Source organism: Zingiber officinale, chromosome 6A (genome assembly GCF_018446385.1).
Source record: "Zingiber officinale cultivar Zhangliang chromosome 6A, Zo_v1.1, whole genome shotgun sequence".
Taxonomy (NCBI): Eukaryota; Viridiplantae; Streptophyta; class Magnoliopsida; order Zingiberales; family Zingiberaceae; genus Zingiber; species Zingiber officinale.
The window spans coordinates 51,175,964-51,248,052 of record NC_055997.1 but is presented as its reverse complement, the minus strand read 5'-3'; the positions used below and the strand labels follow the sequence as shown (position 1 = coordinate 51,248,052).

Genomic DNA, 72,089 nt, shown 5'->3' with positions numbered 1-72,089 from the left:
CCTTCTTCTTACCATGTGTCCCTCGCCCCAGCTTTTTATGACACGACCTTCTTACATGATTTTCTGAGGCAATCATACGACCAACGTTGCTTCCAAGCCTATGGCTAATGCCAGCTACCTTGTCTATAGGTCTCATGATTAGCGCTAATGTCGAGGTGTTCTCCTAAGCATTCCTCCTACCTATTATAAATAGTCTGCTTCTCTCATTCGGACTTCTCGCTGATAGCTGAAGTCCCCTTCTCTTCTCTTCTTCTGTCCATACCTTTACTCTTCAGTCTTCTGTTCATGGTCTTGGACTTTCCATGGATTCTCCCACACCAAGGTATGCTCCTGTAGTCTCCACTTTCAGTGGTGTATATTGGGATGATCTCCGCTTCGTGCATGAAGTATCCATCGCCATGCATATCATCATACCCTCTGAGGTCCATCAACTCTTTCGACCACCTCAGGGATATGTGACCTTTTTCAAAAAACAAGTTGTGGTTGGCCTTCATTTTTCTATCCAACCCTTCTTTTCTAATGTGAGTCGCTACTTTCGTATTCCGCTTTGTCAACTCACCCCCAACTCCATTTGGATCCTGTGCAGGCTTGTTTTCATCTGTGATTTGTGTAATATTTATTGGACTCCTTACCAATTTCACTACTTCTTCACCCCCCCCCCCACCACAGTGAAGGTCTTTTCTGCTTCCAAGCTCGTACCCAAACCAATCTTTTTGCCCCCTTACCTCCTTCGGGGACGGAGTGGAAAGATAAATACTTCTTTCTTTGCTTCCCCTCCACTATGGAATGACCTACTGCATGGTGATTCTTTGTCCCTTCGATGCCTCCTCTGGGAGACTATCACTCAGACCCTATTTTTGTGAAGGTGTCATCGCAGCTAGAGGGCTGGTGCTTCGATCTATGCATCTTGCTAACTGAAGATGTGCTATATTTATTTAGGATGAGTTTCGTTCCTTCGGAATTGACGCACTCCCTTGGTGAGTATTACCCTCATCCTAACTTTCTCTTACTTATCGTGCTAACCTTCAATTTGCTGTAGCCGACACGCTTGCCCGATCGACACTAACCATACCCCTCCCCTTAAGTGCTTTAGAAATAAATCGCCAAGGGCGTATAATCTTGGGTAGGTGGAGTCTTCTATATTCTACTTCCATCGCTCCTAGGGTGGCTACTACTACTTTTTATCGGCTAGGTGCTTTGAGGGCGCCGCCTCCTGCACACTCTGCTCCAGAACCTGTGGATCAGTTCATCCTACTATTTTCGCTCATCTTCCCTGGATTCTGGAGGAGTCTGACTCAGATAAACATCCACTTTCACGTAGACCAAGGTATCGACCCATTAGACGCGGCCTGGTATCCGAGGCCCATGCTATGACTCCATCTTCCCAGCCATCTCTAGCTTCCGTTTCCTATCCACATCTCCCGAGCGACCATATTATTCCTCTAGAAGTTTGGACAGGATTTGATTGAGGGAAGACCCCAGTTGTTAAAGAAGATATCGATCTAAAGCAGCAATCTACACTCGTTGCCCGGTCGGGCCTTCTCCCCCTCGACTTCCTACTTCCTCTCAACTTAGCCCTTCCACTCAACCTGGCCTACCTCATCTCAACCATGCCCCTCTACTCAATCTGGGCCTATGTCCTCTCAACCTGTCCCTAGAGTGACCACTCCCGTCTCATCCCCATCTCACTATTCTCGTTTCCTTGATACTCTACCTTCAGAGTGGGGATTGCGTAGCTACCCTGCTACCCCTACTGTGTTGTCCTACTACGAGGCCAACTAGCGACTTAGTGGGAGCAAACTATGAAGCAGATGGATATCCTCTCACTGCCTACCCAAGTGGACCTGTCCTCTGAAACTACCACCATGGTAAGCCTCCGCTTTCTCTTATGGCTCCCCTCCTCTTATTCTAACTACCTGTTCTTATGAATAGATTTTTGCCCAGTCACTACGCTTAAGTCAAATGTTCTCGCATATACATCAGTTGAATAAGATCTTAAAAGATTGCATAGCCAATCTAAAATCTCAACTTTCTGACCCCTCTTCGACCATTTCCCAACTAAAGGCAGAGGTGGAGACCTTGAAAAAGGTAAATGTATCCTAGGCACAGACCCTAGGCTAAGCCCAACTGGAGACTGACCGACTCCGAGATGACAAGAAGAGACTAGAAGCGCTCCACCAGTCATCTGAAGCTAAGTACCAAGAGGAGCTGGCTCTCAAGGAGAAGGCATAATTAGAGTTGGCCCAGCAGACTACAACTTTAGAGGACTTCAAGCTCATGCATAAACAAGAGATAGACAGCCGGACCCAGGAACTTAATTATAAGGACATGCTCCTCATAGACCATAAAAGGGATCTGGAATCTCAGACTACAGAGCTGGGCTCATTGCGAGTAGAGCTGTCTCAAGCCCAATTGGCGTTGTCTCAGTCAGCCCAGGCCTTGGAAACTTACAGGGCTAGAGAGAATGAGCATCGTTTGACTGATCGGGTAGAATACCTGACTAACCCTAGTCAGGATGTTTGATTCCTGATTGATTGAAGACCAGATGTGTGATTCCAGTAAGTTGGGATGTTCGACTCTCAATAGGTCGAGATGTACGATTCTCGATTGGAGAAGACTGGATGTGTGATTTTGGTAGGTCGGGATGTGCGATTCCTGAATAGAGAAGATCGAATGTGTGATTTTGGTAGGTTGGGATGAAGTACGGATGTGTAATTCCGAAAGATAACTCTGCACCTAGTAAGTAGAGGTAAGTCACTGAAGGAGAGTGACTAGGTGAGGATGTGTCCCCATTCGAAGGGGCAGTAGGCGTCGGTCCAATTTAGGTCCATTTTGGAAACCTAAATTAAAACCCTAACTAGATCCTGGTCTTGAGAAGACAGGATCTGATTACTACTTCTTATTATTATTGTACTAATATTGTCTTACAAGTTATTGGACTAACACTTTTTACAGGGTAAAAGAAGCAAAAAAAATCTTGGGAGAATAGTGCCCAAGGTGTTGGTTGCTACTCAGAATACCGTTCTAGTTCCCCTGTATAAAAATTTGTACAAGTATAGAACTATCCTAGCTACCCATGTACTCTACTGAAGTTAAATTTGAATTGCAAACGATGCTTAACATTATTAATCCAAATTGTCCTTCAGAAGTTAAACTTGGATTGGAAACGATACTTAACATTTTTACTCCAAGTTTAACCGATGTGATCTTCCTAAGTTAAACCATGTTACAGAAATTAATCAAAGATCGTCTTTCAGGTTAAACATGGTGAGGCACTAGGCCTTCTTGGGTATGGGATCATCCACTACTTCCTAGACAAAGCCTCTCAAAGAAATCGGATATTTAACTTCTTACAGTAAACTAGGTTTAACTATAGAGACCTCAATAGAAGCACATTATCGAAACATGAAATCGAAAAATAAAATTAATAACAAAAATGATAACTTAAAACCGATAACCTCTTGTGTTTGATTTTTCAAGATCTATACAAAAAGATGAACTAGTCATGATGCAGAAATAAATAACTAGTTATACCTTTTTATAGCTTATAGACCTCTTGATCTTCTGCTATATTCCTCTCCTTCTCTTGGACGTCGTATGGGCAACGTTCTTCCAAGATGAAATCCACCCAAGCTTCTTCCTTTACTTCCAAGATTCGGCCACCAACTAACCTCCAAGGGATGCTAGACAAGAGAGCTATCTTCTCTTCTTCTTCACCTTCAAGCAACCGACCACCAAGAGAAAGCAATGCTTGATGCCGCTAACCTCCAAGAGAGAAAACCAAAAGAGAAGAGAAAAGGAAAAGAGCCGGCCACTAAAGAATTGGAAGAGAGGAATAGAAGATGTGTTATCTCATGAGGAATCCCCTCGATCTCTTTTATAATCCTTGGTCTTGGCAAAAAAAGGAAAGTTTTAAACATAATTAAAACTTCCTTATATTCCTTGCTAATGACTAAAAAGGAAAGTTTTAAAACAAAAAATTAAAACTTCCTTTAATGCTTGTCATGGTCAGCCCTACATATGTGCTCCAAAAAAGGAAAGTTTTAAACATAAAATTAAAACTTCCTTATTTGTTTCCGATAAGAAATTTTAATAAAAAATTTCTCTTTTAAATCCCTTGTTGGTTATAAAAGAAAAATTATATAAATTAAAATATCTCTTTTAAAACATGTGGATGGTTACAAAAAAGAAAAATTTGATCAAAAAATTAAAATATTTCTTTTAACTACAAATAAGGAAAGATATCAAACCTTTTTATTAATCCTTTGCAGAAAGTTATAAAAGGAAAGATTTTAAAATTTAAAAACTCTCTTTTAGAACCATGGCTTCCACAAACGGAAATATTTTAAAATTTAAAATACCCTTTTAATTTTTATGTGACCGACCACCTAGCTTGGGCTCCAAGCTTGGCCAGCCACAACTTGGCTCTAATCTTTGGCTTGGCCGACCCTAGCTTAGGCTCCAAGCTTGGCTTGGCTGGCCCCATCAAGATGGGTAAGAAGCTGGGCTTTAAGTGGATATAAGGTTTTATAAATAAGAGGCTACAACAGGAGTCGAGAGGAGGAATTGGTTTTGGTCTCCCGATGAGCTTGAGCTTCCCGTGTTCGCCCCGAACACCCAACTCAAGTTCATCAATAATAACTCATACCACTAAAGAGTTATTATTGCACTACCGCACCAATCCCATATTACAATATGGGCTCTTTCTTATCATGAGTATGTTAGTCTCCTTGTGTTTAAGATATCGAATGCCCACTAATTAAATGAGTTACTGACAACTCACTTAATTAATATCTAGCTCCAAGAGTAGTACTACTCAACCTTATTGTCATGTCGGACTAAGTCCACCTGCAGGGTTTACATGATAATCCTTATGAGCTCCTCAAGGGGACATCACCAACCTAAATTACTAGGACATAGTTTCATTCTATAATCAACAACACACCATATAAATAATATCACTTCCCAACTTATCGGACATATTGATTTAACGAACTAAATCTCACTCTTTGATAAATTAAAGAAATAAATATTAAGTATACGTGCTTGTTATTATATCATGATTAAGAGTACACACTTCCATAATAACATAGGTTTTATTCTTTTATGTAGTCAGTATTAAAAGAAACTACTTCAAATGGTCCTGCTCAATACACTCATAGTGTACTAGTGTAATTTTATAATCACGATAAACTAATATCAAATTACACTACAACCACTTCAATAGTTTGTCCCATTCCATCTTGGTTGTGAGCTACTATTTATAATTTATAAAGAACTGATAACATGATCTTCTGTGTGACACCACACACCATGTTATTTTCAATATAAATTAAATGAACAACTACACTTAGCATATAAATGTAGACATTTGACCAATGTGATTTTTATTTCAAAATAAATGTTTATACAAAAAGCTAGACTTTTAGCATACACTCTAACACGAGGTGCCTTCCATGGTATGGAAGGCGTCTTCGTACTGTTGATGGAAGGTGCCTTATGCTGGATAAAATTCAGAGTTCATCATAGATAAGGAGCAAGAAGTTCAGGATCAAACTTCATAGGATGGAGGCACCTTCAAGGCTATGGAAGGTGCCTTCCACACCCTTTATAAGGATATCTTGACCAAGTTTCAAGCAACAACTTCCATACAAGCTTCTATGTGTCCGACTGGCTTTCCAACTGCTTTGGCTTGCTTCTATTGCCCTGTTGCGATTCTACTATGTTCAACTACTATCGAGAAGACACCCAAACACTGAGCTCAAGACGACCGACTATAAACAAGTGTTTGGTAAAAAGTTAATTACTATATTTAGTTTCTACAAACGGAAAGTGTAGCATGTTACACGTCTCTGACTTTCTTTGTATTCGATTACTCTTCTAACTGTTTCGGAAGAGTAGTTAGTGGATTACTCGTCGATAGGTTCACGGGATCAGGGTCTTGGAGTAGGAATCACCGAAGGTTCCGAACCAAGTAAATATTTGTGTTCGTGTCTTCATTTATGTCTATTTCTTTTCGCTACGTACTCTTGTTTTAAAATGAAAAAAGATGAGTTCTATAAAACCACGTGATTCACTTTCCCCTCTCATGTACGTCTCGATCTAACAGGCACCTCTTTGGTCCTGAGCTTTTCATGTTTTGCTTACCCTTCAGACTAAGGAGTAAGGCCTTATCTTAAGGTTGTCTCTAATATAGTAGCTACCATTTGCGAGAACTCCTTCCACAGAACTAAACCCATAGAGGTTTTCACCACAACTGGTTGTATTGTCATTCTTCTGGTGTTCACCATTAGGATTGTCCTAGTGCTTATTATTGTAACTTTTCGTATCTCTTCCCATATATTGCATCAATTTGATGGTGTCTCTTTTCACCTACTCGGGCCTCTTCCTTCTTTCCTCCTCTTTTGTTGATAGTTGCATGGAATTTTCCGACAGATGAGACCTAAAGATTAATGAGTGTCAGATAGGGTTGGCATTGCTGGCCCTTCAATGGTCAAGTCATTGAAGGGACAAAGAGGAGTGTAAGGAGCTCGAAAGAAGAAGGTAGAAATATGTGGCTTTAGCAAGTGCCAAAAAAACCATACCTCCACATGCCTACGCAATGGTTTATAAATGCTCGGCTGAAGAAGATCCACTTCAGTGGCCATGCCAACCCAAGTCAGGCCACGTAGGCAACCACACAAGCAAAGCGCCACCCCTTGATTGACCACATGAGTGAACCTCTCCATCTGCAACAACAACTATGAGTCTGTACCATTGACTTTGTCTATTGTCAATTCGATGCCCCTTCTAAAAAGGGAGGGGCACTGATATATATTGACCCCTTCTTAGAAGAGGTTAGAAGTGATCATCTCAAAAGATCTAGTTCAGCTTAGCTCTAATACAATGAGTCTTCGACGTGGTTGTTGTTGGTACAATTGACCTCTAGGGTTTCGATATTTGATAATATGACCAAGTGTTGACCCAAACAGGACTTTATGTTTGGGACTAGCAAAGGTAAGTCCTAACCAAAGGTTAGGCAAAGTGGAAGTCCCGGTGAGTGAAGTCGGACCCTAGTGAATGAAGCTAGGTGGTGGAAGTCCCGGTGAGTAAAGTCGGGCCCTAGTGAGTGAAGCTAGGTGGAGGAAGTCCTGGTAAGTGAAGCCAAGCAATGGAAGTCTTAGTGAGTGAAGCTAGGCAACCCTAGAAGGTAATCCTAGGTTATACTTGAATTCTGTTAATACTGTGCTAACTCAGTGTTGCAGGGAAGCTCAGCTAGGTCGACGGGCTGATCAGATAGCTGACACGAAGTCCAGACGGGTCGAAGGGATGAGAAACAAAACTTCTATCTTACTAAAGCGCATATAAGCAATTACTCCATACTGCAAATAATAAAGAAAGCATAAAAAGAAAAACTTAAATACTTTCTTACTTGAAGATGGCAAAGATGGTGCTGATGTGTGATGCTGGAGAATGGGAACTACTCTGATACCAACTGTAACGACCACCCTTCTTACTATACTATACTACTCTCTAAGGATGACCATTACTTAATCTCTAACTCTACTTAACCGGTATGATCGAAACCACGAGGAGTCTCTACCGAAAAATTTCGGCAGAGTCTCCCCTGTACCAGTGACCTTAAACTGAAATACAAATATAATATACATCAGCCACAGGTGGCTGGAACATATATCAAACACACAAAAGAAATAACAGCACCACGCAATTTAATAAAATCAAATCATGCAAGTAATGAATAGCGAAAACAAAATAAAATACAGCTTCTTACTCCAACACTTTCTTAACAACCTATATACAAAATTAATTTAACAAATTCTTAAACTAAGTCCCAAGACTTCCATAGTCCTGGCATCACACACCATCCGCGCCACCTTGTCGCCTTCCTTTGCTAAATCTTTTCCTTTCCTTTATCTGCAGTAAGAGGAAATGCAAACTATAAGCGAATGCTTAGTAAGCGCTATCTAACTCACAAAATCTCGATATGCATGTGAATATACTGAAAACTAAAACTGAATGCTCAAAAGGAAAACTACTCATGCTCATCTACTAGTAAAAGGAACAAACATACTGAAATGCTAAACATGTAAAGCTACTCATGCTCTTCTAATAGCAAAGAACAGTAAGCTAATCTAAATAACATGCTAGCATAAAAGAAAACTAAACTTGCTGATTTTAAAACAAAGTAAAACTTAATTCATTTGTTCTAAACTTATTCTTTTATCTCACTTGTTTAAAACTTATCCTTTAATACTTTTATACTTATGTGAAACTTATTTTACTTGTTCAAAAACTTATACTTATAATACTTCAAAATAATAATCAACTTCTTCTTGGGCCCGGCAACTATACTTGCTATGCGCGCATCCCTAACTAGACCCGAGACAGCTGGTCCCAAATCTAGTAGGGTTTACTAGGTTATCTAAACCTAGGGACGACTATGGGAGCCCAGCCCAAGGACAACTGAGAGTCCTGCATACTAGGTTATCTAAACCTAGGGACGACTATGGGAGCCCAACCCAAGGACAACTGAGAGTCCAGTACAATGCCACTAATAAAAGTAAAATACTTGTTATCTTTTAATACTTCTAATATATAATTCCTCGGCATTTTCTTTAGCACTTTGTGTGTCAAAATCCCTAAAGTCTTGACTTTGGGATCTACTTAAGGTCTTGGTACTTTTCTTTCTTTTCTTTATCTTTCTTATACTTTTCTTAAATCCAAAATACTGTTAGGGTATTTTTTTTTTCCATATGCATCTATAAGTGAAATCAACAAGGTAACACACAATCATGCATATTTAAGGGAAATCTAAAGCCTTGTTCTACAATGCTATCCATAAACTATCTATTAGCAAATCTACACTACTAAAGAAACTAAATACTTAAAGTAAATTTACACTACAATGCTTAACAAAATTCTATACTACAATGCTTAACAAAAATCTGCATTGCAATGTTAAATAAAAATCTGCACACTAATGCTTAATAAAACCTGCACACTAATACTTAATAAAAATCTGCACTAAAATTCTGCACTATAAGGAGATCTAAACTGCACTAAAATTCTGCACTTCAAGGAGATCCAAATTGCACTAAAATTCTCACTTCGCAATTATAAACCTAGAATTTCATATTCTAGTAACCGGTTGAGACCAAATGGAATCCTTGATATTGACACATCCAAGTACTTTAATTCTGAAAATCAATTATACCATTAAACTTATGGTCAGAAAGGAATTCTCAGTATAAAATCTATATTGATCAACATATAAATCTCTTTTCTCATCTTCTAAACTAAACTTCTACTCTGAAGTTACTACTTACATATTACATATGCTCATCTTCACTCTTTCATCCACACTTCTGCACTAAAGAGATTACACTACCTACTTCATCATAAAATAAACCAAAATCACTGCCGGATCAACCTCCAATTAGCCTAATAAACCAATACTTAATCCAATCCATTCTATGTTCATTGCCTAATAGCAGAACAAAGGGAAACTAAAAGCTTAAAGAAAAATCTAACTATATACTTGGAATAAAAGGCAGCTCGTTGCATATATATATATATAAACTAAAACTGAAAATCTACATCTGAAATGTTTTCATGAAATCTGAAACTACACCACAGAATTTCAAACTGCTAGTCTAATAAACTACTAAAGATCTAACTGGGTACTCCTCGAACTAAAGCTGTTTATTCCCAATGCATAGCTCAAACCGGAACTAAGCAGTAAACTCAAAAGAGACCATTCATGCCCATGAACATAGCAAGAAAACTAATACTTATACTTTAAACCGAAAGGGTTGTCCTTGCCCATTAAATAACACTAAAAAGGTCTAAACTAGTTAGAACTTGAAACTCTATAAAACTTATACTTCTTATACTTTAAAATATTAATCTTTTCCTATCAAGACCTTTCTCTCTTTACTTATAACTACTCATAATCTTCTAAAAAGATTTAATGGAACACATGCTTTAAATTAAAGAACTATTCTTGCTCATTAAGGAAGTAGCAAACTTTAAATCTGCACCCTAAAAGTGGAGGACTGCATCTTCGTGATATGCATGTTGTTTATGCCCACGGCAGTAATAGAAAGACTATAAACTATATGATTAATATTAGAAGGTTATGCAAGCTTATTGTAAACATGCATGCTATTCTTAACCTCTTCCCAAACCTAATTCTATACATAAAGCACCCATCTTTAACAAAATCTTCAACCTCATGCTATAGCAGCCCTAAAGAACTACTATTAATACACGGCAGCCCTAAACCAAGATTAAAGGGTATTAACTTATCCCTTTTGCATATTCAAATTAAACTAGAGTGGTTGGGATACACGGCAACCCTATAGAACCATTTTTAATACACGGCAACCCTAAAAACCAATAGATGAGATATATAAATATGCTAACCAACTTAGCATGATAAGTGTCACATAGACCAACTAATCCAATGGTTTCATAGGACAAGCAAAGCCTCTTTAACCATGTTACAACAGAACATAAAGGAGCAAATAAAACTCGAAACTACTAAGCAGGTTCTGTATAGCATATTCCGAAAGCAAAGAAGGATACTAAAGCCCTATGAACCATCTTGTACAGCATGTTCCGGAATCAAACAGGAAATCTAAATCCTTAGCAAATCCGAAATTCTTGCACAGCACATTCTGAAACCAAACGAATGCCTAGCAACCAAAATTCTCGTACAGCATGTTCCGAAACAAAGAAGGAATGTACAGGTTAATCCGAATCAAAGAAGGAAACTAAAACCTAAATCCAAATCTGTCCTTCATGCCTAAACTGAACTAATCCTTCTCTTCTTTCTTTAGGGTTCATGGCAGAAAGCAAAACCAAGGTTAAAATACTAAACTTAAAGCTAATCATGCTCAAGGGTTAACAAGTAAAAACTAAGCTACAAATTACACTATGTATAGCTATTCGTACCCAGTATTAGCACAAAAAACTATGACTGAATTTAGCTAACTTGTTGAAAGAAAACTAAATTAGTTAACCTGCTGAATTTGTAACAAAAGGAATAAAACTTGCGGGATTGAAACAAAAGGAATCAAGCTTGCTGAATTGAAGCATAATAAATCAAACTTGCTGAATTGAAACCTAATAAATCAAGCTTGCTGAGTTGAAACCTAAGTGATCAAACTTGCTTGTTATCAGAATTGAGAAGCCTAACTATTTGCCAAACCCAATGAAACCCCTTCTCATCTTCCTACAAGAACTCACGGCAGGGAACCAAAAGAAGTGAATGCTGTGCTAAACAGAACTTTACAGCATAAATCCGAAATATGTAGAAACCCAAACCATATACCCAATTAACCAATTAATCTCTTTCCTTGAGATTCTCGGCAGCAGACTTCACAAGAAATCAACTTCACAGCATGCTCCAAAAAGATCAAGAGACACAAGGAAAACTCAAATCAAATTTGGAACTACTCTTACCACAGGTGAGTAGAAACTTACCTTTGCGTTCTTGCACTCACAGCCGAACAAGAAGCTTCTAGGGTTTCGGGTGAGCTCCAAAACTCGGCGATTCCTCTGTGTCCGCGTGTTCTCTTCAACGGGAGGGCTCGGATTCGAGAAGAGCTTGTGGAGAAGCCCCTTTGGCCGGCTGCCGGAGAGGCCCTTGCTTCCCTCTTTTCGATTTCGCCCAAGCAGTCGTCGTCGACGCCGTTCGTGAGGGAGAGGAGAGAAAATTAGGTCACGACAATTAACACCTAAGTTCTCCTTTTAATACTCTAATGTTTCTATTAACTAATACTACTTAAATATATTTTGTTCCCTACTTGATTAACAAAACTCCCGTGGAACAGTTGGCTGGCTGGATTCGGTTAAGGCTTGGTTTAGGTTTGAGGTCCACAGTTCGAATCTCAACTTGAACATTTTTTTGTCGAAACTTCCTTCGTCTAGTAAAAATACCAAACGACATCCAAAAATTACATAAAAATACTCTAAAAATTTCTAAAAATCTCTAGAATATTTATAAAATATTTCTAAATATTTTTAACCACTATTAGAACTCCAAATGAGGAAATTTGGGTCATTACAGATTAGATAGCTGACACGAAGTCCAGACGGGTCGAAGGGATGACCGGACGTCTGATAGGTAAGTGAAGGTAAGTCACTGGAGGAGAGTGACTGTGAGGACGCGTTCCCGGGAAGGGAACATTAGGCGTCGATCCGACTTAGACCCATTTCGGATACCTAAGTCGAGATCGTGACTAGATTCCGATCTCGAGGAGACTGAATTTAATTACTATTCTGCTTATCTATAAATTGTGCTAACATTCTATTTTGCAGGATAATATTATTTGCATTTTACCTCGGACTAACTCTTTCTTGCAGGAGAAGGATTTTCTGGAGAAGAGTGATTCGGGCGCCCGGAAGGGATCCGGGTGCCCGGGAGGGATCCGGGCGCCCGGAATGTAAACTTTATCCCTAACGCGCGTCGACACGTGGAGCTTCATGATTGGCTAGGATACGTCACATTCAGGGCACCCTGAAGGTATCCGAGCGCCCCGAACCTCCTATATAAGGAGGGTGAAGGCTGGAGCAAGAAGAACAACAACGAAACAACTTACGATCTGCTCCTCTGTGCTCCTGCGACGCTGCGAAGACTCTCCGACTAGTGCTACTTTGTTTGTCTTTTTTATTGTCGATTTTTCCTTGCTAAATAATTCATTTACTTCTTCTGTAACATTCATTTCGAATTGCTAGTGGATTGCCCATCGAAAGCACCTTTGCGTGTGAGCCTTGGAGTAGGAGTAGACACAGATTCCGAACCAAGTAAAAAACGATTTTTGTTAGCGTTGCTTTACTTTTTGTTTTTACCTTTCTGTTGTGCGCTCTACGTTTATTTTAAATCGATATTCACCCCCCCTCTATCGAACGCTTCGATCCAACAACTGTTCGATCCAAAGACGACCTCTAGACCCAAAGATAATTGGGTCGCCTTGGGTGGAAAAGGGGAAGCCAATTATGTATTATTGGTATGGAAAGGCCCACGGCTTGGTCGGGTTTACCTGAGCGACATCAATGGTCAAAACTCATTAATGACTTAAATGTTTTTGAAATTTTAAACCTTTAACATGGACAAGATTAGTGAGTATAAGAAAATTATTGGTGTTATCCTAAAATAAATTAGAGGTGTTTAGGTCTAAATATGATATTGAGCTGAATGAACTTTTTAAATAATTTTTCTAAATTAATAGGGGGCATGAATCAAGAGTTTTTAGATGATAAGACTCATTTAAAAATATATATATAATTTCAGTTAGCCTCATTAACTATCTCTGTAGTGATCGATCCGATTCTATAGAAATTTTCCACCGGCCACCAGAATAAATCAGGAAGTGCATACGATGGCCACCAAAAGCTCAGCATCTTTTGATTACGCCCCTCATTTATAAAAAAAATTCTTATAAATACATCGTACTTGAGGTTCGAACCATGAGTACTCGAAAAACAATTTAAATGTTCTATCACGGTACACTCATTTAAGTTTGGACTTAAGAAGAGAAGGAATCTATTGAATAATATTTGGACTAAATCTGACTCATTTAAGTTTTTGGAAAATCTTAAAACTTTAAGATGAAGAAGATCTAAAGAATGCAAGGAACTATTTATGTTATCTTCGAGTAAATCAAATGGATTTAGGTTCAAATATGACATTATATCAAAAATAATGAAGATTGAATATTTTAAATAATTTTTTAATATCGATGTGGGTTATAAATAAATAGTTTTGGGTTATGATGAGACTCAAGGAACCAGAAGAAACTATCAAATTTGGTTTGAACTAAACCTGACCTGTTTGGATAAAACTCGATGACTTAAATATTTTTAAAATCCTAAAACTTTAACAGGGACAAGACGCGGAGAGGGTAAGCAAACTATTTGTGTTGTCCTAACGTGGATCAAAGATATTTATCTCTACATATGATACCGTGCTAAAAGAAATAAAATTAAAATTTTTGAATAGTTTGTTCAAACTAATAGGATCATAACTCAGCCGTTTTTGGCACAATAAAACTCAAGGAGGGAAATAAATCTATTAGACCCAATCTCTTGATATTCCAATTTTAGAGTACCAAAGTGGTGTTGTTTTAATCAAAACAACAAGGTGGTGTGGTTAAAGCAACACCAAGCAGTGTGATCAAAGTAACACCAAGGTGATGTTGTTTTAACTAAATCAGTACCAAGATAATTTTTTTTTAATGTTGTTGTTTTATTTTTTTTAGCTTTATTTCACTTTGCTTTTCATCTTATAATTAGCTATTAAAAAAATAAAAAATTTAAAAAATATTTTCTTTACTTTTATTAACATTTTTTTATTTTTTTTATGAAGATTCTCAAATTTAAAATAAAAATATAGATAAATTTACAGGACAAATATGAATGTAACACTGTAGATTTAAAATAAAATTGAGTTCTTTAAAGCTGGTAATGACTTTTTTTTTTAATCCAAACTCATTGAAGACTTAAAAACTTATTTTTTTTTTATAGAAATTATATAAATAAATTAAGGATACCATTCCGAGTAACTAATATTGATTTTATATAAATTTTATATTTTTACAGTCGTAAATGACTTTTGTATGAAAATAATAAAATAATTAAAGCTTTATTATTTTATTTTATTTTTTAAAAAATTAATTCCTTTTTAAATTAAATATTATAAAAATAAAAATAAAATAAAAAACATTTTTTAAAGATTTTTAATTTTTTAATCTTCTTTTATATTTTTAAATTATTTATTAAAAATTTTAAATAAAAATAAAAATATTGATACATCTAAATTTTCATGATGTAATTTTTTTACTAAGCGGTCATTAATATCTCTGGTATAAAAGTCATTGACTTTTTAGTTTTGTCAGATTTAATTTGATACAAATTAAATTATTAAAATTTTAATAATTATCAAAATCTCCCACGAGCTATTACCTTCCATCCTATTTGATCCTGTCTGAAATACAAGTTAGACGAAAATCGAATGAGTTATTATTAGTGTTGACAGAGAGACGACTGGGACACTCTTATCGTATGTATCCAAGAGAATAGACCCCCATGTGGTGCTGACGAACGGTGGTAACTAAGACGACGGTACATGAGCTCTGCGCGCACTCAGACAAGCACCTAGAACGTTAGAGACCAGACACTAGGGAAAAAGTCCCCAACGCAGGCCCTCCGACGCTCAAGTCAAGTACTTTCTCCCCAGAAGAACAATGTACTAAGGAAAAAAGAACTATAGAAGACAAGTGCGAATGTGCGAGAGAACGTACCTGCTCAAGGGAGAGGACCTCCCTTTTTATATGACCGTGCATACCTCTGGAGTCTGACCAATGTCAAAGAATGTCGGGTGTTAGGACCTGTCGGGTGATGGAGAACGCGTGGCACCCTCGCATGGACTGGAAGAAGGTTCCATTCACAGAGGACCGCAAATCGTTGAAATATTCCTTGACATACAACAGTTATTTTCTAACAAACAGTTACAATTCCCTGACCTTGTTGTCGACTAGTGCCTTCTGTCTCGCCCAAGTTTGACTAAGGGCAGCTCAGGCTGATCTGTCAGGTATAAGACCTAGCTTGAGTCTTGATGAGTAGGACGAGCTGTGGTGAGAGCCTCATCTTCCCTTTTGGATTGCCCAAGAACTGATCGAGAGTCGGTCTATCAAGAGTACCAGGTCTAGATATGTAACCCGAGCTGAGAAAATCCGACCAGTCAAGGCAGGTCCGACATTACCCCCGGTCACGCCCCATGTCTCAAATCTAGGATCCTGATATGTAAGCGCCCGACCGAGAATCATGCAGCTGATGATGTCAGGTGGTCCCACTTTTTCTTTTCCTAACTACTAACTGCCACGTCCTCCTAACTGCTGACTGTCATGTCCCCTTGACTTCTGACTGGCACGTCCCCTTGACTTTTGATTATCACGCCCCCTTAACTTATGACTACCTAGCCTTATCGAACCCTACCATTATGCACCGTATCACAAGCCTCCCCTCCAAGTCTAGTCGAAGGAGGCTTAGATCCGACTGATTAGACTCATCCCCTGGTTTCATTTATTTAGCCATTATGATTCTAAATGCTGCTCCTTTTCTCAGATCATAAGTTATGCAACCTATTTAATTACTCAATCAACCTAGGAGGAAGGGCCACTTTAACTTCTGCATAAATTGTCTTCTCTTTTCCCTCTTCTTTAAAAGGAGGTTGATCACCATCCCTAGAGTTGTAGTTTCTTTCTATTGATGTCCCTTAATCATGGATTTGAATTCTGAGTCGAATGAACTGCAACGTCTCCATCAACAATTGGATAAGATGACTCAACTGCTTACCCAAAGGAGTATGACCTTAGCTGAGGTGATGCAGGATAGAGATCTTCAATCTTCTCTTCGCCGAGAAATTGAGAAACTTTGGTTAGCCGCTAAATCTCAGACTTGGGCTGAAGTGACACTGAAACATAAAGCATATTCAGACTTGGTAAACCAAGCCCAATTCTTGCTCTATTTGAAAGAAAACATACCTCTTCCATATCCATTCTTCAAGAAGAAAACCGACTCAAAGATGAAATTATTGCTCAGTAACGCCGCATTATTCAGTTGACTAAGGCTGAGCTGACACAGGCTCGAATCTATCTGGAGCAGGTAGGTCCAGCGAAACACTTTTGTTCGAAGTGTCGACCAATTGCTGATACTGGAAAAGAACTCTGATCACTTAGATGTCTTAAATACAAAAGTGAGCTTTTGAGGAGTGTCTTCCGTATTTTGTCAAATAAATGCAAATCTAGTTGGGTTTTGGTCTTTATTCATGTTTCTTTTTTTCCTTTCCTCCTTGCATTTTCTTACTTTATGTAGACCTTGAGAGGGGGGGGGGGGGGGGTTGGTGAAGGCTCTGCTTGCTGATAACCTGCTCGGGAGCAAGAGTGTAGAAAGTTGACCACTGAGTTGTTAAGTGCGAGAGTATGCTTGCCTATAACTCACACTGGGCGCGAGTCTGGAAGCGTGAGAGCATGCTCACCTATATCTCAGGCTGGGGTGAGAGTCTGGAGGCGTGAGAGCATGCTCACTTATAACTCACGTTGGGGCAAGAGTTTGGAGTCCCGACTAAGAGGTTGTTGGTCATGAGAGTATGCTCACTTGTAACTTGCGCTGGGGCGAGGGTCTGGAATCCCGATCGGTAGGTCATTGGGTTGTGAGAACATGCTCACTTATAACTCACGTTGGGGCGAGAGTCTGGAGGCATGAGAGCATATTCACTTATAACTCACGTTGGGGTGAGAGTCTGGCATCCCGACCGGGAGGTTGTTGAGTCGTGAGAGCACAAACACTTATAACTCGCACTGGGGCGAGAGTCTAGAATCCCGACCGGAAGGTTGTTGGGTCGTGAGAGCATGCTCACTTAAAACTCGCGCTAGAGCGAGAGTCTGGAATCCCGATCGAGAGGTCGTTGGGTCGTGACAGCATGCTCACTTAAAACTCGCGCTAGAGCTAGAGTCTGGAATCCCGATCGAGAGGTCGTTGGGTCATGAGAGCATACTCACTTATAATTCGCGCTGGGGCGAGAGTCTGGAAGTGTGAGAGTGTGCTCACTTATAACTCGCGCTGGGGCGAGAGTCTGGAATCTCGACCGGGAGGTCGTTGGGTCGTGAGAGCATGCTCACTTATAACTCGCATTGGGGCGAGAGCCAGGAGGCGTGAGAGCATGCTCACTTATAACTCGCGCTGGGGCGAGAGTCTAGAATCCCGACCGGGAGGTCATTGAGTCGTGAGAGTATGCTCACTTATAACTTGCGCTAGGGCGAGAGTCTGGAATCCCGACCGGGAGGTCGTTGGGTCGTGAGAGCATGCTCACTTATAACTCGCACTGGGGCGAGAGTCTAGAGGTGTGAGGGTATGCTCACTTATAACTCGAGCTGGGGGAGAGTCTGGAATCCCGACCGGGAGGTCGTTGGGTCGTGAGAGCATGTTCACTTATAACTCCCATTGGGGGCGAGAGTTTGGAGGCATAAGAGCATGCTCACTTATAACACGCGCTGGGGCGAGAGTCTGGAATCCCGACCGGTAGGTTGTTGGGTCATGAGAGCATGCTTACTTATAACTCACGCTGGGCGAGAGTCTGGAGCCCGACTGAGAGGTCGTTGGTCGTGAGAGTATGTTCACTTATAACTCGCGCTGGGACGAGAGTGTAGAGCAGAACTGAGAGATCTTTGGGTCGTGAGAGCATGCACAATTATAACTCACATTGGGGTGAGAGTCTGGAGCCCAACCGAGAGGTAGTCTGGCAGCCCTACTGGGAATTAATCTAGAAGCCCGACTGGGAATTGGTCTGGAAGCCCGACCGAAAATTGGTCTGAAAGCTCAATAGAGAATTGGTATGGAAGCCCGACTGAGAATTGGTCTGGAAGCCTGATCAGGAAGTACTCTGAAAGCCCGACTGGGAAGTAGTCTTGAAGCCCGACTGGAAGTAATATGGAAGTCTGACTAGGAAGTAGTCTGGATCAAGAAACTAGGATCTTACTCTCTTATCAGGGAGCTATAGCAGATCCTATAATCGTAAAAGGCAGCATAGCCCGTAACGTACCTGATCAAGGAGTCGTGCCAACCGGCTAAGGGTTTGTCTTAGTCCCTTGACTCCTGAATACTCATGGAGTCAGGGAAAAAATATAATGGAAAAACTAATATGTCGGCCAGCTGAAGCTCCAACTCAATCCCTCAACTTTCGAATACCCGTGGAGTGAGGGTAGAAGATAATATATTTGTCAGGATCTCCTGAGATTGTGATAATAACAGAGAACCTATCGACATTGCCCATCTTCACGTTCTAGAACAAGTGGAGAAGATTCCCACAGACGACGCCAAATTGATTCTGTCCGGAATATGAATCAGACGAAGGCCGGATGAGTTGTTACTGGTGTTGACGGGGAGGCGACTGGGACACCCTTATCATATATGCCCAAGAGAATGGACCCCCATGTGGTGCTGACGGATGACGGTAACTAAGTCAGCGGTACTTGAGCTCTACGCACACTCAGACAAGCACCTAGACTGTTAGAGACCAGACACCAGGGAGAAAGTCCCCGACGCAAGTCCTCCGATGCTCAAGTCATGTACTTTCTCCCCAGAAGAATAGTGTACGAAGGAAAAAGAACTCTAGAAGACACGTGCGAATGTGCGAGAGAGTGTACCTGCTCAAGGGAGAGGACCTCCTTTTTTATATGACCATGCGTACCTCTGGAGCCTGACCGATGTCAGAGAATGTTGGGTGTAAGGACCTGTCGGGTGATGGAGGACGCATGGCACCCTCTTATGGACTAGAAGAAGGTTCCATTCGCAGATGACCGCAGACTGTTGGAATATTCCCTGACGCAACAATTATTTTCTAACAGGCAGTTACGATTCTCTAACCTTGTTGTCAACTAGTGCCTTCTATCTCGCCTAGGGTTGACTAGGGGCAGTTTTGTTTGATCTGTCAGGTATAACACTTGGCTCAAGTCTTGATGAGAAGGACGAGCTGTGGCGAGAGTATCATCTTCCCTTTTGGATTGCACAAGAACCGACCGGGAGTCGGCCTACCGAGAGTTCCAAGTCTAGATATGTAACCCGAGCTGAGAAAACCCGACCAGTCAGGGCAGGTCAGGCATTATCTCCGGTCCCGCCCCATGTCTCAAATCTAGGGTCCTGATCTGTAAGCACCTAACCGAGAATCATGCGGCTGATGATGTCAAGCGGTCTCACTTTTTGTTTCCCTAACTGTTGACTGCCACGTCCTTTTGATTGCTGACTGTCACACCCCTTTGACTTTTGACTGTCACATCCCTTTAACTTCTGATTGCTTGATCTTATCGGACTCTACTATTATACATCGTATCATTATCTATTATGATACCCCTAGTTTTAAGGTATCTAATTAATTAGAGAGAAGATACCACTTTTATTATAATAAAAATTAATTTATAATGAATGTATATTTTATTTCTCCTCTTTAATTACTAGTCTAATTAATTAGAAAGAAGATGATAATTTTATTATAATAAAAATTAATTTATAATGAATGTATATTTTATTTCTCCTCTTTAATTACTAGACAATCAATTATAAATATAAGGGTTAATAACTTTAAACCCCTTTATTTTATAGCATGTTACATTTTGCCTCTTTTTATTTAAAAAACTACACTTAACCCCCCTTTGACATAAGTAAAAAAGAGAAAAAAAAGTAAATGACCAAAATAACCCTAATCTAAATCAGGCTTTTAGAAGATAATGAAAAAGAAAAATAAAAATAATCCCATAAAATCGTTGAAAGCTTAACTTTAAGCCAACTTGATTTATATATAGGCCCAAAATTTTACTTGTTCCTAGAAAAAATATCCTCACAAAATTCACACATGCACCAGCAACTTTGAAAGGGATAATCAGTTAAAAACTCATTCCACCAAATAAAAAAGAGCCAGAATTCTAAATTGATGAATCAAAATTAAATAAAGATAAAATAAAGTTTATTATTAAAAATCAAAATAAAGACCCTTTGATGATTTTTAAAAAATTACCCTTTTAATTTTTGCCCAAAAGTAAATTTTTATTTCAAAGCAGCACCTTTTTGAAATGGAAAATATTTTTAGCTGCTTTGAAATGAAAATTTACTTTAGGACAAAAATTAAAAGGGTAATTTTTTTTAAATCATCAAAGGGTCTTTATTTTGATTTTTAATGATAAACTTTATTATATCTTTATTTAATTTTGATTCATCAATTTAGAATTCTGATTCTTTTTTGTTTGGTGGAATGAGTTTTTGACTGATTATCCCTTTCAATGTTACTATTTTTCTGTTATTTATGCTGGTACATGTGTGAATTTTATGAGGATATTTTTTCTAGGAACAAGTGAGATTTTGGGGCTATATATAAATCAGGTTGAGTTAAGATTAAGCTTTCAACGATTTTAGGGGATTATTTTTATTTTTCATTTTCTTCTAAAAGTTTAATTTAGGTTAGGGTTATTTTAATCATTTATCCTCTTTTTTTTTTTTTTTACTTATGTCAAAAGGAGGGTTAAGTATAGATTTTTAAATAGAAAGGGATAAAATGTAACTTGTTATAAAATACAAGTGGTTTAAAGTTATTAATCCAAAATAACTACAATTAATCAGCGGGAAGGGGCTAGCATGAAATTTTAAATTTTTGGGTGGCTGTGACGTAAGAAAACGTCACAAATCAAGACCATCAAAATCAATTAAATCTGCCCTAATCTTTGCTTCCGTCTCGCCGCCGCGCTCCTGTCCGCCCTCTACCTTCGATTCCGCACAACCATTCCCGGCACCGCGGGTGCTCATCTCTGTTCGCTGTGTGAGCCGACGCCACCGCTTCCTGCTTCCTTCCGTCCTCTATTTCCCTCGGGTTGCGAAGCAATCTCCATTCCACCTCTCGAGCGTCAAGAAATTCATTGATGGTAGAACCTCAACACATCAACTGCAAAGCTAAGAAAAAAAAAGATAAAGGCGCGATCTTTTCTCTATTTTCCTCTTGACGGTGTAAATCTCCTTTGATCCTTCACTCCATTCTATCCGGTCTGATTTTTTTTCATGATTTTCCGGGATCAGAAACTGTTCGACGAACCCTCCTCAGAGAAATCTTATGTTTTTGGGCATCCGGTGCTATTGGCACCTCCCGAAGAAAGGCCTTTGCAGCTCAGGTTTCTCCCTTAGGAGTCCAATAAGCTTCTTCCATTGCCAGACAAACCCAGCGCGTCGGTGTTCATCAGAATCGTGCGTCAAAATTTCGGCAATATTTCCGTCACCTACCCAAGCATTACTGAAGTCTTCTTGCAGGATACAAAGAGTTCTGGAATCTAGAGAAGAGTGGTCGGAGTTGGTGGAGATTGAATTACAGAAGCTTAACATTGAGTTAAATACATATATCGTTAACCAAGTGTTGAAGAGCTTGTCAAATTCTTATACAGCCTACCAATTTTATAAGTGGACGGAATGCCAACCTGATTTCAGGCATGATCATTTCACATTTAAGACCCTCGTCTCCTTGTTGCTCGAAGATCAAAATTTTGGCATTTTGTCAGAGGTTTTGAAAGGAATAAGTGGCAATGAAATTACAGTGCACCGCTCTGTTTATCGAATTATTATTTCAGGATTCATTAGATCTGGCCAGATTAACTTAGCTATTCGTACATTTGAAGCTATGTTTGAATCAGGCTGCCGTATGTTCAGTATTGATTTTAATAAATTTATTGGTGTATTAATTTCAAACAATTGTTTTGATACTGCTGAAAAATACTACAATAGGATGATATTGGATGGATTTACTTTGAACTCATTTACCTACTCAAGATTTATTTCTAGTCTGTGTTTAGTGAACAATCTTCTGTTTGCTGAGAAACTTTTGCAAGATATGGATAGGATTCATTTGGTTCCAGACATCTGGGCCTATAACATATATTTGAATTGCTTATGCAAGCAAAATCGGTTGGAAGAAGCTGTAGAAATTCTTCGTTCAATGTCCCAGAAAGGAAGAGAGCCGGACATTGTCAGTTACTCAACAGTAATCAATGGTTTCTGCATTGCTAAACACTTCTCTACTGCCTTAGAGCTATGGGAAGAAATATTCAAGAGGGGCATCAAGCCAGCTGTCTCGGCATCTGGTCCATTAATTTTTGGTTTGTGTGATAATGGAAAGGTTGAGGAAGCTTATGAAATAATGATTGGAATGATAAAGATGAATGCTGAGCTAAATGTTACGATTTATAATGCTATCATATGTGGATTCTGCAAAGTTGGTCGATTTGATAAGGCCCAAGTGCTAGTGTCTTACATGCGAAGAAATGGTTGTGAACCTGACTTGGTCACTTGTAACATATTCTTGAATCATTACTGCGATAGAGGTATGCTCAATGAAGCATGGAAACTGATGAAAAGAATGGAAAATAGTGGAATAAGTCCAGACAAATATAGTTATTCTCAAGTGCTGAAGGGTCTTTGCAAGACTAATCAACTTGATAGGGCATATTCTTTGATCACGGAATGCATGGAGGTAAAAGGATTATGTGATGTGGTATCCTGCAACATTGTTATAAATTCATTTTGCAAGACCAGAAAATTGGGAGCTGCTTTTAAATTGTGTAAAGAGATGAGTAATAAAGGAATCTATCCAGATGCTATTTCTTATGGTCTTCTAATTCAAGGATTCTTCAGGGTTGGACATGCCCTTCAAGCTCAGGAGTTGTTTCACCAAATGCTTGAGGTTGGTGTTGTTCCAAATGTGAATACATATAACACAATAATACATTACTTGTGTAGAAAGGGTGAGATAGAAGCTGCTCGCACATATTTTTTTGACATGGTTAAGAAAGGGCTATCCCCTAATGCAATTTCCTATTCTACTCTCATGCATGGGCTCCTGAAAGCATTTAAAATAAATGAAGCTATCAGTCTATTTCATGATATGTGCCAGAATGGAGTTATGCCTAATGAAGTGACGTTTACATTATTGATTCAAGGACTTATGGAGGATGGGAAATTTGTCCTAGCTCATAAGATCAGGGATTATATGATGGAAAAGGGATTTGAACTTGACAAAACCCTTTCTGAAAGACTGATTGTTGCAATGAAGTCCAAGGACCCAGAAGCCAGGTATCAATTGTAAATTTATAATCACCAATATATTGATGTTCTCTTTTCTACAATTCCTTTGGAACAGTGAATTAAGTTAGCAAGTTTGCATCTCTAGGGAGTAAACCAACATTATTCTAACATTTCTACCTTATATTTCTTTGTTTTCTATGCAGTGTCTGAGAGGCCTCAATCATATTTGAGCAGAAAAAACTGCGAATACACTGCTCCAGGTTCGTGAAAAGGTGTCATCTCAAATAGGAGCTTAATGCCTGTTATGATTGCCATAGAATGAAGAGATTGATCAGGTTTGATCTCTGAGCTTCCCCTAGGAATATAAATACTTTTCCAAAGGGAAGTTTCTAGTCATGCTGCTAAAAGTGCTATATGAAGAGAATTCCCATCATGAATGTTCACATTTTCTTACATTTATTGATCACATGTTACTAGGAAAAGTGCAGCACTTCAAATTTAATTGGATTTGCACAAGTACTGACCAATTATTAAATTAGATTATATTTTTAGCTAATGAAGTATTTTATCTCCTTTAAACTCAAAAAGTGATATATTGCACTGTTTCACCCCATCGGTAGATTTATTAAAGGGTGCCCATACTGTATATTCCATCGAGTATATAACTTCCCTTATATACATGCATATAATTATAATAGAAAAATAGAGAATCATTAAAATATGGTTATTTTCAGTTCTACGGATATAGACAATAAAAAAAAATAATGTCTACTTGACACGCTTTTGACTGCAGGATGGTAATCTAGATATGACTACAACCAGCTTATAAATGAGAGATTCTTTCTCATTTGGTTTAAGATATTCTCCATAATTTGTTCAATAGGAGGTTAAGCATAAAGTTTATTTACTATATGGACTGACATTTAGGGTTAATATATATGTCGTGATAATTTAATAATGTTCTTGTTTAGCTAAGGAGTTGAAGGAGACTTACTTGAGGTTGAGGTGGAGTGTGCAGGTGGAGGGTATGATTTTGGTGGTGGTGAGTAGAGATGGGATACTATATTCAATTATGATAGCAGCACACTGACCTCCGTTGATTGCAGGAGATTGGAGTCATGATGATGTTCAAGAAGTTAGGTGGTTCTTGTGCAAACTCCAAGTAATTAGGCACAAGAGATGTGGGTAATGTTTGAAGCAAAGAGGAATGCCAAGTGATGGGTGTATGGGAGTCTACTAAATTGTGGAAGAGGTCTGCATGGGGTAAGAGACCTCACTTGGAATTGAACTCACAGGCAGATGCACAAGAGTTGCGAAGTCACTATAGGGTACGAAGTGATCTTTTGATGTTAGGTTTGAAAAGAGAGTTGCTTGACCCATTGTTTGGCGAAGTGGTAAATCTAGCTTTGTGGTGACACATGAGAGAGGTAGAGATTGAACAAGCTTAGACTCTGATACCATTTGATGTAGCATAAGGGGATACGTAGTCTCTCATCGAAAAATAAAATATCTCACATAGAAAATTTAAAATTTTATTAATTGAAAGATGAAACAACAAGAGGGGTTGAGGTCCCTTTTAAATGATCCAGCATTGACCTATCCTTTTAAAAATTACAAATAAATAATTCCTAAAATAAGTTATGCTACTAATTAAAATTTACAATTTTGTCGTCACTACTTCATAGAAACTATTAACTTCCTCTTGCAATGTGGAAATAACTTTTTGTAATGTAGGATAAGGTCGTGTACAATAGACCCAACCATTCCCAGGGACCTCACATAGGTGGGGGTTTATGCACTGGGCTACCCTTTACTTTAGAGAAAAACTATTATCTTTTTTGAAACCTGTTACAATTTATTACTTCCTGTTTTGAAATTTTATTTTTTAATTTTTAAACCGGATCATTGCCTACATGTGCATATATCTAACTTAAAACTAATGAGACTCAAGTTAGTTGACTTTAACAATCTTCTTTTGTCCTGCTACTTTTTCCTGTTGTTATCTAGTAGGATTAAAATTCAAAACTTACATGCTTAGGTTTTGACAGATTAAAATTTTCTGAAAGTCAAAGTTTAATAGGAGTATTATGCTTTACTTCGTTTGGATTGGCTACATTGGCACAGGTGTCTTTCAGCTTAACATCCAGAAGACATTTTGAATCTCACATGATGGCAGAGAGGCTTGGGATGAGTTACATCGGGGTGAAGAAGTACATGGGTCCATTTTTACCATAACACCTGTGGTATGTATGAGCTGGCTAAATCTTGATTCTGCTTCACATACAAAAACCATGAACACATTAATCTCTCAATCATGTTTCAATTTTCTACCATAAATCCAATATTTTCCTTAGTACCTCTATATTGCCTTGTTTACTCTGATGGGTACTAACATGATTGGAAATGATTATCTCTACTCATTTTGCCAACTAACTAATTACATATTATGTTTCCTTTCATTTTTGTGTATACAAGTCCCAATTATCTGAGGTCAGCTAATCTTGTGCTTGATATACCATTGTAGATTTATTAAAGATTGCAATATGAAGAAAACCTGGAAGATTAAAGGAGAAAAAATGAGAAGAAGAGGAATTGTTATTATTCTTCAACGTGACATTACATCAATAAATAGAAGATACAAAATATTGAAATAGGAACAAATAGAAGAAAGAAAACATAAGAAATGGAAATTACTAAATCAGAGATCATTTCTAGATTTCCCAAGATTCTTACCTGATTTTATGCAATCCACATCTCAAAAATTATTTCATGATTTTATGCAATCAGGATCTCCTAATTTTCCAACACTCCCTCTCAAGTTGGTGCATAAATATCAATCATGCCCAACTTACTTATTAATTGTTCAAAGTTGACTCTTGCAAATCCCTTCGTCAGGATGTTAGCTATTTGTTGATTAGAAGGTACAAATGGTAAGCAAATGGTTCCAACTTCAATTTTTTCCTTTATAAAATGTCGATTAATCTCAATGTGTTTCGTTCTATCATGTTAAACAAAATTATAAGCAATGCATATTGTGACCTTATTATCGCAGTATAACTTTAATGGAAGTTCTATGGATTTCTTTAGCTTGTTAAGTATTATGTATATCCACAACACTTCACAGACTCCCTGAGCCATTGCTCTAAACTCAACTTCTGCACTACTTCTGACTACAACACTATGTGTTTTACTTCTCCATGTTACTAGGTTTCCCCATACAAAGGTACAGTATTTTGAAGTACATTTCCTATCATTAACCGATCTTGCCCTATTTGCATCGGTAAACACATCAACATTTCGTTTATGAGTCTTTTTGAAAATTAGACCTTTTCTGGGAGTAGTCTTCAAATATCTCAGAATTCTATAAATAACATCAAGGTGTTCTTCAAACGGTGCATGCATGAACTGACTCATAACATTGACTGGAAAGTAATGTCTGGCAAAGTATGAGATAGGTAAATTAGTTTCCCAACTAACCCTTTGTATTTACTGGTATCAACCGGAACACTTCCTTTTTCCTAGAGTTTTATATTAGTATCCATGGAGTCTTTGTGGGTCTACAACCACTCATTCCTATTTCCTCCAAGAGATTAAGGATATACTTCTGCTGAGAGACAACAATACTTTCTCTAGAGCAAGCGACTTCCATACCAAGGAAATACTTTAATGTTCTCAAATTCTTGATCTCAAATTCAATTGCTTGGCTTTTCTTCAGTCTTTCCACTTCAATCACATCATTACCTATGAGAATAATATCATCGACATACATAGTATTGTTGGTGTAATTTTCCCTAAGTCAAAGTTGACTAGGTTGATTAAGCTTGAGTTGACCTGAGCTTGAGTTTCCATTTTTGATAATATGAGAGGAAGGAGTCAAATAGGTCATGGTTGACCAGATATTTGACAATATATGAAGATTACTGGTGTAAATTGTCCATATGCAAGATTGACGATCAAAGGTTGATCAGAAGAGTCAAGTAGGTCAAGGTTGATTGGATACTTGACTGGGAAGTCCTAACTAAAGGTTAGGCAAGGGCAAGATCAACGGAAAGATTGACAGAAGAAGAAAATCTAAGTGGACCAGTGTTGACCGGACACTTGGTGTGGGAAAGTTCTGGTGAGTAAAGCCGAGTAGTTGAAAAGTCATAGTGAGTGAAGTCAGACAGTTGGAAAGTCATGGTGAGTGAAGCTGGGCAGTTGGAAAGTCTCGGTGATAAAGCCAGGAAGTTGGAAAGTCTTGGTGAGTGAAGTTAGACAGTTAAGAAGTCATAGCAAGTGAAGTTAGGCAGACAGTGAAAAGTCCTGGTGAGTGAAGCTAAGCAATTGAGAAACCCTAGTGAGTGAAGCTAGGTAGACAGTGAAAAGTCCTGGTGAGTGAAGCCAGATGGGAAAATCCTAGTGGGTGAAGTTAGGTGGTGAAAAGTCTTGGTGAGTGAAGCCAGACATGTGGAAATCCAGGTGGGTAAAGGTTGACCGGACACCTGATGTGTGAAAGTCCAAGTGAGTTAAGGAGGACTAGACACTTGACACTTGGAGAAAAGTCAGTGGGTCAAAGGATTGACCGAACATTTAGTGACGAAGTCCTAACAGGTCACGGTTGACCAGATGTTGGGCAAGGGAACCCTAGACTTGATTAAACAAGTTAAGGTTAGAGCAATCGATTGGGGCAATCGATTGTTCCTAAGCTAGTTGATTAGGTAATTGATTAGGAGGTTCTTGCGAGAACACATAAAGAGCCTGAATTGATTGGTTCAATCGATTAGGCTTGGCCGAATCGATTGGTTCAATCGATTAGGGTAGGTTGTCGCGAGAACAGAAGGTGGCAAAATCGATTGGCCAACCAATTTCGGTCATGCTAATCGATTGGGTTAATCAATTAGTCATGTGCTTGTCGCGAGAAAGTGAATCGATTGAGACAATCAATTAAGAAGGCTTAATCGATTGGGATAATCGATTAACGTCTTTTCGTGAGTGAATAGAGAGTCACGGAATCGATTAAGACTCTTTGAATTGATTGGGATGACTCACCAATTGATTAGGGTTCAAAAAGAGTCGTTTTGTAGGTGTGCAATATGTCAGATGACGTGGCACTTGATTAGGGAAAAACTGAATCGATTGGGAGGCGTCGAAGAACCCTAAAAAGGGCTTTCGTCAAGATGACGTGGCACTTGATTAGGGAAAAACTGAATCGATTGGGAGGCGTCGAAGAACCCTAAAAAGGGCTTTCGTCAAGATTTGAATATACAGAACTCTCCACCTTCTTCACTGATACTCACTCCAGTTCTTGGGAGCTTAGGGTTGAAGTGTTGCTGCATTTCTAAGCATCAAGAGGCATTTCCAAACAAGAAGAGAGCAAGATAGTGTTTCATTATTGTAAATCTTGTAAGATCTCATTTGTATTTGCTTATCCTTTCTTCTTGTTGTATTGGAGTGTTGTACGAGATTTCTCCACCTTCGGATTGTTCCGAGGGGAGTATTTCATAGGGGAGAGTGTGTTCGTGTGTGGATCCTTGGATTAGTCACCTCATCTTGATGTGGATACCAAGTAAATCCTTGCGTTAACATTGGTGGAACTTCGCTTCGTGTTTTCCGCTGCAAATCATTTTCAACGAAGCGACATGATCTATTCAAATCCCCCCAACACCAGAGTGCCCCAATGAGTACAATAAATTTTCCTTTGGTGGAAAATTTTAAGAACAATATATGATCTATTTATCCTTGAGTGTATCCTTACTTCTTGACTGATTGAGTATATTTCTCAAACCAAACTCTCGGAGACTGCTTAAGACCGTACCAAGACTTTATTAAATTTACACACTTAATCCCAAATCCTTATCCCTGTTGGATTGACACCTCTTCTAAATCACCATTGAGGAAGATATTTTTTACGTCTAATTGCAGCAAAGAGTAGTCTAGATTAGCAACAATAGATAAAAATACTTTCACCGTATTTAGTTTTGCAACAAGAGCAAATGTCTCAAAGTAATCAACACCATAGGTTTGAGTGAACCCTTTGGCCACTAATCTAGCCTTGTATCTCTCCATTGATCCATTTGAGTTATACTTTAGTGAAAACCCACGTACATCCCACGCAAGGTTCTAAAATTCGCTAGGCGCTAGTCGGGCGGCAGACCAGTGCCTAGCGCCTAGGCCGCCTAGGCGGGGACTAAGCGCCGCTAGGCGGATTCCTCGGTATCCCTTGTTTCATGTGGACTGTGGACAATGTTATATGTAAATCTAAATGTTGTCTTAAACAATTTAATAGCAATGAAATAAATACATACTTTCCAATACCAAAAAATGAACATGCAGTAAGTTATCATAATCATATAGTAAACAGTAGAACATTGGAAAATAGTAGCAATAGTTCAATTCAAGATTACAATGCATTGTGAACTAGTAACCACTAAGCAAAATATAATTGTTAAATAACATAAATCATGTCTTAACAAAATGAGTTCAAAATTGGGAAAACTAATAATATCTCATAGACTCATATTTATTCTGCTTCTTCTCCATAATTTTCAATAACTTGTTCTTCATCGGACACAAACTCAATATCATTATTGTGATCCTCGTCTTCTTCTTCGGATTCAAAATCATCTTCATGGAGTTCTTTCACTCTGGAGCTTCTTCGGGGTTGTAGATTTTCATTTGCTCCACTGCTTCATCAACCATTTGCCAAGTGAGCCCGGAACCTAGTTCAACTTCATCATCTTCCCTACCATCCACAATCCAACCTTGTGCATTTGAAGCATCTTTTGCAAGAAGGACATCAACATTTCTTTCTTTTTCTCTTTTTTGTTTGTTCAACAATCTAGCATTAAATCGGACAAATACTAGATTATTCAACCTGTTGGCATCCAACCTATTTCTTTTCTTTGTGTGAATAAAAAAAACAGAGAAAGTAAATACTATAGTTAGTACCTGAATATAGAGTATAGACGTTAAAAATTATAACTAATTTAATTAAAGAGTAGACTGAAAGTTTAAAACTTACTCCTTCAAATGTACTCCAATTTCTTTCACACCCAGATGAACTTGTAGTTAATGAAAGTATCCTCAATGCCACCCTTAGCAAGTTAGGTGTGTGAGCACCGTATGTACTCCACCATGCACATAGATCAAATGTATCATCATTTTTTTCACATACTTTTGCTGCCAATGTTTTTCCAAATAACCCAGTCTTATTTTTATATTTTGGAAATTCCTTATTAATAATTGTATCTTGTAAATCTAACTCATTGACATGCAAAGTTTCCATGCATTCAAAAATCCCCATCGCGACCTCCTCATAAAGAGCAATCGAACTATCTTTGTAGTAAAAATAAGGATTCAACAAAAATGCAGTGGTATGCAATGATATATCAAGTCTATCCTTCATTTTTGGCTCAATAATGACTATGATAGGCTGATAATTTGATTCCACGTTATTCAGAGCCACCTTGATATCTTCTTTAGCTTGAAGAAGCTCCCCATATAGAAACCCCATCGATTACTTTCTATCTCCATCTACCAATCGAAGAACTCTTACCAAAGTAGCAAATATTTTCAAACAAAGTGTTACACCATTCCAAAAACTCATGCTCATCACTGTAGAGTAAGCCAATTTTCCTTTGTTTGTTTTTGACCATTTACATTTCTCCCACATATCACTTGTAAACATTGCCCTTAAACTAGCTTTTTTTTAATCAAACTTTGCAATGTGAGGAAATTTAATGCAAACCTGGTAACTCCTGGTCGGACTATGTCTCTTCTTCGTGAAACTTCTCATCAATGATAAAGTCTTATGGTGAGCATAGATGAAAATGGTAAAAGCCTTGGACTGCTCAATCACCTTTTTATATCGTGGAAGTTTGCCAATACTTTCAAGCATGAGATTAATAGTGTGAGTTGCACATGAACTCCAAAAGATCCCGGGTCGTTTTTCTCTCATCAATTTAGCTGCAGCCATATTGTTGGTGGCATTGTCTGTAACAATCTGAACAATATTCTGAGCTCCTACTTGTTCAACACACTTGTCAACATACTCAAAAATAAGTTCAGCTGTATGTGCCTCCTCTGAAGACTCTTTAGACTCTAAAAATGTAGTACCCTCCTTGCAATTAACACACAAATTTAAGATGTTTCTTCTTTTTCTATCACTCCATGCATCTGTCATGATCAAGCATCCATTCTTTGCCCATTCTTCTTCATGTTTCTTCAGCAATTGTTTTGTTCTTTCAACTTCGGCTTTCAATAGTGGTTCTCTAAGTTGATATTGAGTTGGAGGCTTGAATCCTGGTCCAAATTGACCCACTGCCTCCATTAGTTGCTTGAAGCTATCATTATCAACAGCATTGAATGAGATTCCATTTTCATAAACCCATCTCCCAACATATTGTTGAACTTGTTGAGTTCTCTTTTTGAAAAGAGCCTCATTTATATTTTTTTGCCGAAGTACTTTACTTCTACTGGAGCCTGCATTTTCTGGAGCAATTGCCGATGTATATCTATCCATGGGGCCAAGTGGAAGAGGTTTTTTAACTTCATCCATCCCTTCAATTTCAAGACCTTCTTCTTCATCTACGGAAATAGCCACCTCTGCTCTACAACTTTGTTCTTCCATTATTTTATTCTTCTTTCTGTTCCTCCCTTCTAAAATAGCCTGTTTGCACTTATTTTTGTCTTTTTGAGATGCTTTTCGACAACCCGATACATTTCCAGGTATATTTCCAATGTGCTCCTTTATCCTATATACTCCTCTTGACATTGCTTTTCCACATAACTTACATTTAATTTTGTCGAGGTTTTTAGGATCAATCAATATCCCAAACTCCCATCCGATGTCATTTGATTTTCTTCTAAGAATTCCAGATTCGGGTTGAGTGACAGATGCTGTCAAAGATGGATTGGTTGCCATTGATAACAGATAATCTGAAGGAAAAAAAATTATATATAATAAGACATAATATGATAATAAAATTTAATTATACCATACAAATATACAATACAAAATAATGAAAATATGAAATATAACATTAAGTCATTAACAAGTCTGAGAATATTTTTTTATATATCTTAATCTAATTAATAAAATTTATTAGATATTTGTTTAAATAAATTTAATTTTAAATATATTTTTTATATTATTAAATCTGTTATATACTTATATATAAATTAATAATATTTATTAGAATTTTTAAAATTTTAATTTAATTTTCATATTTTTAAAACTGATTTATATAAATTAATAATATTTATTAGAATTTTAAAATTTTTAATATAATTTTAATAATTAATATTTATAAATCCGATTAATATACATTTATAATATATAAAATTTATAAATATGATTTATATAAATTAATAATATTTATTAAAAATTTTAAAATTTTAATATAATTTTAATATGTATAAATCCGATTAATATAAATTTATAATATATAAAATTTTTAATTTATAAATAATTAAATATGATTTATTAATTTATTAATATGTATTATATGTTTTTTAATTTTAAATATTTTTATATTTTTAAATCTGATAAAGTGATAAATGATAATATTTATTATAATTTTTTAAATATGTTAATATATAAATTAATATTTAATATTATTTATTTAAAAAAATTAAATATATTATTTATATATTTAAATATGATTATATAAATTAATAATGGTTATTAGAATTTTATATATAATTTTATATATTTAAATTTATTTTATATAAATTAATAATATTTATTATAAAAAAGATAAATTTTAAATATATTTAATTGGGATCTTAATTTTATTAGGGTTTATGAACTCAACCTTATTATTAAAATTATCCCCGTTAGGAGTTAGGAATTGTTTTAATTTATTAAATCTAAAAAAAAATTTAAAAAAGAAAAAAAAATGCTAAAAACGCGTCTCTATCGCGACTCGCGCGACGGCGCGGACGTCACGGGCCGCCACCGGCGGCTCGCGGGAGGGCTCCGGCGCTGCCGGAAGCTTCGCCGGACGAGTCCGATGCTTCCGGCGAAGTCCGGCGTTGCTTCCAGCGGCGCCGATAGCGTCGCGCGGAAAGCTTTTGGCACAGCCAGAAGCATCGCGACTCTACCGTCGTTGCTTGAAGCAACGCCGGACTTAGCCGGACGCGTACGGCGCGTCCGGCGAATCTTCCGGCAGCGTCTGACACCTGCGATGCGTCCGGTGTTGCCGCGACGAAGATTTGAGAAACAAACAAAGTGCGATGAAACAAAAATGAACAGAAACAAAAACTTACCGGAAGCAAGCGATCAGGGAAGACGAACAGTTGGGGCGATGAAACAAACGAACGCCTGGCAAATACCTAAAAATCGGGTTTAACATGCCTTAAAAAGCTTGGCCCGCCGAAGCTCGCGGAGGACCGCCGAGGACCGCCTAGGCGGCCCAGCCGCCTAGGGCTTCCGCCTTGTTGGTTTTCGACGCGGTATCCTGCCGCACAGCGCCTAGGCGGCCGCCTAGGGCGCAATTTCGAACACTGATCCCACGGTATTTTCCCTAGCAGTGTAATAATCTTCCAAGTATTATTCTTTTCAAGAGCTCTCATCTCCTCAAGCATAATTTCCATTTTGGAACTTGTAGGGCCTCTTGTACATTTTTAGGAATGTTTATACAGGATAATTGAGAACAAAAAGTGATAAGAGATGAAGACAAATTTGAATATGGCACAAACTTTGATATAGATGTTTGGTACAAGATCTCAAAGAGCTATTGGTATGTCAGACTTAGATTGACTATCAGAATTATCAGTACTAGGATGAAGATTCTCCCTCAGCTCGGAATCATGGCTATGCTATAGAGATGATTCATCTTTCCCTTTCTGATAATTCTTTCTCAAGTAGACAATTCCCTTCCAAATTTGTTCCCCTTCCATGAATCTATTACCTGTCATATCATGTTGTGGCATTGTACTAGGTTTTTCACAATTTTGTTTTTCAAATTTTTGATTGTCAAATGTAGGCTTGGATTCAGTAAAAGCGTCACTCATTATGAGAGGAGTTTCAAAGAATGATCCTTGGCTATTTGTTATTTGTACAGAGGTAGTAGGTTCAAACTCTAACATCATTTGACAAAAAACATATCCTTACTGTTAGTAAATGAATCTTCTCTTGAACTCTCCTCCTGAAGATGAATGTTCTTGAAAAAAGATTGTCCTTCAAAAAAATATTTTTTTGATATCGGATCATAATACTTATAACCTTTTGTGTAGGGAAGTAATCCACAAAGACACATTTTCTTGCCCTTGGCTCATGTTTTCCGGTTATCCTATGTTTGTGAACAAAAGTTGTGCAACTAACATTTTTAGTGGTAAATTAGTTTGAAAGACGAACAGTAGGAAAATATATTATAAATGTATTGAATGAAGCCTTAAATTATAGAACTTTAGATGACATTCTATTAATTAATATTGCAGAGCTTCATCCCACAAATATTTTGGTACTTTGGTTGAAAAAAGTAATGCTCGGGCGACCTCCAGGAGGTGTTTATTTTTTCTTTCAGCAATACCATTTTGTTGAGGTGTATTTATATACGAACTGTGATGAACTATCCCCTTTTCAATGAAAAATTTTCTAAGATCATGTTAAAATACTCCTTCCCATTGTTACTTCTAAAAATCTATATATTAGTTTGAAATTGAGTTTGCACCATATTGAAAAAATTTTAATGACTTGTTCAACTTATGATTTTTTCTTTAATAAATACATCCAGCAAAGTCGAGTATGATTATCAATAAATGTGATAAATCATTTCTTATTAGAGGGTGTGTTTATCTTATTAGGACCTCAAACATCACTGTGAATTATGCTAAACGGTTTTGATGGTTTGTATGGCTGTGAAGGGAAGAATGCGCGGTGGTGTTTTGCAATCTCACATACTTCATAATGAAACAACGATGGATCTTTATTGTGAAATAATTTAGGAAATAAGTACTTTAAATATAAAAAACCTAGATGTCCTAATGTAAAATGCCACAATATAATATTACTGTTTGAAACAGAAATAGATTAAAAGCAGGAACCTCTTGGTTGAGATTGTTTTCTTGATTTAGATTTATCTTCAAGGAAGTAGAGTCCTCCACTTTATTCATTGCCAATCATCCTCCCTGAGGTCAAATCATGGTGAGACGAAAAGAAATTAGCTTGACAATTTTGATCGTGGACTAATTTCCTAACAGATAAAGGTTACAAGATAACTTTGGAACATGAAGAACATCATTTAGGGTGAGCATATGTGATACTACAATAGAACCTTTTCTTGCAATGGCTGAAAGAGAACCATCTATAATCTTAATTTTTCAGTTACTTGCACAAGGTTAATATGAAGAGAAAAGGTTAGACATTCCTGTCATATGATCAGTTGCACTTGAGTCAATGATCTAGGCGTGATTAGAATTGACGCTAAGGAAGGTTGTTGTCATGCAATTACCTTTTTTGAGTTATTGCACAAGAATGTTTTTTTTTTTTGAGTCTATTTGTTCTTTGGTGAAACGAAGTACATTAGGAATAGATTGCCCCTTTTAATCTGAGATAATAGTCTGAAGCGTATGACCTTAACTATCAGTTCTTTTCTTCCAATATTTTTTGGCTTCCCATGGATTTTCTAGCATGTTTCCCACATGTGCCATGGGCGTTTACAATGGTCGCAGCATGATTTTCCAAAACTCTTGCCATCTTTCTTCGCTTCCTCTTAAAAACCTTTAGTAACAAGGGCAGAACTTTCCAAACTTATGTTAGTAGAGACTGAGGTAGATTTGTTAAGCATAATAGTTTATCAAGCTTCTTCTCTCTCGACTTTTGAAAATACTTCACGGATTGTTGGTAGAGGTGTCTTTCTCGAGATTCGACCCTTCATCTAGATCCTGTTTTTAGTCCCACCAAGAAAATAAACATCCGATTATTCTTTTGTTGTTTCATAAAACTAACACTATCATCAACACAATTCCAAATATTATCATAGCATATATCTAGTTCTTGCACAACATCATCAACTCATTGTAGTAGGAAGTCACATTATGTTCCCCTTGTTTCGTTTGCCATAGCCTTGATTTTAGGCTAAAAATTTGCATGTAGGGGGCTCTATGAAATTTACTAACTATGCACTAAGCAATAAATTTTCAAATTTTCAGGCTTTAAATTTGGAGTCTCCATCAGCTAGTTTTTTCACTTCTCCGGTAACATATCTAAGTTTACCTTTTCCTTCTAAAATTAGGCGCACAGTTTATAACCATTCTATGTAGTTCTTCCTATTAAGATGCTAATATTAACTTGGAGTGAATTAGAGGATACCTCTGTCGGACCATTAAAAGATATCTGTCAGTTTAAATTTGAGTTCACAGCTGTTTTTTCTCTAGACACCATCGAATCTCTACTTGTGGTGCCGGTTAAGATAGTCTTCCATTGATGTTGATTTGTCATGGAAAAAAAAACTAGATTGAACTTAGGGCTCTGATACCATGAAGAAAACCAGGAAGATTGAAGGGAAGAAAACGGGAAGAAGAGGATTTGTTATTATTTTTCAACTAGACATTATATCAATAAATAGAAGATACAAAATAATGAGATAGGAACAAGTAAAAGAAAGAAAACATAAGAAATAGAGATTACTAAAATTAGAAATTATTTCCTATGCAATTCATATCTCAAAGATTATTTCCTGATTTTATGCAATCAGGATTTCCTAATTTTCCAACATAATACATTGCCTCACTAGAGTGATGCCACTTTTCATTTTTTTTTCTTCTCGTCTTCCTATTAAAAATAGATCAACTGTGTGACTCAAATATCCAAGTTTCTTTACGTCGTGTTGATTTATAGTGCTTGATAATTGATCAGTTGCCCTTTTTTGTAATCATAGGGTGTCTACTTGTGACAAACGTACTATTGCTGTGGCACGGTGGGGATCTGCATTTGTTCTATTCACATACATAGCCAGGATGGTTTGAAGGGGTTACATAGCCAGGATGGTTTGAAGGGGTTAACTAATGCTTAAAAGATTGTGATAATCAATGCAAACTACATGGCAAAGCATCTAGAGGTAGATTAATTGAAGCTTTATTTACAAGTTGCAACTTCATATGAAGATTTTTTTATCACGCAAAATGTTCATTTACTTTGTAAATGTTTTGCTCAACTGGTAATGAATTTTGTTTGATAAACTACTATAGTTGAGAAAACAAAGGGAAATGAGAAAGGAAAGAAACTGAGAATAAAAGAAAAGACGATGAAGATTAATATTTGTTTCATCCATTTTGATTTTCTTTTTCTTTAACTAACCATTCTGTTACTCCAGAAGTATTGTCCTATTCTTTTGAGTAGTCAAAGGAATTGTTGCCCACATATTCGTTATAGTCTTGAGGGGGTTCAAGGTGATTAAAATCAGCATGGTGCCATCTGGTAATTGCCCTTGCTACGCTTATGATTCTGATAATTATGGAGATTTGAAGTTTTTTTGGACAACTGCGGGTATTTAGCCTGAAGATGTTGCCTAACGCTAATTTATTATGGATTCCATGCACCAAGAATGTTTTTGCAGTGCCAGGGATGCTCATGATTGAACCGACGACAGAGTGAAATCAAGGTATTCTACCATATTTTTGCTTACTAGCTCACCATCGGTCTTTAACAATGCTGTCTTCCCTTGCGGTGGTCAACAGATTCAGTGGCACTCTTATTTCGTTAAAGGAACAAATTGCTGGAAAAACTGATATTAATAACAATGTTCTGAAGGTACAAGGAGGATTTAAAACTGGATCCTTGGGACGGTGCGATAATTAAGACATGGAGTATTATCATATGAGGTCTTGGGGTTAAAATTTGGTGTGTCCGAGCATGTTTCCCTCCCTTGCTTTGCCACTTGCACTAATGACTAGTAGTCATCTGTGATTTATCTCCGTGTTGGTTTAGGGATGAATTGACGGGGGTGCTAGAGGCGAGCAAATCATCTTTTATCACACAAGGAGTATTTAAAACTATTCATATTAATCTTAGTTCTTTGACATAGTTGATATGTTGGAGCATTTGCCATTTAGTATTTTCTCTCACGAAATTAACACAAGAAACCAATCAGATGTTCACCCTCCACTGCTTATGGGCGACACATCGAATAAACCCTAGACCAAGGCCTTGCTGCTTGGTTCCGAGGCACCAAGTTCTAGCCCACTACAGGTACTTGAGCTCCCTCCTTGATTATCACAAGCAAACAGACAAACCATAATGTATTGCCTTTGCCTATCTTGTTAGAATGTGTCGATACTTATTGTTCTTCCTGTGTCGCAAATGGCCAAGCTGCAGCTGTAAATGCATAAGATAATGGAGGGAGTTTTCTTCTCTGGTTACCCCATCGACCAACACTGTACGTATCCAAATGTGGAATTTCTTGCTCCTATGCCAAAGCTACCACAACACTTTCTCCTGTCATAACATGCCGCCCTCTGCAGCATATTCGAAGCTCGGTTACATGACATTCTGTCAAGTTACAAGTCCGATGCTTCTCATTAGTATAGCTTTAAATTTCATACCCTTGAGACTTTTATTTTGAGCACAGTCGATCCATTAAGGTGAAGTGATTATATATACTCGAAGGTCTCAGGAACGAATAGATGCTTTCTAACTTTCATTTTGAGCATCGTAGGTCTAGTAAAATGAAGTTATCATTTCACTTTAATAAACTTGCAATGTTTAAAAATCTTATTGCAAGGCCCACTAATATGCTATGAGAGGTTCCATAAATTTATGTATGTTCATAAACTTCTATTTTGAAATAGTTATTTTATCCACTTGCAATGCTCAAACGGCAAGAATAGAATATGATTATGCTTTATTTATTCATGTTCTTTGACTTTTATTTTAAGTATTGTAAGTCTATTTAGGTGAAATTTAATAGAATAATGTAAGTATGAGATTACCTTTATACTTTTATACATTCAAAATGCTAATGCTAGGTAATGATCCTAAATCTCCTAGGAACCCATATATAACATAACCAAAAGTTGAGAAGAGAATCTTGAATAACATAACCAAAAATATGATAGGGATAGGGTCCTTATTAAGTACTTACAAAAAATTATGGTGGGGCAATTGCCTCATCAAAATTATACGTGGCTCTATCCTTGGTTGCGTGTGTAATATAATATATGAGCTTGTGCGGATAACGAACTTTCCTTCATAAAAAATTAATTTAATTCTTTATATCAGATATTAAATTGATAAAAATAAATACTATACTTAATCTTAGCCAAAAGATCATCCTTAAATTAGGTAAGGGTGCACCAAACTAATGTAATAGTGCAATACTAGGGCGAATCCCAGTAGCAAGTTATTGTAACAGACTTTCCTTTATAAAAAATTAATTTAATATCATATTTGATCTTAGTCAAAAAGCTAAGAAAATTATGCTTTTTAATATCGCAGTCCAATGTATTTATAGAAACTTCTCTACGCATAGTGTTACTAATTATAAGATGTGGGACTGAAGGGAACTCTAGATTTTTAATTGATTAATGAGAAAAAATTATTAATAATACGTCGCAGTTGATTTTAAACTTTAAATCCTTAATTTATTAAAAAAAATTTCAATAATACGTCGTAGTTGATTCTCGAACTTAGATCATTCATTGATTAATGAGAAATTTTTTTAATAATATACTGCAACTGAGTTTTGAACTTTAGATCTCTAATTGATTTAGATCTCTAATTGATGTATTTATAAAAATTACTAATAAATTTTATAATTATTTTTAGTATAAAAAGAAAAAATGACATTAACTTAATTTTATTTTGGATTTCATCAAAATTAATTAGTAAAGAGATAGATTCTTAATAAAATATAAGATTTATAATAATAAATTAATTATCTAATAATTATTTGAAATAACTATTTCTTAGTTTAGTTTGCATGTGTATTGACTCTATAAGCTCTAGCAAACCAGGACAATGTAAATTTGTTATCCTACCTAAAGGTGCATCTTCATTGGTTTTTATACTTAAATTGATGTTCTTTTTTGAATATCACTTTATATACTTTAATATCACCAAATGTTTAGAATTAAAGTATTAGACAAGTTCTATTATTTATGAATATTTAATAGAAATATTAAAATATTTCCTATATTTAAGTATTAATTTGAAATTATAAAAGTTTGAAAAGGAATAAGAGTATTAAGGATTTTGAAATTTATAAGGATTTTTTTTAAACAACCGAAAGGAAAAACTTTAGGTGCTGAAGTGAAATATTCCAATTTCGATTCCCAGAAGAGTTGTTCGGAAGCTGCGCCTGCGCCGTCCGTCCGTCCGTCCGTCGGGACCCATTTACCTCCAGACACAGACACGTATTGCTTGTATCGGGCGTGTGGAAGCTCGATCTGGCCTTCCCCGCGGTGATCGTGTCCATATTTCTTCCCCTCCTTACAAGAAGGTCGCCATGGAGGATCGCCGCCTCCTCCTCCTTTTCCTCTCCCCTCACCGCCGTATACCGTTCTAACGCCGCCCCGATCGTGTAGCCCACGCCGTAGCACATACGCCATGGTCAGCGAGGACGGCCTCCACGAGGACCGCTACCATCTGCACCACCAGAACAAGACCCCCGGAGGCGGACTCGTCGTCGGCAATTACTGCCACGATGTCCTCTTCCGAGGTGGCTCTCCCGTGAGCCAGACCCTCGGCGGCGCCGCCTCCTTCGTCTCCAACGTCCTCGACGCCCTTTCTCCCTCCCCGCTCATCTACATCGCCAAGGTCGGCGACGACTTCGCATATCACGTCCCCCACCTGCCCCGCGTCGCCTCCTCCCCAACCACCCTCTTCCACGCACAATTCCCTCCGGCTCCTTCCCACGGAGGGTACCACGGCGATCGCATCCTCCGGCGCGTCCGAGCGTGCGACCCAATCTCCCCCTCCGACCTCCCCGACGAGGCCAGGTTTGAGTTCGGCCTCGCGGTGGGAGTCGCGGGGGAAATACTGCCGGAGACCCTCGCCCGCATGCTCGATCTATGCAGCGTCGTTCTGGTCGATGTACAAGGGATTATTCGATCATTCGATCCGATCGATGGTACGGTCGGCCTCGTGCCTCTTCGAAGCACCGGATTCTTCCATCTCCTTCCGCGAATTGGGTTCCTCAAGGCCTCAGCGGAGGAGGCGCCCTTCGTAGACATCGAAGAGGTGCGGAAGTGGTGCTGTGTCATTGTGACTCAAGGGAAGGACGGGTGTCGGATCTACTGGAAGGACGGAGAAATGGACGTATCTCCCTTCCAAGCTGAGGAGGTCGATCCCACAGGGGCTGGTGATAGTTTCTTGGGTGGGTTTGTGGCTGGGTTGGTTTGGGGATTGACGATACCAGATGCAGCGCTTCTGGGCAACTTCTTCGGCTCGCTCACCGTTACTCAAGTCGGGGTTCCAAAATTTAACGACAGGATGTTGAAGGTTTGGTTTTTCTGTGCTTTTCATTGGTTCTTCATTGCTAAAATATCTACTACTTCTGCATGCTGCTGGCTTGAATTGATTTTAGGTGCTTGAAAGCTTGTGCACCGTTTGAACTATCTTGATATATCTTCATGAAGATTACAGTCATCGTTATGGATTTCTTCTAAAAACAACTATGAGCATAAAAAGGTCACAAATTTCTTCTTACAGCTCGGTTTGGAACCAAAAGTTATTGAATTGTCCATACTTTCAGATAATTTCAGTGTTTGAAATGATAAGCATTTTGGAGTTAGAAATTTAAACTTTAATTCACACCTGAAATCTTTAAATCCCATCTGCTCTTGCTACTTGAATGTTCAAATCTAGTTTAGTACTTTGTGCCCCCTGAGAGAATCATTGAATTTCGTGAAGTACATTAGAAAATGAGTTTTCTTTCATCTCTTTCTGCTTACAATTCTGCCAATCGATTCAACCTAACTATGAATCTGTTGGCTGTCCTTGAACAGATTCATATTATCATAATTTAGTTTCTCTTGTCGTATCTTCCTTTGGATCTACACCTGATTGTTTCTTGATAGTATTCTGTTTTTCCCATCTTTTCTAATAACATTCTGTATTCATTTTAGCATTCTCATCTATACTAAACATTTCTACTCCATGATTCCTAGCTGCCATGCCTCATACAGTTATAATAACCAGTTTTGTGGATGTAAAAAACAAGAGCCATACCTGATGAATTAGATATCAGAAAATTAGTGTTAAGGTTGTACTTACAATAGAGAAAAAAAATAAGAATGTGTATGAAACTTACCTGGACCAAGAACAGTAAAAGCTCATTCAAATTAATCATCCAATAGAAGATTTGAGCATCCTTTGGTCTGCTTCTAAAAGTATAATTATTTCTTTCACACCTTAATGCTCAATCCACCTAATCTAAAACCTATGGTTGACTACAAATCTGCTTTTCTGATTAGTTTTGGGAAGGAATTGAAAATAGTATTTCAAATTTATGAAACTTTTCTGGTTAGTTTCGTGGTTACTCACGACATTTTGCACGATCACACTGGAATTGGAGATGCTTCCTACCAAATAAAAAAATTAGCATGCGAGTCTACACTAAGGTAAAATTTTCCCTACTTTGGAGTTCCACTGTATGGTGGACGTCAAATAAGTTTGTCAAAGCATATTAAGGGGATCCTAGCATACCAAATAGTATGCTGTTATAATGCAGATTTTCTGAAATCGAGATGACTATTCGAAGAAAAGGACCAGAGAAGGGTGTCATACCATACTGAAATTGACTTGCACATCCACAGTGATAGTCCTGTAGGTCATGCATCTACGTGTTGTGAATTAGAAACCTTTAACTCTTGCTATACTATAGTAATTTGAAAGGTATAGGAATATCGATATTCAATAGTTTTTATTTCCTTTGTTTTTGTAAAAAGGTATCTTTGCAGAGAATTTGGGACACAATTGTTTGTTTATCTGTGTTTCAGGTGGGCATTCTTCTATTAGATTTCATGCCATATTTCATGGAGCACTTCGTATGTTTGTCAAATTCTTATCTGTTGTTTCAACTGCAACTGCTTCTGTGTTCTAAAAGGTCCTTTGTCACATAAAAATCGAGGGTCTGTATCAATCACCTGTTTGCCCCTAGTGACATTTAGTTCCGAATACTGATACAGAACATGAAATGTGTTAAGGTGTCAGAACAAGACTTGTTACTTATCTCTAACAAAGGAGAGGAATTTTGATTTGAATTTTAGTTACACTTGTAATTTAACAACAGTTCAATGACATATGTAAAAGAAACATCACTTGATTTGACTGTCTTGTCCATGTCAAACTGAAATGCTTTTCCTTCTTTCTTGGAGTTGAAGTTTGAACAAAAAAGCATGCTTATTTGAGCTTGCCAGAATAATTTATCAAAATAGTTAAAAGTATATATTTCAGGTTGTATATGCTAGAGGTTAGAAGTTTGACAAAGAAGGAACATGCTTTTAGTGCAAATTTCACTGTTGAAAATCACACCATTAAATGCTTTGACGACAATGAAACAAACACAATTGGGAGGCTGAAAATAACTCTGCTGTTAAATGCTTAAAATTAATCACTTTTGTTCATTCATTTCTAGCCCTCTAGAATCATTTGTTTCAAGGATTATGCGAGTCCTTAGTAAATTAGTCTGATAGTATGTGCATTCCTGTTTGGTTTGCATGGGATTTCAATTTATCAAGTAAAATGAGTTTCCCTTTCATCTATTGAAGTATCAAATTATCCTTAATTTTGGTTAATCAGATAATTCATACATAAACTGTAAGCCCAATTTTGATTTGTTTTTAGCAATGTCATTCATACATGAAACATACGAACGTGCAACTTTAAAATCAGTATTTCATTTGATAGAGGTGGACGGAAAAGCTATCTAGGACACTTATTTAAAGACAACTTTGTTTTATTGTTTTTACTATTTTCTTAGCTAGACTTTTTTTTCTCCATTATGTTTTCCCCTTCCCCCACAATACAATTGAACAGGTGTTTAATACCAAATGTAGTAGTTTATCTGTATCGAAATGGTGCTCCAGTAGTTCACCTCTGTTTAAGAAATGGAAAAGATGGTCTAGAAAATTTAATAATCTTGTCAATGTCGTGTTTGGAAAACACAGATGTTTTATAACCGCTAAATTAGTATACAAAATTCAATTTTTTCTTGGGGATTCAGATTCAATTAGTCTCATATTACCTACATTTTTGAGCCTTTAAGATTCTAATAGAGCTGGCTGATTCAAGGCAATCCTATATGCTTAAAGTTTTGAATGATACTCTTCAAACAACTTGCTGAGATACCAGAAAAAGTGCACACTTGCTGTTTTAAGAATAAATTATAATTGCTACCAGAATCGAAATGTTTTCTGGTGATACATTTTCTTTCTTTTCTAGTTTATCACAATGGCATCTACATTATTTATCCCACAATGAGAAGAAAACTAACGAAATTCTTGTTTGTGATTGGAAACGAAATGGATATCTGGTTTATCTCACACTGGCGTCCTCTTATTGTTCTTCTCTGTTTCAGCATGTGAAAGAAGAGCTGAGGAGGGTTGGTCAGCCTGATGTCCGATCATCCGGGAGTAGTTTTTTGTCGGATTTTGGTAAGTCAGATATGCACCGAATTTTCCATGAAGGCCTCGTTGAAGCCGCCAAGTTAACAAACGCCAATTGCCACACTAACTCGGTTACCGGCAAGGACGATGACAAGAAGCTCAGCAATAACAAGCCATGATGAGTAAGCCATTATCATATGCAATGATAATTGATATGCTGTTACTATAGTTATATGCTCACTCTTTTCTTATTACATGTTGCATTTCTCATTTTTTTTTAAAAAAAAATACAATCTTAGATTTAGACATCGACATACTTCGGCCTTACTAATGAAGAAAACAAATGTCGCCAAATATACAATGAACTCTTTGTTTGTTTTTTGGGCGTGCGGGTCTTGTCTTCGCTTACGTGCCTGATTATTTAACTAATAAGTTAGCCAACAATAGCTTTACTTAATCTTAATGTTTTGAAGTTAATGTGCGACTGATTCTCATACTTGTTCTTGCTTTATGCGTGTTTAATGGCTTTATTCTCGCATCAATAAATTTGGTCATTCTGTATACTAATGGCTTAAAAAGAAATAATCTTTTAATATATAATTAAGTGATTTTAATTATTTTGACATATTATATGCCTTAAAATTAAGACGATATTATTATTATTATAAATAGCTATTGTCATTTTAATATTTTATATAAATACAGTAAATTGCTATAATTATGAAGATTATATTATAATATTTGATTGTTAATTGATATATTATTTTATTGTTTCAACTTTTTTTTTCCTACTATTGAATTATAATATGTTATTAGCATGGGCGTGGTTTAAGGTATGAACCTATAAACATTCTTATTCTTAGGGGTGTTTGGTTGGTGGGTTTGAGAATGAAGGAATGAAATGATAGTAAAAGATAGTGTTTGAATTGTGGGTTTGGGAATTATATTTTGGGAATGATTACCAGATTTATGAGAATCAACCAAATCCATATAATTTGATGGGTTTCATTTCTATTTCTATTCCCATTTCACCCTACTATCAAATTCATACCCATAGTCATTCTCATCATTTAACCAAATACCTCCTTAGTTTATTGTTTTCTTGAAACTCTCAAAATAATACAAAATTTTAGTTTTATATTAATGTTTTTGAAATAGCACAATATTTAGATTTAATATTGATGCAAGTACCAATTTTAAATTTATATTGATAAATATAATTTTTAATTTATATTGATATTTTATATTTTTAATTTTATATTGATGCTCCTGAAGTAGTAGGATATGAACTTATGTTAATATATTGACAGATCTATAATTTAAAATATAAAGGTATAAGATTTATTAATATTATTAAAGAATATTGATCTAAGATATAAGTTCTATTAATATTCTTGAAGAATATTGATATACTATCAACACATATCAATATTTTTATCAATATTCTTGAAGAATTTTAATTAAAAATATAATACTTATCAATATTCCTAAATAACATTAAAATATATATGTAACTTGATCATGCTTATTTAATATTTATTTCTTTTTAATTTGTGCTGCTATACTATTTTTATAAAGACACAAATATTTCATTGTTTTAAGTAGTAATACATTTTGTTCTATAAATGATATTATTCTAATTATTTTTTTTTAAATTTTCTTTTATATATATAGTGATTGTTATGATAAATATTACAAAACTTGAATTTGAAGCGCTTGATCAAATTGGAAAAATTTATTTGTCATGGATTTTAGATGTTGAGATTCACCTTGTCGCTAAGAGCTTAGGAAATATAATAAAAGAAGGAAACAACGAATTCTTGCAAGATCGTGCAAAAGTACATATTTTCCTATATCACCATCTTGATGATGGATTGAAAGTTGAGTATCTCACTGTAAAAGAAGCACAAGAATTTTGGAATAATTTGAAAGAAAGATTGATCATCAGAGAACTATAGTTCTCCCAAGAGCTCGTTATGAATGGATGTTGTTGAGGTTGTAAGGTTACAAATATAGTCCACATTAAAAACATATGAGAAAGATTATGAGTTTATAACAAAAAGATATCTCCATTGGTATGAAATCTTTTGGGTAAAACTCAAGAGCAAAACTATGATGGCTTAGGCCCAAAGTGGACAATATTATGTCATTGTGGATATATCTAAATTCCTTTTGGTCTTAACAATTGGTATTAGAACCCGGACTACCAAAAGGTCTAACCGTCGACTGTGCACAAGAGTTATGATCTAATTGAGTCATGTGAGTAGAATATTGACTTCGGACAAAGGAAGTGGGGGCTCTCATGTCCGGATCAGACACTAGGCAAGAAGTCCTAGTAGGTTAGTTAGATCGAGTTGTAGGAGGACTTGGTGGGTCAAGAATCAAACGTGGGGGATCCTGTGGTCCTTTGTTTAGGGGGAGGGGGGGGGGGGGGCGGATTGTTAGGGTCCTTTGTTTGGGGGGGATTGTTAGGGTTGCAAGGTTGCAAATATAATCTCATTGATATAAGACCTTTTGGGTAAAGCCCAAGAATAAAACTATGAGGGCTTAGACCCAAAGTGGACAATATCATGTCATTGTGGAGATATCTAAATTTCTTTTGGTCATAACAGATGCATCTATGCCTGCAAGATTTTAAATATGTAAGCGATCAAGATTTTAAATATGTAAGCGATTATAACTCAACACTATTCAAGATTAGTTCTAAACTCATATTTTGTGGAGAGAAATTACTCATCAAGATTTATTAGAAAAAACTTTCTCGACTTTTCATGCAGCGAATGTGTTCTTATAGTAGCAATATCGTGAACGTGGATTTAAAAAATATTCTAAGCTTATATATTGTCTACTAGTTGTTGAGCAGAATAATGATTTACTCATAAAAAAAATCATCAATTGCATCCAACTGGATCTACACTATTTCTTAAAGCAAATGGAGAATCATTCCCTGAAATGAACGCTAACTCATCTCAAAATCATAAACTTGTGATAAGTCGTGGGCATCGCCAAAGGAAAAATTATTAGTAAAAAAATGATAAAAGGCTTAAAACAAGCAATCAAAAGTGAATATCTAACAATGAAGAAGTAAAAGGAAAAATCTTAAAGAATATGAAGATAGGTGTTTTAAATATCGAATGGAGGAGCATTGGTGTCATACCTGTCGTACAACTAGACATCTTGTGGATCTATACCAAAATTCGATCAAAGAACAATAAAAAATAGAGATAAATTTTATTGATGATTATGATCCAGTTGACATAACTCATTTGGATGACTCTAATTTCTTTGCCCAACCAGATGATAATATCGATCATTTTATTGGTGGCAATGTGTTGGACAATATGGAATAATTATTTTTTAGTTGGGTTACAATGTATTTTCTATTTTAAAATTTTATTTTATTCTAAGTTGACAATGAGAGTTACTACTTTGGATCTTCATTTAATAAAATATTTTATTTATAAATCTTACCAGAAATTATAACTCTTTAATTATACAATTTTCTTTTAAAATTAACGATGGAATATCAAGATGAATGTCTAGCAGATAGTGATACAATACACACCATCCTTCAAAGTAAAGATATTTTTTTTGGAGTTAACATTAGCTGAAAATAATGTTATGATAATATCGAGTGTATTAAAAATTACTGAAGACCCTGGAAAAACGTATATCATTTTACAAAATGATATAATCTTATAAATGGAAAATGCACTTCATACCGGCAAATCTAGTATAAATTTGCTTAGCTTTAAAAATATATGTCGAAATGAATTTCATATTGAAATATTAAATGAAAATAATATTGAATATATTTGTATTATATCTATATATTTGGCTAGAAGCAAAAAAAAAGGAAAGATTTCGTGCACTGTCTTCTGGAATATATTATACAACAATGAAAGCAGTTGAGACAAACATAATAACAAACTAGAAGTTGATGACAAGCACAGTTTCATATTATGACACAACCAACTAGGTTATCCTGGGACAACAATGATATGAAAAATAATAAATAATTCACGTGGACATCCTTTAAAGAACTAGAGGATTCTTTTACATAATAATTTTTCATGTGTGATTTGTTCACAAGGCAAACTAATTATAAGACCTTTCGCCACAAAGGTTGATGTTGAAACTCCAACCTTCTTGGAGAGGATTCATAGGGATATTTGTAGACCTATACATCCACCATGTGGACCATTTCGATATTTCATGGTATTAGTTAATACTTCAACTAGATGGTCACATGTTAGTTTGCTTCCATTTTGAAATATAGTTTTCACTAAACTACTTAGGCAAATTATTAAACTACGAGCACAATTTCCTGATTACTTAATCAAGACAATTTATCTTGATAATGCTACTGAATTTAAGTTATAAGCATTTGATGACTATTGTATGTCAATCAAAATTTTAGTTGAGCATTTAGTTGCCCATGTTCATACACAGAATAGACTAGTAGAATCATTTATTAAACAGTTGCAATTAATTGCTAGACCACTAATGAATACAAAACTTCCATCTTCTGTTTGGGGTCATGCCATAATACACGCTGCATCATTGATGTTGGTCCCTTTGGAGACCGGCAAGAGGGGAGAAGTGAATTGCCCTGAAAAATAAACCAACCGTTTCTCGGCTTATAACTAAATAAAGAACATTTGTAAATAAAAAGCAAAGAGACTAATTAAAAGAAAGCGGATACAAAGGAGTTACTTGGATTGCAATCAGAAGATTGCTAATCCAAGGAGAATATGCCGTACGATCTGAATATCTCCTTCGGACGGAGTAACCTCTTACAACGTTAACAGCACAGACAGAAAAGTATAGCACAGAGAATTAGATTACAAGTGAATTGATTTAACTATGAAAATCAGTGTTATATTTATAGCACTGTTCGGGGCGCCTAGAAGGGTTTCAGGCGTCCTAGGGGAGATAAAATTTTATCCCTTTGACACGGATCGCGATTTGACCGCGATCTGGATAAAAACTCGGTTTGGGCGCCTAGAAGGGTTTCGGGTACCCTGGACTGTTCCAGGCGCCTGGAATGGTTCCGGGCGCTCGGACCCCCAAAGTCAACTTCGGTTGACTTTTTCATCCGGGACATATGCTCCGGTTCAGCTTGCCTCGGTCCAGGTCTTCTGCTCCGGCTCCGCTAGCTTGGGTGATCTCAGCCATCCAGAATAGGGCTCACCCAAACCCAACTTCCGACCTTCTCCTTGAGCAGCTTTCCTCGCTGGTTTCTCGTCCCTCGAACGTCGCATACGTTTTTCTCATCCACCGGTGTACTCTTTCGCGACACCTCGTCCCTCGGACGCACCGAGCCTGTCGGCTCTCTCCCCATGCCGTCCTTCTCGCTAGTCGCGTCTTCCGCTCGACTTCCTGTGCTCCTAAGCTCCTGCACACTTAGACAAAGGAGTTAAACCAAACAGGACATAACTTAACTTGTTTGATCACATTAAAACACCTTGGGGTTTCAACAATCTCCCCTTTTTGATGTGAGCAACCCAAATTAAGGTAGGGTAAAACAAACATAATGTAGAAACAAATAATTTTGCAAATAAGTGTAAGTAAGATTTTTCAATGAAAAATTTTGAATACACCTCCCCCTAGACTTAACATTCTTCTCTCCCTTTGATAAAAAAAAGGGGTTCTTTAATAAGTCTAAGGTTAATTATAAAATTTTAAGTGTTAAAAAAAATCTAAGTATGAAAATTTCTAAGTAAAAAGAAATTTAATTTTCTAAGTTAAACATAACATTTTGTGCAACGGAATAACATATTTCAATAGAAATAATACTGAATTTTTCTAAGTGAACTTTTAGAATAAATTTTAATAAGTGCTAAGAGTTGCAAAAAGTTTCTAAGTAAAAAAAAAATTCTGAGTTAAAGATAAATTAAAAAATGAGAAAATTTCTCTAAGTTTTTGCAAACATAAATATTTTTGAGAGTTGTCTAAAACAAATTGAGTAACCCTTTAAAGAATTTCAAATTAATATTTTTCAGTTAGTCAATTAAACTTTTCATTTCAATACTTGGCTTCCAGGCAGTGGCGAGGCACTAGGCCTTCTTGGTTATTGGAGCAACAACCACTTTCTAGACAAAGCCTTATAAAGAAATTAAATGTTTAATTTTCTTGCTGAAAATGCTAAGTCTAATTTTAAATTTAAATTAAACAGATTTTTGGAACCCAATAGAGGTTCCTTCCTACAGGGTTAATCAGGTATTTTTTAGGAATATAAGCCGTTGATATTTTTCTGATTTGGCTTTTGTGAAAGCTATAGTATTAGTTTAATCCTATATAATTTCTAAAAGAAGAAATATTTGAACAAATAAAATTTTTCAAGTTTTCTATTTCTTCTTTTAATTTATCATTTTCAAGTTTTACTTTTTCAAAGTCTTCTATCAGACAAGATTTTGCCAAAATTCTTTTTATTTCTAAAATTTCACTTTTTAATTTGGTATTTTTACTTTTTAACTTGAACATGGATTTTGTCATAGACTTAATTCCAAAATAAAGCTGATCAGGAGGTAAGAGGCATACCTCACTTACCATATCAAACTTGAAGCCTAACTCTCCCCTTGTTTCGTTTCATTCATCTAAAGTCGCTCCTCCTTCATCGATGCTGGGTTCCGATGTACTTTGCCCTTCATAGCTCGCCATCAGTGCTAGTCTAGCATATTCTTGTACTTCGAATTCAGATGATGAAGTGTCGTCTCAAGTAGCTTTTAGATTCTTGTGCTTCTTGGGTATCTTGACTTTATCTTTCTTGAGTTCTGGGAAATCTTCTTTTAAGTGTCCTTCCTTTTGACGCTGGTAGCAACGAACCCTTCTTCTATTTCTCGGATTCTTCTTATTCTGCATTTCTTTAAATTTATTAGATCAAAAGAATTTTTTAAAATTCCTTACCATATACGCTTCTTGATCTTCTTCTGAGTCTGACTCGGGTTCATCCTTCTTGGTTGCGTTTAGCGCCATAATCTGGCTTGATTCCTTTGTTGTCCCTGCACATCTGGTTTCATGTAATCCAAAAGTAGAAAATAATTCCTCTTGGGTACTTACCTCCAGGTCCTTTAAAATGTAGTAGGCGTCGATTATCGAGGTTCATTCTGGAGTTCTGGGAAAAGCGTTGAGTGCGTAGCGTATGGTGTCCCGGTTGATTACCGTTTCACCGAGGTTCTCGAGTCTGATAATTAACTCTTTTACCTTTGCGTGTAGATCAGCTAGTTTCTCACCTCTTTCCAGACGGATGATCGTCAGTTTGTTCCAAAGTATATCTCTTCTTGCGAGCTTAGCTTCGGATGTGCCTTCGTGGAGTTCTAGGAATTTTTCCCAGAGTTCTTTGGCCGACGAGTAGCTTCCGATGCGGTTGACTTCTTGAGGTGGCAGCACGCTCAGCAAGTGATACTCCGCTCGGTTATTCGCTACGGAATCATTTTGCTCCTTCGTCCAAAGGCTTTCTTCTTTTTCTTCTCTGTTTTGATTCGTCGGAGCTACAAAATCATATTTTATTATTAAACGAATTTCAAAATCAATTTTCAGAAATACCTCCATACGACGTTTCCAGTGTACGAAATCTCCCTCGAATTTTTCTGGGACGATGCTTGGTCTGACTATTGGTTCCTTTGCTTCAGTCAGCGGTTAGTTCTTCTGAAGCGTCTTCACTCTGATACCACTTGTTAGCCCCTTTAGAGGTCGGTAAGAGGGGACGGGTGAATTGCCCTGAAAAATAAACCAACCCTTTCTCGGCTTATAACTAAATAAAGAACACTTGTAAATAAAACGCAAAGAGACTAATTAAAAGAAAGCAGACACAAAGGAGTTACTTGGTTTGCAATCAGAAGATTGTTAATCCAAGGAGAATATGACGCACTATCTGAAGATCTCCTTCGGGCGGAGTAGCCTCTTACAGTGTTAACAGCACAGACAGAAAAGTATAACACAAAGAATTGGATTACAAGTGAATTGATTTAACTGTGAAAATCAGTGCTATATTTATAGCACTGTTCGGGGCGCCTGGAAGGGTTCCGGGCGTCCGGGGGGATAAAATTATCCCTTTCGCATGGATCGCGGTTTGACCGCGGTTTGGATAAAAACTCGGTTCGGGAGCCCGGAAGGGTTCTAGGCGCCCCGAACTGTTCCGGGCGCCCGGACCCCCAAAGTCAACTCCGGTTGAATTTTTCCGTCAGGGACCTTTGCTCCGATTCAGCTCGCCTTGGTCTGAATCTTCCGCTCCGGCTTCGCTAGCTTGGGTGATCTTGGCCATCCGGAATAGGGTTCACCCTAACCCAACTTCCGACCTTCTCCTTGAGCAACCTTCCTTCCCGGTTTTTCGTCCCTCGAATGTCGCGTACGTTTTTCTCGTCCACTGGTGTACTCTTCCGCTGCACCTCGTCCCTCGGACGCACCGAGCCCGTCGGCTCTCTCCCCATGTCGTCCTTCTCGCTAGCCGCATCTTCCGCTCGACTTCCTGTGCTCCTAAGCTCCTGTATATTTAGACACAGGGATTAAACCAAATAAGACCTAACTTAACTTATTTGATCATATCAAAACACCTTGGGGTTCCAACAATTGATTCGTGTAAGACCAACTAATTTTCATCAATACTTATCGTTACAACTTGCCTATGGTCGAGAACCTGATGTTTCTCACCTTCGAGTAGTTTGGTGGTGCAGTATAGATCCTTATCCCACCTATACAAAGAATCAAAATAGATCTACAACGTAGATTTGAGATTTACATGAGATATGATTCACCAATCATTATTAGATATTTAGAGCTTTTGATAGGTGACTTGTTTATTATAAAATTTGTAGATTGTCATTTTGATGAAACTAATTTTCCAACACTAGGGGAAGGAAAGTTATATCCTTAAGAACAATGAAGAATTTATTTGAATAAAAAAAATATTCTCATTCCTGCAATAATCAATGTGAGCAAGAAGTGAAAAAAATTATTCATTGCAAAGAATTACAAATCAATTACCTGATACTTTTGTTAATACAAAAAATGTGACAAAGTCATATATGCAAGTCGAGAATATATATGGTTGAGATCCATGATGCTACATATTCAAGAATTATGCAGACTAAAACTAAACCTAGCCTGATGATTAAATTTGAAGATAATGCTGCTTACATTAGGGAGGTTATATTAAAGGGGATAGAACAAAGCATATTTCATCAAAATTCTTCTACACACATAAACTTCCGAAGAAAGGTGACATGAATGTCCAACAAATTCGTTCTAGCGATAATGTAACTAATTTATTTACAAAAGCATTACCGTCGACATTTAAAAAATTGGTGCACAAGATAGGGATGCATTAATGAAAAGATCTTTAGTGATTGAAATTATCTACTGTTGTACTCTTTTTTCTTCGTTCAAGTTTTTTCCCTATTGAGTTTTACTGTGAAAGTTTTAATGAGGTAGCGTTGGATTCTTTATTAATTATCTAAGAGGGAGCGTTATAATAGATGATTAATTTGATTTGATTAGTAATTGATATATTATTATATTATTTTATTTCTATATCATTCCACCTATCTTATTTATAAGAGTGTTTGATAAAAATAAAATAAATAGGAATGTTGGATATAAATAGGAATGTTGGATAGAAATAAAATACAAAGACAATTCTTTGCACCACTATTATTGAATTATAACAAAGACATAGTTATTATAATTTATGCTATTTATTTGTGGATGACATCATTGCCACACGAGTTGACAATTAACTCAATAATTTGTGGCGACACAATAATTTGAGACTCAAAACCATAGAGACGCGAATTCTCCTCGCTAAAACCAAAGGCAATCACGACAATAAATTATAAAGTCAGTTATAAATATTATCATCACTTAGTGTAATAAGTTTTTAAAAATTAAAGGACTACATAAATATAGATGGAGTTGATCTCACTTAGCTCGTCACGAGATTTAGAATTAGACTTCTAGCCAGGGCCTCAAGGCATAGGTTATTAAGGTTTATGTCTAAGGTCCCTATTATATTAGGACCTATAAATTTTACATATATATCTATATAAATTAAATATGAATATTAATTTAAAAACATATGAATTTAGATATTAAATATTTAAAATTATAGTTAAAATAAATTTTAGTCGAGATTTATTTTCAGGTAATTTTAATTTTTTACTAGTTAAATTATATTTAGTCAAAAATTTTAAATTTTTTATAAATTAAATCTAGATCGTTTTTATTTTTTTACTCATGTTAGATATAATTGATAATTTTAATTTTTTTTACTATTAAAATCAGATTTTGTTGGTAATTTATTTTTATTTTTTTATTAAAATTTAATTAGTAATTTAAAATTTTTTACTATTAAAAATTTAATTTATTAATCAAAATTAAATTTTGTTAATAAATTAAAAATATTTATTGATTATACTTAATTAATATTTTTTATAAAAATACACATATTTAATATTGTAGTATTATTTCTTTTTTAAATTTTATTTTTCTTTCACTTTTTTAATAATTCACCATCGATATTTTCTAGTTAAATATTTTTGACTAAATAAATTTTATTAATAATTTATCAAAATTAAAATTGATAAAAAGACAGTTTAGTTCATGAAGCTCCCATCAATAAGGGGTTTCGAGGAAGAGTATATTATAAGTAGTGACTATATCTAGTACTCAAATCTATTTCCTCTAGGTCACATAAAAATTTTACTGCTATGTCGAAACTTTCCTTCCTCGGAGTTAAAAATAATTGATATTTTTTTAAAAAAATTGTAATTAAAATGTATTACTTGTTTCTAAATTAGTTAATATAAAATATTTTTTATTTTTTAAGTTTGACATAAGATAAAATTATTGCTACGTGACCTAGCTGGCTACTGCTTCCAATTGTATAAATAATCATTGGCAATATATGAAATTGTCCTTTTAAATTTTACTAATAAAAATAAATATCGCCCCAGGGACATAGTTGAGTTGACTAATACGTAATAGATATTGTTACAATGGGCAAGATGTCGAATCTCGGTAAAATCAAGAAAAATGCTCTCCCAGCAGTGACCAACTGCAGCTTCCCGATATATCTCCTTATAGATGCTTGTAGGGTCGGTCGTGTTGGGATGTTAGGGTGACAAATTCCACCTTTTGCTATAACTAATAAAATTAAATATTTCTAATAATATTTATTTAAAAAAATATTAAATTTTTTTCATGGTTTAAAGTGTCATGTCGAAACGGTCGAAACGGGCGAAACGTCTCGTTCTGCTTGGCGACCGACACCGGCACGACCCCGGCACCAGACCCACGATAGGTGTGATGTGTTGCACAACCCTATGGTCACAGCGGAGGGGTCGCTCGACCCTGCAACAGTAGCGGAGGAGTCGCATAACCCTTCCGTTGCCGCCGCGGAGGCATCGTACGATCCTGCGGTCACTGCAGAGGGGTCACACAACCAACGTGGTCGCACCGAAGGAGTCACGCAATTCCCGCAGGCATGGCTGGTTGCGGAACCCCGAAACAACGCCGAAGTCGTGCGGGCTCGCGAGTGGTGTCGGATTTCAGATTTTTTTAAAATTAAACTTAGGTTAATTATTTTAATCAACTCCTGATTATAATAGAGATAATCTAAAGAGATTTTATTAAACCCTAATAAAATTATCTAATTAATTTTATATTTCATTTATTTTAATTTAAAAATTATAATAAAATTTTTATTTATTTATTTATCTATTTTCATTTTTTTTAATTTTTTAAAAGATTATTTTTTATCTAGTTTATTTTTTAAATATTTATGTTAAATATTTTAGTTTTTAATTAATATATTTTATATTTTAAAAAAATACTGAAACTATATCGGTACGACACAATATGGTACCGAAACCGTATCATTCTGGTCCAAGACCAAAACCTCGACACGGGTCGAAATTTTAAATCTCGATTTTTTTTCCCGCCTAGGGCCTCAATAATGATTGAGACGGCCCTACTTCTAGCCGAGTATTTGTATCGACGGTATCTTAAAAATAAGTTTTACCTAATATGTTAGTTAAAAAATATGGAATTGTATTAACGTATCCACATGTGACGGCTATACGTCAATGGAAATAGATTCATCAGGGGTATAAGCGTTAAGTGTACAATGGAACAAACGCAATCGATGTATTTCTTAGGACTCAAATCCTGCCCGTTATAAGTAAATTACCATGTCTTTATCATTTGTGCCAAGTCTTGGATAGATCCTCTGATCCATAATTCCTGATCTCCTCCCGATCCCTTTCGTAATTTGTACATTGGATTGTGATCGGAATTCGATTAAAATTGACTGTGATCTCTTCTAGGTTCATCTTCTCATCTATGTTATAATTTGGGTCGAGCTAGGTGGCCAGAGGTGGACGGGCCGCCCCCGGTCGATGCCATACAGTCCGCCCAATTGCCGTCGGCCTCCAGCCGCTTGACTCGACTCAAACTATAACTTAGGTGAGAAGATGAACTCAGGGGAGATCGCAGTTAATTTTGACCGTAATCCTATGTGCAAATTGTGAAAGGGATAAAAAAAAAAACAATTAGAGATTGCGGACCCGAATCTGAACTTCAAGTCCTGGGCACGATAAGTTTGTAAAAGGTTTTATGAAACATCCATTGCCAAATTTGTCATTGCAAGCGTATTGCAATCTTTTTGTTTTTTAAAATCCGAAGTGGTCTAAGGTTTGCGAGTGAAGATGATCAAATCCCTGAGGAGTGAGATGAAAATTTGAATGGAGTTAAATCATCTCTTGGTTTTATTTACCTTTATTTCCATTGTAGGCTCAAGTAGGCCTGGGTCGGTACGGTATACCGTATCCAAAATCGAATACCGTATACCGTACCGAAAAAATCGGTATTCTAAAAATTGATACCGATACCGTACCGACATTTCGGTATACCGAATTTCGGTATACCGAAATGTCGGTACGGTATCGGTAAAATACCGTCATGCCGAAGTTATATATATATTACATATAATATATAAAAAAATAATTGTCTTGTAATGAAGGGCAGTGATCATATAAGAATAAGAGTTTGAATTTCGGACCAAAATATGTAAGATTGAAGATTAAACCAGTAGCTAATGGTCCCAGGGTGGTGACTCGCCGGAGACTCGTCGAAATCTTGCTAGAAATAACTAAATGCTAACTGGAAAAATAGGGGAAGCATATAGGCTTCAATCCCTACTAAAAATACCATAAATCCACCAAAGAAACAAAAGCTAAAACTCACTGGAAAATCGGACAAGAACTTGCGCAAGCATAACTCTCAGAACAGAGCTCGGTGATTAGATTTCTTCAGATTCAATGAAGGGAAAAAATATTAGGGCTGGAGAAGAAGTTTCTAAGTTGTTGTGCATCTTCTCCGGCGACTATGTGCGGTGGTCGACTGTGGAAGGAAAGAATCGCGAGTCGCGATGTGTGCGCCGACGGCGCAAGGAGAGAACATGGTTTGGGACCGTTTAGGGTTTGGTTTAGGCTTTAGGGGAATCTAAATTAATCATTTAATCTATAGTTATTCGGTATTTCGGTATACCGAAATATTTTAAATCCTTACCGTTACCGTTATCGAAAAATTCGGTACGGTATGATACCGTACCGAATTTTTCGGTATACCGAAAATTTCGGTATATACGGTATTTTTTCGGTACGATTTTTCGGTATTTCGGTATTTCGATATTTTTTTCCAGCCCTAGGCTCAAGGAAGGGTTTAGTGCTTTGAAATTTCAAGACTTGATGGACTTGGATGCTTTTAAATAATTTTGTCACAGTTGACTTATTTCAATTGACTTTTATAGTGGTACTAAAACGATAAATTTGTTGGTGGTTCAAATGCCCCCAATAATAATAATATTATTATTATTATTATTCTAAACACTAAATAATATAACTTAATGTCAATAAAAAAGGCCAAAGAGAGAATTCTTTAGCATTTGAACTAGTTTGTTCCGATTCTTTGTATTCCTTCCAAATGCAAGAAACAAGATTGTCTACGAATGCAAGAAAACAAAAACACATCTCCGCCAGTTTTCTGTGGGAGTTTTTTTTTTTATTGAATTTATTACAGATATATGCATGAAAAAGGACTGGAGAATTTAGATTTGTCAGGACTGATATCTTGCGGGACTTCATTTCCGCGCTTGTGCACGACTGCAGAAAAGCCATAGCCGATGTGGCTTATTTCTTTCTTTTCCTTAGCCATTACGTGGCTTTATTTGTTTCTTTTATTTGACTTTTATTTGGTTGTAATTGTTTATTTTATTTGACTTTTATTTGGCTTTTGCTTTTTCACAGAACGTCGTGAAGCTCTCTTCGGCAAACCAAAGGGACGAAGTTAGGGCACGCCGTCCTCGCCGCGATAAGTTCTCTCGGCCGCGAAGCTTCGCGACGCTCTCTGTGCTCAACAGACTCTCACAGCGACGATCTCTGTGCTCTGCATTCTCGCCCCGACGCTTGCCGCATACTCTCACAGTGAAGCTTTCCCTCGCTGTGCGGTGTCCTCTTCCCTCGACGGGGAAGCTTCGGAGCGAAGCTAGGGTAGCGAGGCGACGCTCTTTGTGCTCAGCAAACTCTGGGCCGCGAAGCTTCGCGACGCTCTCTCTGCTCAGCAAACTCTCACAACGACGAAGCGAAGCTAGGGCACGAATCTTTCAGATCGAGCTCTCTTCGCCAAACCAAAGGGACAAAGAGCTAGGGCACACCGGCCTCGTCGACGCGGAGCTAGGGCACGAAGCTAGGGCGATCTCTGTCGGCAAACCTTCGACGTGGAGCTAGGGCACCAAGCTAGGGCGATCTCTCTCGGCAAACCTCCAGCGCGGAGCTAGGGCACGAAGCTAGGGTGATCTCTCTCGGCAAACCTCTGATGTGAAGCTAGGGCACGAAGCTTCCAGATCGAGCTCGTCACTGCCTCGCGCATATGAGGACACCTCTATGTAAGGCTAAATGATCTTTGTTCATCTCTGTTTTCTCGAAAGCTTTATTTGTTTAAAAAATCTTCTAACATGTTGATAGATTGAGAAAGGTAGGTTGTTGTCCCAGACATCCTTGTCCTGTTTTTGCTTGGAGTACCTTTGCCTTTTCATGATTTTCCACTTGACTAAGATAGTGTTTAGTCATTTGACCAAATGCACATAGAAGTGGAAAAAAAAACAAATACTATGATACCCTTCTGTAGCTGAAGCTAGCAGTAGTAATTCGGTCTTCAACAGGTGCTTTGCATATTGAGCAGCTATCTCGACACGAGTTTGTAAATCCGGTAGGGAAAACATTTTTGTAGAATCAAAGCGGCTAGAAGAAAGAAAATTAACAGTTGAAACCCAGCATGCAGTTTATAACTATCTGAATAGCATGTTTAGACAATTATAAAAGTATGAGTGATGGCCAAATTGCAAATCCTTGCACCTTATAAGAGCATGATCTAGATCTTGTCTTCTATTTGTTGCAGCTATAATAACCACTAGTATTTCCAAGAAAATCAACATGGATCTTTGTATATAATTACATTTTTCTAATGACACTAGTATTTTTGTTGTGTATATTTTAACCATGAATAAGTTGGTCACAATATACTGTTTTAATTTGATTAGCTAAAACATACAATACAATGGCCACATGTTAGAGTTGCAATATTTATTGTTTATTTACATGAACAAATTATAACCTTTTTATTAATTTATTTTTATCTTCCAAAAATGAAGTGTTATAAATATGATTCCTTAGTCAAATGAAGTGTTATGAATACAATTTAGTTAATAATAGAGAAATGTTAAATTGAAAATTTATGTTTTGTCTATTGGTTGCATCAATATTATACCAATCAGTTATTTATGAAATTTCTCAACAGTTGACATGTCTCATTTGGATTTCAACATTTTTTCTTTGATAACTTATATTCTTTTGGTTCTAGATTTTTCAGGAAACTTGCAAAACTTCGACTCTTTATATCCAATCCATGCTAATCATTTTATTTAAATTCTAATATATTGTCTTTATAAGATTCTAAATGTTGTTTTAAATGTAGGGAAAAACATATGTTGTATTTGTTGGATGTGAACCGGGAATTTATGAAAGATGGGTAGAAGTTTTTGATCATGTTATTCGCTTTAAGGGCACAAATCTTTCAAAAGTAGAGAGGAGGCAAAAAAAGCTTTTGAGGCATACGTAGATAAAAAATCTGCACCAACTTCCTTTGCACCAAGTCGAAATGAAATATCATGTGCAACTTCAAGTTCAAGTTCAAGTTCAAGTTCAAATTTAAAGAGAAAACTTTCAAAAAATGAAAAAATTATTAAGTTGAAAGATGCATTGAAAGAGCTAGAACATCAGTTGGATTCTCTTATGATCAGTGATGATAATGATGATGATTATGCATGTTGTTTCAAGTCATTATATGAGTTGAATTTCAAACACTAATTTTATTTTGAGTAGTTGCAAGTGTTGTATCGAAATCAAAATGATACTTTAAGCTAAATTGGTTTCATGATGTGGTTTGTTGCTATGGTAGTGTTGCTATGCACCTTGAGAATTAATGATTTGCATCAAAATATTGTTAATGCTAATAGTTTTAGCGTACTGTATGTTTGCTTGATGGTTATAATCGTCTCTTGCAATTGGAAATGTTATCTGAAAATATTATCTGGACTGCAATTGGAAATGTTATAAGGAAATGTTATCCGGAAATAGTTTTAGCCATCGCAGCTTTTCTTTACTCCAGATTTTGGCCTGGTATCATTCATATTAATGCAACTAACGACATGGTTTTCTTTACCATGGTATGTTCTCCTTCTTTACCATGGTTTTCAAAGAACCCGTACAGGAACCAGCCTTAGAGACCACTGGGCATGGAGTTTGAACGAGAGTCAAGGAGCAATTTTATGAAAAAAGGAATTAGTTTAAATGGTCGAGGATTATGTGTACCGAAGAAAGTTATAAGGGAGCCACTTTTTACATAGGAATGACTGTAAGCTATTAGTGCCGTGCAACAAAATTACACCACGGAGAAGTAGAATTGTTCTGCGAGAAGTTTTCATCTTAGTTTTTGATAAAGCAGCATCTTTGTTATTGTTTATGTGGTTTAGTTGGATAGCTGTCATTCTAACTCATGATAAGTTCAAAAATTAGATGATTTGAGCTGCAGAAATCAATCAGATCTTAAATGTCATTTATTTTCTAGAGTGAACATATTTTTATATATGTCACGTAACATATCCTTGCAACACACATTACATTACATAGAGAAAAACAAACATGGAAATTAAAGAACACACCCAATTAATTATTATAAAGCTTTAGGCTACTGCATTGCGTCGATTGTATTCTCATCGCATCATCCCATCTTGCTTTGTTGGTGGTCCCGTCATTCCGACTAATCCACCTGCCTGCTGATTTCTTTCCATGTTAAGATGCCATCCTGCATCCATTGATTATATGTATCGATTAACTCAGTAATTAAACTAACTAACTTAATGGGTTGCTCATAATTAATAGATAATAAGGTTACCGATGGTCATGTCGAAGCCACGGGCCTGGAGCTCTCGGTATTCCTGGCACAAGGCGCAGGATTCGCACCAGAAATGAACGTAGCAGTTGCAGCACGGCGACTCCGGGAAATTGTATTGCGCCCTCAGCTTTGATCAGTAAAAGCACGAGTATATCCACTGGCACCCACCCGGTCACTGTCGCGATCAGAGTGTACAGCGCCCCGCTGGCTCCACATGCTGCACCAATCGTATTCATTTCATCATTGCTATCACCATTGCCATTCTAACTAGCCCACAGATTGTGGCCTACTTCAGAACCTCTGGACTTGGATCTACATCATTTGTTTTGAACCTGGACAAAGGCCTCTTATGAGCTGAGGAAGACCTCTCATTGCACTTCATCAGAAAACCTGTAGTAAACAAAGAATCTGGAGTTCCCCTTGCCTTTCTGATTTTCAAAGCAAGTCAATTGAAGATGTTGGTACCTGTGGATACAAAAAAATGGATATAATTAAATTGTTCCCTCACCTCACTGCCATCCAAGTCAATTGAAAATGTTGGTAAATTCATTTTTCTCTCCTTCTATTATTTCCATCCAAGTGGACACGCCAGAAATAGGGAAGCTGACAGATGCGCTGCTTCACTTCCATTCCAATCAATACAAAGAAACATTAAAAAAAAATCCTACAAAAAACCTAAATGATCAAATCTAATATCAGAACGAACATATTTGGTAGATTACTTAAATAACTAGCTTGTATAATAGAAACACAAATAGCAGCAAAAGATCGACTGAGGTGATAAAACGCTCGACAGAAGCTATATTAGCAGATCTTCCATTACCGTGGATTCCGACAGTGAGTGAAGAGTTATTGTTCCAAACAGGAGCCCGAGCGTTGGTTGTCCAGAAGGGGGAGTTGTAGTGGCTTGACGGGCGGTGTTGCACCAAATCAAAAATCGAAAAAATAATTAGACGAACAAGAACATGTTTTTGGCGAGCCGTGTCCACTTGGATGGAAATAATAGAAGGAGAGAAAAATGAATTTACCAACATCTTCAATTGACTTGGATGGCAGTGAGGCGAGGGAAAAATTGGCATGGATTCTGTCAAAGTAATCTTGTGCAGACTTTTCTGGTACCTGTGGATACAAAAAATTATATGCCATTGGGTATGGTGCACTACAATTCTAGCAAGGGAATCACTATCAATGTAAGTAATGCTAGTCGGTGAGCAATATAGACCATGAATCATCATGTATGCCACATTCTATCATCTAGTGGTAGCCTTTGGATCACCTCGAATGATAGCCTTTGGATGTTGAACTATAACATGAAAATAAGATATAAGACAGTGAAGAAGCATAACAAAACAACATATATGCTTCAAGACATGGACAAAGTAGAGACCAACAAAAATATGCGTTTGGAAGAGAAAATGAATCATACCTGCCCGCACAGCATTGTCATTGTTAATCAGTGACAAATTCAGCTGCTATAGATCTCAAAAACTTTTAATCAATGTAATTCATACCTGCCAGCACAGTAATCTGCACAGCGCATTTTCTAAGTCCCGTAGGGTATAGATAGAGTTACCTTTTGCTGTTAATCTACTAGTCTCAAAATAAATTTGTAAAGACTGACAACAGATGGAGCAATTTTTGATGAAATTTACATTGACAAATTTAAATAGCAACACCTAATTTCCATACAGAAATGCTTAAAGACAGAAATGCTTAAAGAGTTCACAATAGTCTACTCAAAGGTGAAAAGTATGACACTTGTTTAAATAGATACAGAAATAAGTAAAGAGTTCAAAACAGTCTGCTCAAATGTTTCTGTTTCTGCATCACCAACTGAAGCTTGTTTCTGTTTCTGCATCAATCAATCAACCATTAATTATGCCAAATCTAAATAATGCCAAATATTTAATCCTTGTAAAAAACATCATGGACAAACCAATTGTAGAATGATGCCTACCTGCCTTCGGTCAAATAATGCTGCTAGATCAAATGCATTGAGATTTAGAGGACCCACCTGCTTGCAAGAGAGAACCCCAAGGAAGACCTTAACAATATTTTCATGGACAACTTTTACAAATTTATCTCTACCATAGAAAAATGATATTGAATAAACATAATATTACCCCATTTCTTATTTGCTAACGAATATTATTAGAACCTACAATAATAAAGACAATTATTAATTTTAATATCTCAATCAATCAACCACTAACTTTAAATTAAACTTTGATAGTACTTGTCTGCTATAGATGCCAATTCTTATTCATATGTGTCATCATCGCTGTTATGATGATTATCCAAAGTTGATATGACAATCAACACCATGTCAAATATACACATTTAATAAAAGATGATTTGCAAATAAAATTATCATACAAATGGAGAATTAATCGACATATACCCTTGCTGTAAAATAGGACAATTGCGCTTGTCATGCGACACACCTCGATGCTCACATCCACGACATAACCGGGACTTTGAAGTTAACTTCTCCTTTGATGATTTCAATATCTTCCCACATCCCTTTGTTCTTACTAAAGAAGAATCAATAATACTAGGGGACTCATCCATAGATTTCTTCCTTTGACCTCTATTGTCCCATGTTTTACTAATATTCATCTCTTGAATCTTTTTGTAAATACAATCCAATTGCTCATCCAAGAAGTTTGTCCCCTCATCTGTCAAAGATACATCATCAATTAATACTGAAGTTTTATAAGATAACCTTGAGTGTCTTGACATCAAAACCCTATTTGGATCATCGATAAAATTTTACACCCCCAAAGTATATATTGCTCCAACCTTTGCATCTCGTGTCCATCGTTTAAGTATATACTTATCAGGCAAATGAAACACCTGGTTGATATGAAAAAAAACTAACATATGCCTGCATGGAATGCCTGTTGGGGTTGCAAGGTTGCAAACATAGTCCCATATTGGAAACACATGGGAAAGATCATGGGTTTATAAGAGAAAAGATATCTCCATTGGCATGAGGCCTTTTGGGGAGAGCCCAAGAGCAAAACCATGAGGGCTTAGGCCCAAAGTGGACAATATCATGTAATTGTGGAGATATCTAAATTCTTTTCGATCCTACAATTGGTATTAGAGCCCGGACTGGCAGAAGGTTTAACCGCTGACTGTGCACAAGAGCTATGGTCTGATTGAGCCATGTGAGTACAATATTGATCTCGAACAAAGAAAGTGGGGGCTCCTATGTTCAGATCAAGAGGACCATACACCAGGCAGGAAGTCCTAGTTGCGACTAGACAAGGAAGTCCTAGTAGGTCGAGTGGACCGAGGGGCAGGAAGACTTGGTGGGTCGAGGATCGGACGTGGGAAGCCTATGGTCCTTTGTTTGAGGGGGGGATTGTTGGGGTTGCAAGGTTGCAAACATAGTCCCATATTGGAAACACATGGGAAAGATCATGGGTTTATAAGAGAAAAGATATCTCCATTGGCATGAGGCCTTTTAGGGAGAGCCCAAGAGCAAAACCATGAGGGCTTAGGCCCAAAGTGGACAATATCATGCAATTGTGGAGATATCTAAATTCTTTTCGATCATACAATGCCATCAAACTCAAATTTCCTACAGCTACAGGATATGTTATCCCTCTGTTTGTCTTGCGTGAGAACCCTTGGTTTGGAGGAAGAACAACTTTGAAAATTCATCACATGATAAACCACTGAGTCAACTCCCATAGATACTTGTTGTGCATAATAACCATGACTCTCACACATTTCACTTTGAAACTCCATCCATTTTTTTTCGTATACATTAACCATTTGAGATTTCATTGGCCAGTTTGTCTTAATCCTAGGATGCTCATTCATATCAATATGATCTGCAACTAACTCATTGTGTCTTTGGTGTCTCAGTGCCCTATTGAAACGGGTGATAAAGTCCATCAATGAGTTTTTATTTGAGACATATCTCTTGAAAAATGCATGGGAGCCTTCAGATCTCTGACTACTTGATATTCTAGCACAAAATACATGGCTAAAATAAGCTGACACCCACTTATGTCACAATTGATACATCAAAGATAACCAATCATTTTTCTCTAAGTTATCACACTTGATAACCTCTTCCTATAAATTCTCAAATTCATCAGGTGTTGTAGAATTTCTAATAACATTATTTATACTTTGATAGTAGCCACGAAAAGTCAAAGGATGCAATTTTTCTGAAAATTTATTCAGTATGTGCCACAAACAATATCGATGCACTGTTTGAGGGAAAACTTGGGCAATGACTTTTGTCATAGCAGGATCCTAATCAGTGATAATCACATTTGGAGTACCTTTAGGCATGACTTCTATGAACTTGTTAAGCAGCCACACAAAAGATTCAGTCTTCTCATCACTTATAAAGCCATAACAAAAAATAATTGTCTGGTGATGATGATTCACTTCTACAAATGGTGCAAAAATCAACCCATATTTGTTGGTGTTATATGTTGTATCAAATACAACCACATCACCGAATACACTAAATGTCGTTCTTGATACATGATCAGCCCAAAAACATCTACTGAATCTGTTATCTGAATCAGTCTGGTATTCAAAGAAAAAAGATGGATTTTTCTCTTTCTCAGATGCAAATAGCTCGATTAGTGTTTCAACATCGATACCTTTTTGTTCATCCCTTAGTTCTTTCTCAAAATTTCTAATATCTCTTTCTGTACAACCTACTTGCTCGGGCCCTCCATATTCTATCTCTAATAATCGCATTTGTTGGCAAGTTAGCACATTGGCTTCTGAAAACCGTTGAGTCAATATTTTTTTTGCTGCTGAAACAGTACGATGTGAGCGTAGCAAATGCACCTTTGAAGGAGTCGATAGTGGATGATTATGACCTTCTGTGAAATTAGTGACAACCCATGCAGATCCAGTTTGTTTCTTGACAAGTGTAATTTTTGACTTACAACTAGTTCTAACTTCACCACGTGTTCTTTCCCTTGTCCGTTGATCACCCTTTGCTTGTTTATTCTGTTGATCATCTGTATGCCCTTCTTTAAAGCATACAAATGTTTTCCATACAACCTCATTTGTTATCTTATTTTTCTTGCTACTATTTATCCTTGCACTAAATCCGGATTCACGTGCATATTGGTTATAGAATAAAAATTCCTCATCTATTGATGAGAATTCCATCCCATATTTTGGCTTTCGATCATCTGCAACTTAAGGAATGCATAGCTGATCTTCACCATGATTTTCACCCATTGCTAAGAAATTTCAGATGCAGATAAAATGAAATTCTGCATATCATTATCAAATAGCCAGAAAAAACATTGTAAGAGTGATACTTCAAGCTCATGCATGCAACCCGAACAAAAACACAAAGATAACAATAAGACATCCAAAAAAAAACACAATCACTTGCTAAAAATGCATGCAGATGTGCATTTTTTTTAATGAATACAAATTGATATAAGGACTCTTATTAAGGAAAAAGAAATATTATAAAAATGCACATTTCCCCAATTATAAGTTGCTAAAAATCTCAATTGAATCGTTAACCAAAATCAGTTGTTAACCACCGGATTGCCCAAACTCATTTTGAATCTTACTATTAATTATCTGCCATGGTGATTAGCTGTCAAGTTGCTAAACATAAACATAAATTTTAATATTAAGCTTTGAATCATTTCATTTAGGAATGGGTAGGAAGAATGGATCTTCTAAAGTCGCATGAAAATAGAAACAGTGTGATCCTTTAGATACATGTCAGGAAAAATGAATTGCAAATAAAAATGAGGTATAAGAGTCTCACATAAAGGTGCGAAACTAGGGCTAGAAGTCGGTAGAAAACCCTATATGCCTGGAGAGGAGACGATGGTGAGCACAGGCGAGAGGAACAATGAAGGAGAAACTTTGCTGTCCAAGCCTCGCTACCCTAGCTTCGCTGCGAAGCTTCCCCATCGAGGGAAGAGGACACCGCACAGCGAGGGAAAGCTTCGCTGTGAGATGATGCGGCGAGCGTCGGGCCGAGAATGCAGAGCACAGAGATCGTCGCTGTTAGAGTTTGTTGAGCACAGAGAGCGTCGCGAAGCTTCGTGGCCTAGAGTTTGCTGAGCACAGAGAGCATCGCCTCGCTACCCAAGCTTCGTTGCGAAGCTTCCCCGTCAAGGGAAGAGGACACCGCACAGGGAAAGCTTCGCTGTGAGAGGATGTGGCCAGCGTCGGGGCGAGAATGCAAAACACAGAGATCGTCGCTGTGAGAGTTTGCTGAGCACAGAGAGCGTCGCGAAGCTTCGTGGCAGAGAGAACTTGTCGCAACGAGGATGGCGTGCCCTAGCTTCGTCCCTTTGGTTTGTCGAAGAAAGCTTTGCGACGTTATGTGAAAAAGCAAAAGCCAAATAAAAGTCAAATAAAAGAAATAATTACAGCCAAATAAAAATCAAATAAAAGAAACAAATAAAATCATGTAATGACTAAGGAAAAGAAGGAAATAAGCCACATTGGCTATGACTTTTTTACAGTTGCGCACAAGCATGGAAATAAAGTCCCGCAGGATATCAGTCCGGTTAGATTTGTTGTGTAAATTTACACTTTTAAGTGAGAAAAAAAATGATGGATGACTTTTTATCAGGAACAAGATTTCGTCTTCTTCTTCGTCATTCTTTCTTGGTTTGTAGACTTAATGAGAATTTGAACACTAAAAAACAAAACAAAGAAAAATCTAGCTTTTGACCATCTTTTGATCATCTTGTCATGTTTAGAATTTGGGTCTGGATTATCGTTCACTTTGAGAATGGCTCCGCCAGAATCTGACGCCGCGGAACATGACCAGCATCTCCTCGTCTAGCTGCGCCATCCTCGGGCACGGTGATTGCACCGGCGGCCGAGTCACCTCGCCGCGGCTTGAGCTCGCCTCGAGCCACTCGTCGCGCAGTCTGAGATCGTCGGAGTCGCGAAAGGCGACGCCTTTCAGTTTCCAGATGCCGATTTTGGCTCTCCGATTTCGCCGCCGCCGGAAGGCCAGCTTCAGGAGCCCCGCCGGGAGCTTGAATGCGACAGCGAGGAGGTTGAGGAGGCAGCAGGGGCAGCAGCAGCAGAGCGCGGCGCACCCCGCCACCGTGGCGCCGGAGGTTTCTCCAATCGAGGAGCAATGTTTCTCCTGGTTCTTGGCGCAGGGGAAGGGGAAACCGGCGAACGCGCTTCCACACCATCGCGAGTCGATCGATCGATCGACCGAAGTGAATGATCTCTAAAGTTTTGATCTTTATCGATCTCGATTCCAATTTGCTCTTGACATCGTTGCGGCGATCGCCCGATTCTTGATGAGGTTCAAGAACAGGAAGGGGAATGCGAGTGGTCGTGGAAAATGAGAGGGGGAGGGCGAATTCGTAATTTAATCCACTGGGATTCACTGCTTAAGGGCATCGGATAAATTGTTCGATGCTCCGGTCCACAATCTGCTCCGCCAGATCAGATGACTGCCTCCATCAGGAGAGAGATAATGATAGGATCGTAAAAATAAATTGATTTTTACCCCTAAATAATATAATGATAAAATATAGCAGAAGAATAATTAAAAGGATCATGATTTAAATTAATTTTATTGAAAATAAAATATTTTAAAGACTGACCGTGTGAATAAGTTATATTTCAGATTTATCTAGTAGACGTGATATAAATCAATGTTCCATGCCATTGATCCTTCAACTCCCTAATCGTAACTTGTGATCTAATACTCAGGTTAAACTTTACTGGATGCATGTCTACTATCTAAGTTTCCGCACACTCGATGCATATATTAAAACCTTAAGAAATACCAAACTTAAATTATATTATTTTTAATGCATAAAATCCAAACTACTCGCACAAAAGAACATCATTTTCCCAATAATGCTCAAGGTTCGGGACCTACGATAATCGATATACACGACTTGAGAATTAATATCCCAAATTTGAGAACTTTATAGCAGCCAAGCTTTAACTTATCTATTCCCTAAATAATCACAACATCGTTAGAATACATGCTTACGAAGCCAGAGATTACATAATTTATAACCACATATATGTTTTATAAGTCTTCGGGTTCTTATCTTCTCCTCAATAATATATCCAAACCCCCCAACCTTGAGTGGTTCAAGAAATATTTTGATTGAAGCCTACAACTCAAGAGAAGCTTAATCCATTAAGCTCCATGATCGAGCTACAAAATCATTGAACTCTTTTTAAGCTCTATGTTCACAACTACTAGATCTCGTTAATTGATATGGGAAATAGTTGATGACCCAGTGATAGGATGGAGACGATAGTCAAGATAACGTGACAGTTAAAAGTCAGGAGGAGGTGATAGTCAAAGTCCTGAACTACAAGTTCAAACAGTTCAATTCTCTACCACTACAAGAAAAAACAGTATTACCGACGGGCGTACCGACAGAATATCTATTCTGTCGGTGGAATTGGACTTTACCGACGGAATAAATATTCCGTCGGTAAAGTAGTAATCTACCGACGGAATTGTTCGATTCCGTCGGTAAAACATTTGCTTACCGACGGAATACCTATTCCGTCGGTAAAATACCTACGGAAAACCAATTCCGTCGGTAAACATACTTAAAAACCCTAGCCCAACTTTCTTTCCCCTCACGCGCGTCGTCGGCTTCCTTCTCTCTTCTCTCCCGATCCCAGGTACCTCCCCGTCGATTTTTTTCGACCCTGGGGCCGCAGGCGGCCGCCAGCGGCCCCCTGCTGCCGCCAGCGAGTGCAGGCGGCCACAGGCGGCACCTTGCAGCCGCTGGCTGGTGCATGCGCCTCCCTGCGGCCATTGGCCGCCGCTGCCGGCCACTGTCGGCCGCTGCGCTCGCTGCCGGCCGCTTTATGGCGGCCGCCAGCATGTGTAACTTGTCAATTATTATGTTAAATTTTTAGCTATTTTTTTTTTTGTAAACAAGTAGCTTTTGCTGCTCGTCTCCGGTTGACTTACACATTTTCAAGTATAGTTTAGTAAATTATATTTATTTTATGTTGTCTAACATGGTTAAATTTAGATGTATGTTATGTTAGTTTGTTAATTTATTACATAATATAGTCCGTTTGTTTGTTTTGTGTTAGTATGCTAATATATGTTGATTTGAAATTCTCAATTTATTAGTGTTAGGTGAAAATGTTTATGAACAAAGCTTGGATGTATAATCGTTTAGAAAATGGATTTATTAGAGATGATTTTATTGCTGAAGTCGAAGAATTTGTGAACTTTGCTAAGAATCATCCCGAATGTATGAATGGTACTGAGTTACGGTGTTCATATAATCTTAAAAAATGTAGGAATAAAGTTTTTCGTGATGAGGATACCGTGAAAGTACACATATGTAGAAATGGTTTTGTGCCAAATTACTATAATTGGTATTGTCATGGAGAGCCTTATCTCTATGAATTAATTGGGCCTTCTGGTAGTTCGTCATATGCCACAACTTTTACTG

The 72,089-nt window shown here is 37.0% G+C and overlaps 2 protein-coding genes across 9 annotated transcripts; both read left to right on the top strand.

The window, feature by feature from the left end:
- The first annotated feature begins 21,276 nt into the window (after positions 1-21,276).
- Positions 21,277-39,236, top strand: LOC121996360 (pentatricopeptide repeat-containing protein At1g13040, mitochondrial-like). 7 transcript variants are annotated; one of them, XM_042550307.1, is made up of 8 exons: positions 21,277-23,661; positions 23,817-23,948; positions 25,738-25,856; positions 37,476-37,655; positions 37,911-38,014; positions 38,141-38,198; positions 38,275-38,785; positions 38,861-39,236. In XM_042550307.1, the coding sequence occupies exons 1-2, from the start codon at positions 21,656-21,658 to the stop codon at positions 23,821-23,823; spliced, it is 2,013 nt and encodes a 670-aa protein (XP_042406241.1). In that variant the 5' UTR covers positions 21,277-21,655; the 3' UTR covers positions 23,824-23,948; positions 25,738-25,856; positions 37,476-37,655; positions 37,911-38,014; positions 38,141-38,198; positions 38,275-38,785; positions 38,861-39,236. The 7 variants fall into 7 exon arrangements, with proteins under 7 accessions (XP_042406241.1, XP_042406242.1, XP_042406243.1 ...); XM_042550308.1 differs by having other exon boundaries at positions 21,277-21,470; positions 21,622-23,661; positions 37,911-38,785; XM_042550309.1 differs by having other exon boundaries at positions 21,277-23,272; positions 23,529-23,661; positions 37,911-38,785.
- Positions 39,237-40,852: 1,616 nt separating this feature from the next.
- LOC121996359 (inositol 3-kinase-like) lies at positions 40,853-45,499 on the top strand. 2 transcript variants are annotated; one of them, XM_042550302.1, is made up of 2 exons: positions 40,853-42,034; positions 43,534-45,099. In XM_042550302.1, exons 1-2 carry the CDS (start codon positions 41,141-41,143, stop codon positions 43,654-43,656), a joined length of 1,017 nt encoding a protein of 338 aa, XP_042406236.1. In that variant the 5' UTR covers positions 40,853-41,140; the 3' UTR covers positions 43,657-45,099. The 2 variants fall into 2 exon arrangements, with proteins under 2 accessions (XP_042406236.1, XP_042406235.1); XM_042550301.1 differs by lacking the exon at positions 43,534-45,099 and adding an exon at positions 45,114-45,499 and having other exon boundaries at positions 40,857-42,034.
- The last annotated feature ends 26,590 nt before the right edge of the window (positions 45,500-72,089 follow it).

Bases quoted from the DNA above. Each gene is read 5' to 3' on its own strand.
- LOC121996359 (XM_042550301.1), top strand. From the start codon at position 41,141: ATGGTCAGCGAGGACGGCCTCCACGAGGACCGCTACCATCTGCACCAC. The intron at 42,035-45,113 runs GTTTGGTTTTTC...TCTCTGTTTCAG, and splicing joins TTAACGACAGGATGTTGAAG to CATGTGAAAGAAGAGCTGAG.
- LOC121996360 (XM_042550308.1), top strand. From the start codon at position 21,656: ATGTTTTTGGGCATCCGGTGCTATTGGCACCTCCCGAAGAAAGGCCTT.